This window comes from Muscardinus avellanarius (assembly GCF_963383645.1).
Source record: "Muscardinus avellanarius genome assembly, chromosome: 1".
Lineage (NCBI taxonomy): Eukaryota > Metazoa > Chordata > Mammalia > Rodentia > Gliridae > Muscardinus > Muscardinus avellanarius.
The window spans coordinates 231,900,631-231,962,693 of NC_137786.1; the positions used below are offsets into that span (position 1 = coordinate 231,900,631).

General features: G+C 50.9%; 5 protein-coding genes across 6 annotated transcripts; 1 reads left to right on the forward strand and 4 right to left on the reverse strand.

The window, feature by feature from the left end:
• Positions 1-6,569: 6,569 nt before the first annotated feature.
• Positions 6,570-7,379, reverse strand: LOC308275413 (myeloid leukemia factor 1-like; the record flags this gene model as incomplete). 2 transcript variants are annotated; one of them, XM_080713669.1, is made up of 2 exons in its annotated part: positions 6,587-6,681; positions 6,821-7,379. In XM_080713669.1, 2 exons carry the CDS (start codon positions 7,377-7,379, stop codon positions 6,587-6,589), a joined length of 654 nt encoding a protein of 217 aa, XP_080569795.1. The 2 variants fall into 2 exon arrangements, with proteins under 2 accessions (XP_080569794.1, XP_080569795.1); XM_080713668.1 differs by having other exon boundaries at positions 6,570-7,379.
• Positions 7,380-13,554: 6,175 nt separating this feature from the next.
• LOC308274595 (aminopeptidase NAALADL1-like) lies at positions 13,555-26,565 on the reverse strand (the record flags this gene model as incomplete). The annotated part of the gene is made up of 18 exons (XM_080712368.1): positions 13,555-13,741; positions 14,035-14,127; positions 14,207-14,294; positions 14,362-14,535; positions 14,619-14,700; positions 18,470-18,560; positions 18,634-18,725; positions 18,907-18,974; positions 19,066-19,129; positions 19,347-19,432; positions 22,501-22,620; positions 22,726-22,811; positions 23,995-24,099; positions 24,188-24,471; positions 25,416-25,538; positions 25,893-26,014; positions 26,094-26,266; positions 26,366-26,565. The coding sequence occupies 18 exons, from the start codon at positions 26,563-26,565 to the stop codon at positions 13,555-13,557; spliced, it is 2,238 nt and encodes a 745-aa protein (XP_080568494.1).
• Positions 26,566-40,017: 13,452 nt separating this feature from the next.
• Positions 40,018-46,009, reverse strand: CDCA5 (cell division cycle associated 5; the record flags this gene model as incomplete). The annotated part of the gene is made up of 6 exons (XM_080703315.1): positions 40,018-40,098; positions 40,224-40,652; positions 45,408-45,443; positions 45,525-45,590; positions 45,665-45,759; positions 45,964-46,009. 6 exons carry the CDS (start codon positions 46,007-46,009, stop codon positions 40,018-40,020), a joined length of 753 nt encoding a protein of 250 aa, XP_080559441.1.
• A 715-nt stretch (positions 46,010-46,724) lies between these two features.
• Positions 46,725-52,879, forward strand: ZFPL1 (zinc finger protein like 1; the record flags this gene model as incomplete). The annotated part of the gene is made up of 7 exons (XM_080698672.1): positions 46,725-46,826; positions 47,119-47,230; positions 51,103-51,296; positions 51,404-51,476; positions 51,550-51,696; positions 51,915-52,032; positions 52,693-52,879. 7 exons carry the CDS (start codon positions 46,725-46,727, stop codon positions 52,877-52,879), a joined length of 933 nt encoding a protein of 310 aa, XP_080554798.1.
• Positions 52,880-53,176: 297 nt separating this feature from the next.
• On the reverse strand, positions 53,177-53,728 carry TMEM262 (transmembrane protein 262; the record flags this gene model as incomplete). Its single annotated transcript, XM_080717016.1, has 3 exons — positions 53,177-53,253; positions 53,358-53,457; positions 53,555-53,728. 3 exons carry the CDS (start codon positions 53,726-53,728, stop codon positions 53,177-53,179), a joined length of 351 nt encoding a protein of 116 aa, XP_080573142.1.
• Between the last annotated feature and the right edge of the window lie 8,335 nt (positions 53,729-62,063).

Genomic DNA, 62,063 nt, shown 5'->3' on the forward strand with positions numbered 1-62,063 from the left:
ACCAAGCCAGGTCAGACCCTGTCCTTGCTGGACACTAGCTGAGTGAGCTCAGGCAGTACAACCAGCTTCTCCAAGTCCGTTTTCTCAGCTATAAAACGGGAATGATAGGACCCACTAGGGTGTAGCAGCCAGTCCATTTTTCCTTGGCAAGGGCACTTCCTCCTCTACTTACTCGCCCCGTGGGGGGCCCATCCACCCAGCCTCAGTCCATCCTTCTATTCATTCATCCCTCCATCTAGTCACTTATCCATTTACCCACCTCTTCATCCCCACCCATCCACTCCCCATGCCACCCGTCTCTCCTCCTGTCCATCAGAACACCATAGAATCATGTATGCATCCACTCTCTCTATATCGATCTATCCATCCACCCATCCATCTCTTCACCCACTTATCTTCTATCCATTCATCTACCAGTCACTCCCACTCCCACTCATCTTTCCCTCTAACCATCTCTACAACTATGCATACATCCATACATATATCAACTCATATACGCATCCACTCAACCTCCCATCCATCCATCTACCCACACACCCATCCATCAACAATCCACTCACCCTCCCACCCACTTAGCCATGCACATACTTTCCCATGCGTTTCTCCTTCTAACTCTCCATTCAACCATCCATAGTCCATCTAGTGTTGGGGTCTGCTCAAACTGCCTAACAGAACTTCCGATAAATTAGCTACATGTAGCGCCAGAGGCATTGACATCTGCTCAACTGCCCGACGACAGATAGCACCAAGCACGTTGGCCACCTGTCAAAACCTCCGATGAATGGGCTTCAAGTAGCAAACGCGCTGTCAAAACCTCTGATGAATGGGCTGCATGTAGCGAACACAAGTCTGCACAACCGCCGGAACTTCCGATGAGACCTGCAACAAATAGCGCTGAACGGATGCAAGGGGGCGTCTCCTTTCCCCCACTACCTTTACTTTGATAGGAGAGAATAGTTTCCTGACCGGAAAATCCCCCCTTGCCTTCTTGCCTTAAATTGGGTTGCCTAAAAGAAAATAAATGAGATCTTGCTTGACAAATCTCCCGGCTCCGTGTGGTGATCGGGCCGTTGATACTCATCTTTCCTCTTAGTTCCGTCACTGTTGGGCTGGCCCCGACAGTCTGGTGCCCCATGTGAGCCATCGCTCTCTTCAGCCGAAGAAGAAAAACCACTGACGGGCCAATCGGTCTGCTGGTAAGTACCCCCTGCCCCGTAAAATATGGGGAAGCCCAATTCTAAGCCTGACCCTTCTCTGGAGTCCCTGAGGTTCCTGCTCAAGAGCCATGGACTTGATCTCTCCGACGATCAGGCTCGTCAAGCCTGGGATTATCTCTTAAAATTTGCCCCTTGGCTCTCTGAGAGCAGCCCCTTTGAGTGGGAGATGTGGGACAGGGTAGAAAAATTAATCAAGAGGGCCCAAAGAGATCAAGGGGAGATCCTCCCTCTCGGAGTACTGCCTACTATCTCCACCCTAAAAGGCTATTTTCCCATAGGCCTCCAAGAAAGTGCCCCGAGGGGGACCCCAAGCTCACCCAAATGGAGGACGAAAGTATGTCGAACCCTCCTTGGGCTAACCCATCCCCCGAGGCACCCCAGAACTCCTCTCCCCTCTACCCTTCTCTGGACCCCTTTGGAGCCGCCCGCTGGCCCAAGCCCTCCGCTCACTATCCCTTTTGCCCTCCCCCGGCTCCTGTGACACCTATGGTGCCGCCATCCTACATTGGGTGGGGGACCCTAGAAACCCGGCCCAACTCTTCCCCGTAATCATCAGTCCTGGAGGAACCTCCCCCCTACCTGGCACCCCTGGATCCCACGAGACCGTAAGGAACTCAGAAAGGCAGTAGTCGAGGATGGGCCCAATTCTCCCTGGGCCGATACGCTCATAGAGAGCTTAGCCCATCTGACTCTTGTACCTCGTGACCGGAAGGATTTAACTAAGGCTGTCCTTCCAGGGCCTCTGTTCATGAAATGGACGGCCTATTATCAGGAGGAGTGCAGGATCATAAGAGAGAGAAACCAAAACACCAATCCTGCTATCCCCCTAACATACGGTATGTTAACGGGGACGCTTGACCAATTCTCCACTGAACAACGACAAGCCACCTTGCCCCCTCCATATCAAGACCAGGTCAGGGCAGCTGCCCTAGCGGCATGGAGAAAGTTAGATGATGGTCCTACCGAGGCCCCTCTAGCAGGGATAACCCAAAAGCCCCACGAGGACCTTCCAACTTTCATAGAGAAAGTCCAAAACAGCCTTAAGAAAAAATTCCCTGTGGGGCCTCTGAGAGATAAATTTGTAAAAATGTTAGTTTGGGATGGGATGACGACTGACTGTAAGCTGGCTTGCGCAGGCCTTAAGGTGCAACCACTAGAGAGATGGATTGTAGCCTCCAAGGATGTGGGGTCAATGAGTCATCAGATGCAGGCTATGACTGCTGCAGTAAAAGAAGGTCATCAAGAAAGTCTCCAAGCCCTCATACAGACATTCCGGGAAATTAAGTCCTCCTCACCACCTCCTTGCTTTAAATGTGGGAAGGAGGGTCACTTCCGAAGGGATTGTCCCTCCTTAAGCAAGTCTTACAAGGGAAAAGGGGAAAAATGGGAGATAACCCGTACCCCTTGCCCAAAGTGCCGTAAAGGGTTCCACTAGGGATTGCAGATCTAAGTTCAACCTTAAGGGGGAGCCTTTAAACTCCCAGAGGGGCAGCCCCCAGCCCCATTAAAGAAGGGGAACTGTCCTGCAAATATCCACTGGACAGTGCCTGTAATAGCAGGGCTTTGACCTAAAATGGCTATCACTACTGGAGAAAAGACTTTCAAGTGCCTTATTGACACTGGGGCTGATTGAACTGTCATTAGAAGGGAGGAAGTCCCCCACTCTTGGCAGCTTGTCCCTGGGCCCCCTTTATTAGGTGTTGGAGGCCAGTCCTCCTCATGGGAAACTTCTTCCTGGCTTCCCTCGAAGGACCCGAGTGGAGGAAGAGAAGTCCGACCCCTTGTGGTGTCCGGGCTATCTGCTAATCTCCTGGGACAAGATATTCTGGGGGAAGCGGAGGCCGTCATCACCACGGATAATTGTGCCTTCTATAACGACCTTTTAGATGAGGAAGAGAACCAGCAACAATTCAAACAGGGAAAAGTGTGCCATCAAAATTACAGGGATGATACCCATTTCGAGCACATGAGGAGAGAAGATCTCAGCCTCCCCCACTGAGAGGTTTGCCTTCCGGGGCTCACCCCCAATCCTAAGGGCCACTGTTCCACTGCCCCAAATCCAATTACAATGGAAACTGGGAAATCCCGTTTGGATGGAGCAGTGGTCCCTTCCTTCCCACAGACTCGTGCAGCTCTGTTTACTAGTGAATCAACAATTACAACTAGGTCATATTCAGCCATCCACTAGTCCCTGGAATTCGCCGGTGTTTGTGATACAAAAATCTAATGGCGCCTGGAGGTTTCTGCAAGATCTGAGAAAAGTTAATGAACGCATGGTTTTACTCGGGGCACCCCAACGGGGACTTCCATGGATCCCTGAAATTCCTGGTTGGTTCCATTTGACTGTAATCGACATTAAGGATTGCTTTTTTTCAATTCCCTTACATCCTGAAGATATGGACAAATTTGCCTTTTCCATCCCCTCCCTAAGTTATCAAGCCCCTGATCTTAGATATGAGTGGACTGTGCTACCTCAAGGGATGGCTAATAGCCCTTCCTTATGTCAGTATTATATGTCCAGGATATTATCTCCCTTTTTTAATTTACCAAATTCTCTTTTTTATATTTATATGGATGATATTATTTTGGGTAGCCCCAACCCAGGCCAATTACAAAAGTTAACTGATAAATGCATTCATAGACTGGTGGAGCATGGGTTTAAGATAGCTCCAAATAAGATACAAAAGATCCCTCCTTTCAAAATTTTGGGCTCTATTTTAACCCTAGACACTGCATCCCCTACAAAGCCACAACTTCTTATACAACAGGAATATACCCTTTCCCAATTACAGGTGTTATTAGGGGAAATCAATTGGCTTCGACCTTGGATCTCTATATCCACCGAGGAGCTCACCCCTCTCTTTGATTTATTAAGAGGATTAGATTTGGCCTCCAAGCTCCTCCTTCCCCCACACTGTAAACAAGTGTTATTAAAGGTACAAAAATGCATTAGTGATGCTAAACTCAAGCGTTATAATCTCTCTTTACCTCTTGTCCTATATATTTTTGCGGAAAAAAACTTTATGCTCAGCTGTACTTGCCCAACAGGGGGATCCCATACATTGGACCCATTTATCCGTAGGAGGGATACCCCGGGTTTATGCCATGGTTGATCAAGTTGCCGATTGCATAATTAAAGGCAGAAATATCGCCCTCCGCTTATTTGGCCAAGATCCCAATAAAATAATAATCCCCTTCTGCCTCGCCAATTTCAGGTGGCTACAGAGGCATAACACAAGGATAATAATAGCTCTTGAGGGATTTCTCGGAGATCTGGATTGCCACGATGGCCCTTATAAATGGATGAGTTCCTACATGCGTCTGGAGTGGAGACTTCCAAAAATGTTTTTATTCACCTCTGACCCCAGCTTTTTTTATAATATTTTTTTTTGGTACTGGGGTTCCTGGAAGCCCTTTACCTCCAGGCTACACTCCCAGACCTATTTTATATTTTTATTTAGAAACAGGGTCTCCTAAGCCAGCGCGCGGGGCTGGCTTCGAACCTGCGCGATCCTCCTGTCTCCGCCTCCCAAGTGCAGGGATTACAAGCGTGCGCCACCACGCCTGGCATTTTTTTAAATAATATTTACTGATGGTGGGCGAACCGGGGCCTCAGTAGTTATCTATCCACCTTTTGTTAGTGACACTGACCCCCAGCCAGCTCAAATAATTTCTCTGCCGGTGGATGGGTCCCCTCAGTTTAAGGAGCTTTTTGCTGTAACCATGGCCCTTCAGGAGATATTAGATCCTATAAATTTATTTTCAGATAGTTTGTATGTTGTAAATTTATTACCTACCTTGATGGAAGCCCACATAAAATTAGATAATAATCCAATCACTCCGTTAATGGTACAAACATGAGGCCTTCTCATACAGCGACAGTCCCCTATTTATATGCAACATCTACGAGGACATCAAAATTTTTTTTTTTTTTTTTTTTTTTATAATATATAGTTAACAATTTTATTTCTAAACTTAAAAAGAAATATACTTGGGATTATAGTGACAGTGGGTTTTTCTGTTCTTTTTTTCTTTGACAGATATAAAAATTAAGATTTTTATACTCTTATAAACTTCATCCCTAGCTTTTATAAAAATTATTAACGATTGAACTCTAGAATAAAAAGGTAGATGAAATTCTAGGTAGAGAATTCTAGGTAGAGAAAAGGTAGAATAAAATTCTAGAATAAATGGTATAATAAAGGGACAATTGTATTATTAAATACCTTGCTCAAAAAATGTCACCTGTCTAATAAATTTTGAGATAATCATTTTCTTTTTCATACTACCAAATATATTTGTTTTAATTGTCAAAAAAGGATAAGCAGAGTTTCTCCAAAGGGCTTTCCAACTTTAGAATGTTAACCTTGAAGAGAGATTAAGCTGTTTGTGGGAAAGAACAGAAATATACCACCTTAAGAAGTAAAAGAGAACGATCAATATAAATTCCGACACATGTTAAGAGTATAATATAGCACCGGGCGTGGTGGTGCACGCTTTTAATCCCCGCGCTTGGGAGGTGGAGACAGGAGGATCGAGCAGGTTCAAAGCCAGCCACGCTGGCTTAAGAGACCCTGTTTCCAAATTAAAAAAAAAAAAGTATAAAATAGGTCTGGGAGTGTAGCCCGGAGGTAGAAGGGTTTCCAGGAACCCCAGTACCACCAAAAAGAAAATAATAATAATAATAATAATAATAAATTCTGACACATGTTAAGAGTATAATATAGAACAAAAAGGAATATATTGTATCAAATTATATCAAGACTTTGGTATAATTTAAAATACACTTTCTTTGAAAATAAACTATTTGATTATTCTTGTCCTTTGTCAAAATAATTTCTTATAAAACAGTGCTAGTTTTATTATTTTCAAAGCTTTAAGCCAGTTGGCTATATAACATGTTATAAAATTTGAGACGATATATTTGTACCTTTACCATCATCATCACAATAGTATAGTGATAATGAAAATAGTCTCTTTTTAACATTTTACTTTCTTCTAACTAATTATCAATTGTGGAAATAGCTCCATTGTCAATCTTTATATTATACAGGAATACATAGCCAATAAAAAAGTAATTGGGAAAGCGAATCAGCATGTGAGCTTTAAAAGTTAGTATGTCTTAAAGACTTACAAAATTTTACCTAATAATTTAATCACATTTTGAAAATTAAAGTTTTATTCCTACAGTGGGGACACAAAACTAGAGTTCTGAAGAACATTCAGATATCAGAAGAAAGTTGCAAAGTATATTACTGATTTAACAAGAGATTGGTCTTAATGTGTATTACCCAGCACCATTACTTTCTCTGTAGAAACAACTAAAGCTAAACAAGTCAAATGCTTGGCTATTTATTTTTTGTTGATTTTCACAGGTGATCCTTTGATGTTGAGTTTGTCCACAAAAACATTGGATCGTCTTCCACTTTCAATGGCTGGACTCTGATGAGGTCTCTCCCTTCTTCTAAGTTCTCGGGATCCTGAACTCTCATGACCAACACTTCGCATTCTGGTGTTTTCAAGATTGCGCCCTGGTCCTCCTGGTTTGTACTTCAAAACCTCATACTGCCACTCGTCATCAAAAGCATGAGCATCACTTTCACTCATATTGATGAACTCCTGATTGACCTCTTCATCCCCAGTCTTGCTGTTCTTTGATTTTTTAATGACATGAGCTCGGTCATGGATATGATGACCGACAGCCATTTTTTCTAGTCCACTGTCAGAATCTCTCATTGCTCGCCTGGTTTCCTTTATTCCACCTGGAGCCCTGCGGGTTTGAGTTGAGGCCTGGAAAACCTTGGGCGGTTCATCGCCTACTTTGGAGTAAGTCATAACTGAAGAAGAACAAAATGAATGTCCATTTGGATCCATTGAAAGTTGACCAAAATTTCTTTGTAATTCCTGCATACTGTTTCGCATATTTAACATCATTCGGTCCATTGCCTGAAAAGGGTTGACATCTGTGCGAGACAAGGAGTCCTGTCCAGCATCACGTCCCAGGTGATTACGAGCTCTTCTTCCATCAGAGATACTGAGCAGGTCTCTTCCAAAAGGTTCAGGAAAACCTCTCATCATCTGCTGCATACTTTCTCGGTGTGCAAGAAAAGAATCAGAGAAGAAGGGGTCGTCCTCAAAGCTGCTGCTCAGCATCCTGAACATCCCGCCCCGCCGGGCGGCGGACGCGGACAGACTGGACGAGGACATCAAAATTTACCCGGGCTATTATCACAAGGCAATGCCCTGGCAGATCAGTTAGCCTCTAACACCGTTCACATGATGTTTGTACAAGAAGCCTCACACTTCCATCAGCTCACTCATGTAAATTGGAGAGGATTAAAACATAATTACCCCAGATTCCTATTAATGAGTTAAAAAAAATTGTTCATACTTGCAAGTCCTGCCAGCCTTTTTTTTACAAATACCCCCCCTCCAGCCAGTGGGAGTAAATCCTCATGGGCTGCGCCCCAATGATTTATGGCAAACTGATGTAACCCATTTTCAATCTTTTGGAAGGCTTACGTATGTTTTTGTCTCTCTGGATACCTATTCCAGAGCTGCCTGGGCCTCTGCCCACTTAGGAGAACAGACAAAACATGCCATTAGCCATTTTCTTCAATGCTTTGCCGTTTTAGAAATTCCCCATCAAATAAAAACTGATAATGGACCATGCTTTGTTAGCAAACAATTTGCCAAATTTCTACAGCGCTGGAATATTGCCCATACCATGGGGATCCCATATAACCCACAAGGGCAAGCATTAATTGAGAGATGTAACCAGACTCTAAAGGTCCAATTACAAAAACAAAAGAGGGAGTTATTACCCCCGCATGACCAGTTGAGGAAAGCATTACTAACCTTAAATATCCTTAATTCTTCAAAAGAGACGTGGATGTCCCCCTTCCATCGGCACTGGGCCACTCAAATCCCTTTCTCTTTCATTAAAGTCCGATGGAAGGACCCTGTGACAGGGGCATGGAGAGGCCCAGACCCCTTAATAACAGCTGGAAGAGGATTTGGGTGCATTTTTCCGCAAAATGAAGCACGCCTTTTATGGATCCCCACTAGAAATATTAAATATCCTCCCCAGTCAAATAACCCTCTTGAGCCCAGGGACACCCTTGACCCTGAGGATATCTTTTCTTCTTCCTTTTTTGTAGATTCCAATAAAAAAATGTTGATTATCTTTGCCACCCTAATGAGCCTGGGACGCGTCACAGCAAATAATCCTGGTCATTGGGAGTTCCAGATCTATGCCATAGGGTTTGATCCCCAAACAAATTATCCTTTCCCAATACCCTAAATTCCTTTAAATTACATTAAAAAAAAAACTCTCCCTTCAAGTGATCAGTGATATTAAGGCTGTCTCAAAAACCATTCTAGACTTACAACCCAATTAGATTCTCTGGCCAAAGTGATACTACAAAAAGGACAGGGATTGGATTTATTAACAGCCGAAAAGGGAGGCATCTGCTTATTTTTACAGGGAAGATGCTGTTTTTATCGGGCTTAGTCCAGGACAAGATGAATCAATTCCAAAAAGACAACGCCGACAAAATCTACCAAACAACCCACTATGGACAAGATCTCTCCTGATTGTTTGTACCCTGGGCCCCTATATCCTCAATAGATTAGTTCAGTTCATAGGCAGTTAAGTAGAGATCCAATATGACTGGCATTCTGACCATAAACGTCCCTCCTCTGCCCCCCATGCGCCCAATGATGGATAAGATCCTCAGAGGAGGACAACCTAAGACAGGGACCATGCATTTCGCCCTCATATATAAAAACAAAAGAAAGGGGGAGATGTTGGGGTCTGCTCAAACTGCCTGACAGAACTTCCGATAAATTAGCTACATGTAGCGCCAAGCGCGTTGACGTCTGCTCAACCACCAATGACAGGTAGCGCCAAGCGCGTTGGCCACCTGTCAAAATTTCCGATGAATGGGCTACAAGTAGCGAGTGTGCTGTCAAAACCTCCGATGAATGGGCTGCATGTAGTGAACACAAGTCTGCACAACCGCCAGAACTTCCGATGAGACCTGCAACAAATAGCGCCGAACGGATGCAAGGAGGCATCTCCTTTCCCCCGCTACCTTTGATAGGATAGAATAGGATAGGATAGAATAGTTTCCTGACCGGAAAATCCCCCCTTGCCTTTTTGCTTTAAATTGGGTTGCCTAAAAGAAAATAAACGAGATCTTGCTTGACAAATCTCCCGGCTCCGTGTGGTGATCGGGCCGTCAGTACTTATCTTCCCACTCAGCTCCGTCACTGTGGGCTGGCCCCGACACATATAGCCACCCACTCATCATTCCATCCCCCTTACACTCACCATCCCAACAATCCCTCCTCGGATCCATCTACCCATGTGCCTACACATCCACTCACCCTCCTCAGCATCCCATCTCTCACCTGTCCTCCATCTCTCCACCCATTCACTCGCCCTTCCACTCACCTGCCCAGCCAGCACCCACCCACTATCCTACACATCCCTTCTTCTGTCTTTCCATACATTTATCCATACATCTCCTCATCCACTCACCCTCCACACACCCTCCTTCTAGCCATTTGTACATGCATCCGCCCATCCATCCTTTCTTTTATCCATCCATATATACACCTACCCATACAATCACTCTCCTGTCCAGGCCTCCAATCATATGCCCACCCACCCACCCACCCGCCCACTCACCTTCCCATGCATCTCTCCTATCCATCCAAACATGCACCAACCATGCACTCGCCTTCCCACCCACCCACCCACCCACCTACCCACCCACCCAAGGATTTGCCTTTTTTTGGTATTGGGGCTTGAATCTAGAGGCACTTTATCACCAAGTACACCCCCAGCCCGACTTTTTATCTTATTTGGAAACAGGATCCCACTTGGGCTCCCAGTTTTTGCGAAAAACATGTACTGCTTTCTCATATTTAAAAAAAATGGAAGAAAAAAGAAAACATCTGTAGACAACCTGCTCACAGTGACAAAGACCAGAGCCCGCTGCACAGCGAGGCTGGTGCCAGGGCCTGTGAGACCAGGATCAGAGCCTTCGATTCAGTGAGGCTGATGCCAGGGACAGCAAGGCTGGGATAGGAGCCTGCCTTAAGGCAAGGAGGATGCTGTGGCCTTCGAGGCCGGGATCAAAGCCTGCGATGCGGTCAGGCCAGTGCTAGGGCCCTAGAGGTTGGGATAAGTGCCTGCTGAGAGGTGAGGTCGGTGTCAGGGCTTGGGAGAATGGGATGGGAGCTTGCTGAGAGTTGAGGCCAGTGCTGGGGTCAGTGAGGCCGGGATCAGAGCCTTCTGAGCAACGAGGCCATTGCTGGGCCTTAAAGACCAGGATCAGAGCCTGTTGTGGTCTGAGGCCGGTGTCGGGGCTTGTGAGGCTGGGATCAGAGCATGTCAGGTGGTGAGGTCAGTGCCGGGGCCAGCAAGGCTAGGATCGGAGCCTGTGGTACGGTAAGGCCAGTGCCAGGGCTAGAGAGGCCGGTATCGGAGACTGCCATGCAGCAAGGCTGGTGCCAGGGTGGTTTGGATCAGGGCCTGCAGGGCGGTGAGGCCAGTACCGGGGCCAGCAAGGTTGGTATCAGAGCCTGCTAGGTGGTAAGGCCAGTGTCAGGGCCTGCGAGGCCAAGATCAGAGCCTGCCATGCAATGAGGACTGTGCCAGGGCCAGCAAGGCTGAGATACAAGCCTGCCATGTAGCAAGGCCGGTGCTGGGGCATTAGAGGTCAGGATCAGAGCCTGCCATGAGGCAAGGCCGGTGTTGGGGCTAAGGAAGACGGGATTGGAGCCTGCTAGTCTGTGAGACCGGTCCCAGAGCCAGCGAGGCTGGAATAGGAGCCTGCCATGTGGTGAGGCCAGTATCAGGGCCAGCAAGGCTGGGATCGTAGCCTGCTATATGGTGAGGCCAGTGCCAGTGCCAGGGAGGCCGGGATCAGGGCCTGCCATGCAACGAGGCTGGTGCTGGGGCCATAGAGGCCAGGATCAGAGCCTGCCATGAGGTGAGGCTGGTGCCAGGGACAGCGAAGCTGGTATCAGAGCTGTGGTGCAGTGAGGCCAGTGCCGGGTCCTGCAAGGCCGGGATTGAAGCCTGCCATTGGGCAAAGCTGGTGCTGGGGCCTTAGAAGCCAGGATCAGAGCCTGCCATGAGGCAAGGCCAGTGTCGGGGATTACAAGGCCAGTATCGGACCCTGCCAAAAGGCAAGGAGGGTTTGGGGACTTGGGAGGCCAGGATCGGGGCCTGCCAAGAGGTGAGGCCGGAGCCGGGGCCAGCGAGGCCAGAATCGGTGCCTGCCATGAGGCAAGGCCAGTGCTGGGGTCTCCAAAGCCAAGATCAGAGCCTGCAGTGTGGTGAGGCCGGTGCTGGGGCCAGCGAGTTTGGGATCTGAGCCTGCTTTGTGGCGAGGCCAGTGCCGGGGCCTGCCAGGCCAGGATTGGAGGCTGCCAGGAGTTGAGGCTGGTGCTGGGGCCAATGAGGCCAGAATAGGAGCCTGCCATAAAGCAAGGCCGGTGCTGGGGCCAACGATGAATGGAATTGGAGCCTGCTGTGTGGTGAGGCCAGTAAAGGGGCCTTCAAGGTTAGAATAGGAGGTTGTCATTTGGCGGAGCCAGTGCCGGAGCCAATGAGGCTGGGATTGGAGCCTGCCGGTGAGGCAAGGTCATTGCCAGCGCCTTAGAGGCTGAGACTGGAGCCTGACGGGCGGTGAGGCCGGGGCCAGGGCCAATGAGGTTGGGATCGGAGCCTGCCCTGTGGTGAGGCCATTGCTGGAGCCTCTGATGCCGGAATATGAGCCTGCCTTGCAGTGAGGTCATTGCCGGGGCCTCTGAAGCCAGGATAGGAGAATTCTGGTTGGCAAGGCTGGTGCCAAGGCCTGAGAGGCCAGGATTAAATCCTGCCATTAGGTGAGGCCGGTTTCAAGCCAGTGAGGTTGGGATTGGGGCCTGCAGTGCGGTGAGGCCAGTTGCGGGTCTGCAAGGCCGGGATCGGAGCCTCCCATGTAGCGAGGCTAGTGTCGAGGCTTTCAAAAGTGGGATTGGAGCATGCAATGCAGCATCCACAGGGAAATATCACAGAAATTAAAAAATCAAATGCTTTCCCTAATATGCAAAAACTATGAAGAAATGGGTAATAGGAGGAACTCTAGTTGAAAAAAGGGCCCTATGGAGGAGCAATTAAGGTGACCTATCAGAAGGAACAAGAGGGAGGAAGACAGAAACTCTTTAAAGCACATGATGTACTTAAACAAATGTATCAAAGTCAATCACTAAATCAAGCATGGGATTGAGGGGGGGGGAGGGAATGGGATGGGGATTGGATAAAGGCTAATTGGGTGATATGTGCTTGTATATCCTCACAAGTCTTGTATTCCATTGAGATGTTTGACTAAAATATATTAAAAAATAAAGAAAGAATAAAAAATAGGGCTGGGGTGTAGCTCAGAGGCAGAATGCCCCTGGGTTCCATCCCCAGTACCACACACAAAAAAAGAATATAGCATTGATAGGGTTGATCCAGTTAGTGATATCCAAACTTGATGTGTTTGTCCACTCATTCAGAGGAGGTGGTCATGGCAGAGGAGGAAGATGAGGGTGTGCAGACATCAGAACCTTACATGAAAGGGACGCTCCATCCCCTGGAGTCCCAGGACTGGGTCAGATCATTTAGCGTGCTTGTTTGCTGGCTTACTTGCTATTTCTTCCTTTCGTCCTTTCTTTCTTCTTTTTTTTTCTTTATTACTATTCTTTTCTCTTTCTTTCTTTCTTTCTTTCTTTCCTTTTCTCTTTCTTTCTGTTGTTCCACTGGGGGTTGAACCCACGGCATTCTACCTCCTAGCTATACCCTCAGCCCTATTTTTTATTCTTTATTTTGAAACAGGATCTCACAGAGTTGCAGAGGGCCTCACTAAGTAGCTGAGGCTGGACGCGAACCACAATCCTCCTGTCTCAGCCTCCCAAGTACTGGGTTTATAGGCATGCATCAGCATGCCCAGCTCCAGCCCTATTTTTTATCTGTATTTTCAAACAAGATCTCACTAAGGTACAGATGGCCTCACTAAGTAGCTGAGGCTGGCCACAAACATGTGATCCTCCTGTCTCAGCTCCTCGAGTACTGAGATAACAGGCAGGACCACCATGCCCAGCTTTAGCTTTATTTTTTCTTGATTTCCAGACAATAAAAGGAACTTGTACTATAGAGACCTATTGCTGGACTTCATTTATTTGGGCTGCATATAGAAGAGATGAACACTGAGTCCTGTCAGAAGATGAAAGTAAACTAGGCAAGGCCCTGCCAACCCTGGGCCTCAGTTTCCCCTCTGAAGAGGACAGGCTGGGGTCAGAGGTCAACCACAGGCTTCAGGGTGGCCGCCGCGCCCCCCAGGGCCGCCACCAGGATGCTGAGCTGCCTCTCCACCTCTGCCCAAGCTTCAGATCCGGGACTTGTATGCTGGGCCCTAGAGCAGGCGTTGGCCAGGCCCGGGAATGCGGCTGACGAGCTGATATATGGTGCCCAGAGCACGTGGCTGAGGAGAAATGGGGCAGGATCATTCACTGGAGGCTCAGCCTGGAGTTCCATCAGGTTTTGTATTGAGCTAGGCAAGAAGCCCCCTCCACTGCCTGAGAGCTGCGGCTTCCAGCAGTCCTGGCAGGAAGACCTGTAGATTCTGGTCCCAGCTGTGAAATTCCCCCTCCCCGTGCCCTCAGTCCCCAGCTGGGCCGTGCTCTAAAGCAGCAAAGCTACCCGCCTCCTTCCTCGGGCAGGGGCCATTGCCAGCCCCACAACAGGCGCCTGCCAGGCGCTTTGGGACAGGCTCACCTGTAGTAGCGGTTCTCCGGGAAGGCTCGCGGGTTCAGGAAGGCCCTCTCCAGGAACATCAGCTGGTCATTGACCATCCGGACCTGCAGGGGGCTGGAGGGGCAGCACCCACCTGTCACCCAGCTGCCCTCCCCCTGGGAGTGCCCCGCACCTGCCCGCTGCCCAGGCTCACTCAGGGCTGCCCGTCTGCAGCCTTAATATGTGTTTGTCCAAAGCTGCAGCTTCCGTCTCAAACTTCTCCACCGCCCTCACTAGAGGCTCTGTGGGGAACACAGCGGCTTAGCCAGGGCTGTGGGGCTCCAGGCCTCCCTATGAGGGTGTGCCTACCCAGGCTGATGCTCTGCTGTTGCAACAGGGCCCCCAGTTCCTGCTGGGCAGCCTGCAGGAAGCTGCGGATCTTCTCGCTGTAGTCAGTGATGTTGAGAGGCAGGAAGAGGCTGTCGCTGAGCCGAAGAAGCACGTGCCCAACTGTCCGGGCCACGGCCTGGTGGCTGCTGAAGTCTGCCGGGGGACAAGGCCAGGCTCGTCTTTTGCCCCCTCCCACCTCCCATCAGCCTCAGGAAGGCCCCTGCGCCACTGCTCACCAGGATCCAAAAACTTTTCGACGTAATCAAAGGTGTCAAAGGCCGTGTGGTAGGTGGGGTAGATCCGGGCTGAGGTCTTGCTCTGGAGAACAGGACATAGAAGTCATGGGCTCGGGATGGGAAATGGAATGTCTCGCTGCAAGCCACCCTTTCAAGTTGTGGGCTCTCTCTTTTTTCTTATTTCTTTTTCTTCTTTGCAGTACTGGGAATGGAACCCAGGGGCATTGTACTTCTGAGCGATACTCTCTGCCCTATTTTTTATTCTTTTGAAACAAGGTCTCATGAGTTGCAGAAGGCCTTACTAAGCAGCTGAGGCTGGCTGGGAACCAGGATCCTCCTGCCTCAGCCTCCCAAAACTGAGATTACCATAGTGGACCACCATGCCCGGCTGTTCTTCCTTTTCTTTTCTCTAGTTTTCTTTCTTTTCTACTTTTTCTTTTTTTTTTTTTTTTTTTTTTTTTTGGTACAAGGGATTGAACCCAGGGACATATTACCTCTGAACTACATCCCCAACCCTTTTTATATTTATTGATTGATTGATTGATTGATTGATTGTGGTACTGAGGATGACACCTAGGGGCCTTCTACCTCTGGGCTATATTCCCAGACTTACTTTATACTTTGATTGGAAAAAGGTCTCACTAAGTTGCTGAGAGCTTCTCTAAGTAGCTGAGGCTGGCTTTGAACCTGCACCATCCTCCTGTCTCAGCCTCCCAAGTACTGGGATTTCAAGCATGGGCCACCACATCCAGCTTCCAACTCTTTTTATATTTTGTTTTAAAACAGGATCTCGCCGAGTATGGTGGCGCATGTTTGTAATTCCAGCATTTGAGAGGCTGAGACAAGAGGATTGCACAGGTTTGAAGCCAGCATCAGCTACTTAGTGAGGTTCTTTACAACTCAGTGAGACCCTGTTTCAAAATAAAGAATAAGCTGGGCGTAGTGGCGCACGCTTGTAATCCCCGCGCTTAAGAGGCAGAGACAGGAGGATCATGCAGGTTCGAAGCCAGCCGCGCTGGCTTAAGAGACCCTGTTTCCAAAAATTAAAAAAGTATAAAATAGGTCTGGGAGTGTAGCCCAGAGGTAGAAGGGTTTCCAGGAACCCCAGTACCACCAAATAAATAAATAATTTATTTATTAATTTTTAAAAATAGGGCTGGTGGTGTCACTTAGAGGTAGAATGCCCTTGGGTTCCATCCCCACTAATGCAAAAATAAACAAACAAATAAATAAAAATAAATAAATACAGGATCTCACTAAATTGCTGAGACCATCCTCAAATCCGTGATCCTCCTGTCTCAGTTTCCCAAGGACTGGGATTATAAGTGTGTGCAACCATGCCCGTCTATTTATTTATTTTTATTTGTGGTACTGAGGATTGAGCCCAGGGGCATACTACCTCTGAGCTACACTCCCAGCCCGAATTTTAATTCCTTTTTTTTCTTTTTTTTCTTTTTTTCTTTTTGGGGTACCAGGGATGGAACCCAGGGGCATTCTACCTCCGAGCTACAACCCCAGGCTCTATTTTTTTTATTTTTTATTTTGAAACAAGGACTCACTAAGTTGTAGTAGGCCTTACTAAGTAACTAAGGCTGTCCACGAACCATGATTCTCCTGTCTCAACCTCCCAAATACTAGGATTATAAGCATGGGTCACCACACCTGGCTATTCTGTTTTTTTGTGGGTTCTTTTGGGGGGGGTTGTTTTTTGTTTTGGGGTTTTTTTCTGGGGGGTACTGGGGTTCCTGGAAACCCTTCTACTTCCGGGTTACACTCTCAGACACCTATTTTTTATATTTTTATTTGAAAACAGGGTCTCTTAAGCCAGAGAGGCTGGCTTTGAACCTGCGTGATCCTCCTGTCTCTGCCTCCCAAGCGTGCACCACCACGCGTGGCTATTCTTTGCTTTGAAACAGGGTTTCACTAAGTTAAGAGGACCTCACTAGCTGAGCCTCATCATGAACCTGTTTCAGCTTCCCAAGTACTGGAATTAAAAGTGCGCACCACCACGCCCAGCTCCACACACTTTTTAAGTTCTCAGTGTTACCTACAGTCAGTGTCATCCTCCTTATAAGTGGTCGGAGTGGGCGCCCCCCTTGAATAATGCATAACAAAATGGCGCATCTTACATTCAGTACTATCTCACTTGAAAAGTCACAGGCAAGCTGGGCGTGGTGGGGGATTATGCTTGTAGTCCCGGTACTTGGGAGGCTGAGACAGGAGGATCACAGGATCCTGGCAAGCCTTAGCAATTTAGTGGGGCTCTCAGCAACTTAGTGAGACCCTGTTTCAAAATAAAAAAGAAGCCGAGCATGGTGGCGCACGCGTGTAATCCCTGCGCTTGGGAGGCGGAGACAGGAGGATCGCGCAGGTTCGGAGCCAGCCTTGCTGGCTTAAGAGACCCTGTTTCCAAATAAGAAATATAAAATAGGTCTGGGAGTGTAGCCCGGAGATAGAAGGGCTTCCAGGAACCCCAGTACCACCAAATAAAATTAAATTAAATTAAATTAAATTAAAAAGAAGGGCGCCAGGCATGGTATCACATGCTTGTAATCACAGTACTTAGCAGGCTGAGAGAGGAGGACTGTAGTTCTCTGAAAGCCTCAGCTATTTACTGAGGCCTCTGCAACTTAGTGAGACCTGGTTTCAAAATAAAGAATAAAATATAGGGCTGGGAAAGCTGGGTGTGGTGGCACACACTTATAGGCCCAGCATTTGGGAGACTGAAACAGGAGGATTGCAGTTCGCAGAAAGCCTCAGCTACTTAATGAGTCTCTTTGCAACTCAGTGAGACCCTGTTTCAAAATAAAGAATAAAAAAATAGGGCAAGGGTTGTCACTTTGAGGTAGAATGCCCCTGGGTTCCATCTCTAGGACAGCAAAAAAAAAAAAAAAAAAAAAAAGTAGGGCTGGGGAAGCCGGGTGTGGTGATGCACAATTGTAATCCCAGCATTTGGGAGGCTGAGACAGGAGGATCATGGTTCACAGACAGCCTCAGCTACTTAGGCCCTTTGCAACTCAATGAGTAAAGACTAAAAAATAGGGCTGGGGTTGTAGCTTGGAGGTAGAATTGCCCCTGGGTTCAATCCCTAGTATGAAAAAAAAAAAATAGGGCTAGGGGTGTAGCTCAAAGGTAAAATGCAGCCAGGCATGGTAGCACATGCTTGTAATCCCAGCATTCAGGAGGCTGAGACTGGAGGATCATGGTTCACAGACAGCTTCAGCTACTTAGTGAGACCCTGTTTCAAAATATAGGAAAATAGGGCAGAGGGTATAGATCAGAGGTCAAATATTCCTGGGTTCCATCCCAAGACCCCCCCCAAAAAAATAAAAAGGTAGAATGCCCATCTTCAGTACCAAAAAAAAAGGGGGGGGGGCTGGAGGTGGAGCTCAGAGAGAGAACGCCCCTGGATCTTACCCCCAGTACCATACATATGCACACACAGACCCACACAGTAACAGGCCATGTGAACGGATGCTCAGAAAGGATAAGAAACAGCATAGCCAGGTATGTGAGTGCATGCCTATAATCCTAGTACTTGGGACCCAAAGACAGACGGATCTTGAGTTCAAGACCAGACTCAGCAAATTGGTGACACTCTCAGCAACCTAGCTAGACCTTGTTTTCAAACAAAAAAAAATGAAAAATAAAAAGGGCTGGAAATGCCCCTGGGTTCAAACCCTGTCACAAAGAAAGGCAGGCCGGGAGGGTGGGAGGTGGGGAAAGGATGATCTTGGTTGCACAGCTCCTGGGCGAGTGAGCCCAATCACCCTGCACTCGGGCAGCCCACAGAATTAGTGCGGGTTGCTGGCCCAAGGTGCTGAGGCGAGGGACACCAGGCGCCTGCTCACCTGGTCATAGGTGTAGGCGATGTCCATGGAGGAGATACCCAGGTAGTGAATGAACGGGGCGTAGTCGCTGCCGGCACCCAGAGTACCCAGTCTGTGGGAAAAAAGGAGGGCGAGTGGAAGAAACCCCTCCATGCTGGGTCCCCACATCCCATCCCCTTGCTCACCTGGGGACCAGGCCATACACTGGGCTGCTGCGGTTGAAGTATCGAATCCAGTTGTCATAGATACTGAGGCCGCTGCGGTCTGGTGCGGGGATCTGCCCCAGAGTAGAAACAAGTTTCAGCTCAGGCCCCTCCACACCCCAACAATAAGGAGGCCCTTCTGCGGAGTACCCACCCTGGACCCCGGTACCGCTAGTCTCAACCTGGCTCACACGCCCCGCCCATAGCTCGAGGCCCCACCCTCCACTCCGCCCACCTTGCAGGCCCCCCCCTCACCTCTTTGGTTGCAGCAAAGATAACGCTTTGGATAGGGGGCGTTCCCTGCACCCTAAGGCTAGCATTGGCTGTGGGAGGAGCAGAGAAAGAGTCCTGGAGCCCAGGCTCTTCCTTCCTCTCCCCGCCCACCCGCGCCAGCCCCGCAACCCAGGTCCGCACCGAACACCGCGATGTCCACGTTGATGTAGGCCACCGCGCGCTCCTGCAGCTTGCTGAAGAACTCCTGGGGACCAGAGTTCATAATCAGGCCTTACAAAGATGAATTTTTGTTGTTGTTACTGGGGCTTAAACCCAGGGCATTCTTTTCTCCAGGCTACACCCTCAGATTTTTTTTTTAACTTATTTGTTTTTGTACTAGGGATTAAATCCTTAGCCCGGCGCTGCCCCGCCCCAGCCCTCTCCACCCCGCACGCACCCCGCAACCCGCGGGGCTCACTCGCCTCTGTGAACTCCGTGGAGCCAATGAGCCCGAACTCCTCTGCCCCCCAGCTGCCAAACAGGATGGATCTGCGGGGCCGCCAGGTGCCTGGGGAGGGGTCGCACAGGGTTGGAGGGCAGCGCCCGCTCCCCAGGCTGGGGGCCTGGCGAGCCCAGAGCCAGGAAGGCGCCCCGCAGCCGGGCCTCCCCGTGCATTCTCCCGGCGCCTTCCTCCACGGGCCCCACACCAGGCCCCTGGTCAGGGGTCCCCTCTGCTGGAAAGGCCGCGCCCCTCCTCCTGGGCATGCTCTGGGGAGACCTCAGCCTTGCAGCACACCTCCCAGCCCAGGTGACAAGACTGCGAATCCGGAAGGTTCCTTTGTGCAGGGTACACGGGGGATGGGACCCAGGGGCTCTCTACCTCGGAGCTACTCCTCAGCCCTCCCTCTTTATTTTTTACTTTAAAATAGGGCTTCACAGCCTGGCGTGGTGGCGCACGCTTGTGATCCCCTGTGCTTGGGAGGCTGAGACAGGAGGATTGCGCAAGTTCGAAGCCAGCCGCTAGCTTAAGAGACCCTGTTTCCAAATAAAAAAGTAAAAAATATATATAGGTCTGGGAGTGTAGCCCCGAGGTAGAAGGGCTTCCAGGAACCGGAATACCACCAAAAAATAAAATAAAATAGGGCCTCATTAAATTGCTGAGGTAGTCCTCCAACCTGTGACCCTCCTGCCTCAGCCTTGCAAGCGCTGGGATTACAGAACATACCACCAGGATTCCTTAGGGCTAATCCCCTTGAGGGCCTTCTTCATATTGAGTCAGGCCTTACAACAGTGAATTTCTGTTGTTACTGTGGCTTAAACCCAGGGCATTCTTCCTCCAGGCTTCACCTTCAGATATATATATGTTTATTTTTGTAATAGGGATTAAATGCATGAGCATTCTACTCTGAGATACACTATACATCTAGCCCTGGTTTTGTTTTGTTTTATACAGCGTCCACTAAATTACCCTACACTGGCCTTGAACCTATGATTCTACTGTCAGCCCCCCAAGTACTGGGATTATAGGCATGTGGCACTTTGCTCCGTTTTCCAGTTGTTTTGTGTGTGTGTGTGGGGGGGGGTACTGGGGGTAGAATTCAGGGGCTTTCTACCTCCAGGCTATTCTCCCTGACCTATTTTATATTTTATTTTGAAACAGGGTCTCTCTAAGTTGCTGAGAGCCTCACTAAGTAGCTGAGGCTGGCTTCGAACCTGTGTGATCCTCCTGTCTCAGCCTCCCAAGAATGGGGATTACTAGCGTGTGCCACCACACCTGGCTAGTTTTCCAGTTTTAAAAAAACTAAAACAGCCGGGCGTGGTGGCGCACGCTTTCTAATCCCCGCACTTGGGAGGCGGAGACAGGAGGATCGCGCAGGTTCGAAGCCAGCCGCGCGCGCTGGCTTAGGAGACCCTGTTTCTAAATAAAAATATGAAAATAGGTCTGGGAGTGTAGCCCAGAGGTAGAAGGGCTTCCAGGAACCCCAGTACCACCAAAAAATAAATAAATAAATAAATAAATAAATAAATAAATAAATAAATAATAAAAAAACTAAAACAGCCGGGTGTGGTGGTGCACCTTGTAATCCCAGCATTTGGGAGGCTGAGACCGGAGGATCCCGGTTCTCAGACAGCCTGAACTACTTAGTGAGGCCCTCTGCAACTTAGTGAGACCCTGTTTCAAAAGAAAGAATAAAGGCCAGGTGTGGTGGCGCATGCTTGTAATGCCCGCGCCTGGGAGGCAGAAACAGGAGGATTACACAGCTTCGAAGCCAGCTATGCTGGCTTAAGAGACTCTGTTTCCAAATTTAAAAATATATATATATTATATATTTTTTCCATATATATATATATATATATATATATATATATATATATATATATATATGGTCTGGGAGTGTAGCCCAGATGTAGAAGGGTTTCCAGCAACCCTAGTACCACCAAAATAAACATATAAATAAATAGAATAAAAAATGGGCAGGGGATGTAGCTCGGAGGTCTATGCCCCTGGGTTCCATCCTCCGACCTGCAAAAAAAAAAAACAAAACAAAACAAAAAACTAAAACAAATCCATATATGAAGAACCTGTGCCGAGTGTGGTGGCACATGCTTGTAATCCCAGCATTTGGGAGGCTGAGACAGGAGGATGGTGGTAGGCTGACAACCTCAGCTATTTAGTGAGGCCCTCTGCAACTTAGTGAAACCCTGTTTCAAAATAAATAATAAAAAGGGGGGGCAGGGAGTGTAGCTCAGAGGTTAAATGGCCCTGGGTTCCATCCCCAGACCCACAAAAAAAAAAAAAAAAAAAAAGAGCCTGTAATCCCAGGACTTGGGAGGCTGAGACATTAGGATCACAGGTTTGCAGCCAACCTTGGCAATTTACTGAGGGCCTCTGCAACTTTGTGACACCCTGTTTCAAAATGAAGAATAAGATAGGGCTGGGGGTGTAGCTCAGAGGTAGAACATCCCTGGGTTCAATTTCTAGTATAATAACAACCAAAAAAAGAAAAGAAAGGAAGAAAAGCCTGAACTCTTCTCCCTATGATCTGCCCTCCAGCCATGGTGCAATCACTGATCCCATCACAGCCTCACCCTGGCTCTCCCCCCACCACAGCCAACAGCCCCCAGGCCAGGCCATCCTCCCTGGTCCAAGTCCCACAGGGCTCCCAGTCCTGGGGACCACAAGGCCCCCACTGGTCCTGCCACACCAGCCCTTCCGCCGCAGCACAGGAAGGCACTTAAAATGTTTACGCCATTATGCAAAGGCACCCCCAGCTTCCCATGACAGCCGGGGCAGACTCGAAGCTCTGGATCTGGGCTGCTCAACAACTGTGCCTGGCGCCTTCCAGCGCAGCCCCACCAGCTTTTCCCAGCTGGTGTCCTCTTGGGTCCCCTGGGCAGCCTCCCCTGTCCTGAGGAGCTCAGTGCTAAATGGCTGACCAGCAGCTTGGCACACAGTGGGCAAAGCTGGGCACAGTCAGATCATCCGCACATCGGAGTCTCCAGAAGCTGCAGTGCAGATCCATGAGTCAGTTCCCTGAGCCACGCTGGGTGCCAGAGGTCAGGGCTAGTGTCCTGTGCACCTCTGCTCTGCAGGGGACGCAGGGCGGAGCACAGCCGGGCAGGCAGGGGCCTCACCCTTCTTCAGCAGGGTCCCCAGGACGCGGGTGAGCTCCAGGAGGACGGCGGTGCCGCTGCTGGGGTCCACGGCTCCATGCACCCAGCTGTCCCGGTGGTTTCCATACAGCACATAGCGGTCTGGAAGGAGCAGCTTTTAAAGAAGCAGAGGAGAGGGGCGGCATGCGGGCCCGGGCGGGCGGCGCCTGAGCCCCCGGGTCCTCACCAGGCTCCACGGGTCCTCACCAGGCTCCACGGCGCCGCGGATGATCCCCAGGACGTTGGAGGAGTTCCTCAGTTCCAGGCGGTTGTGGATGCTCAGCTTCACCTGGCTGGGGAGGTGACAGGGAGGCAGGAATCATGGCCCTGTCTACTGCCCTCCACCCAATACGGAGAAACTGAGGCCCAGAGAGGGAGGGGACGTGGCTCAGGAGGACCCAGAGAGGCAGCCAGGCTGGAGGCCGGCCCTCCAGTCGGAGCCCACCTTGGCATTCGTTCCAACGTTCAGTCGCTCAGAATGCACCTGCTGGGCACTTTGTCTATGCCTGGTACATTAAAAGGCTCTGCACAGCGTCTGGGACAGAAGGGCGCCGGGCCCTGTGGGGCTTGCCTCTCCTGAGCGAGACGGGCCATGGGAGGGGAGAGAGCAGGAGGCCTGGGCCAGGCACGTGCTGCAGGTGGGGAGGTGCCACCTGCCCAGGCTCGGCAGGTTCAGAGAGAGGGGCTGAGCTGTGGAGCCAGCGGAAGGGGCAGGGGAACCCCTGGGCAGCCTGAGGGTCACTCCCCAAAGACAAGCAGATGTTGGGATGGGGAGAGGTCAGTAAGGGGGAGGAAGGGGAAAGGCAGGCTCTTAGGTGGGCAGAGGGAAACCCAGGTGAGAGGAGGAGACAGAAGAAGAAAAAGAGAGGAGCGGGGCCTGGAGGCGCATGCCTGTAATCCCTGTACTTGGGAGGCTGAGACAGGAGGATCACAAGTTCAAGGACAGCCTCAACAAGTAGTGAGACTTTTTTTTTTTTTTTTTTTTTGGTGGTACTGGGGTTCCTGGAAGCCCTTCTACTTCCGGGCTACACTCCCAGACCTATTTTTACATTTTTATTTGGAAACAAGGTCTCCTAAGCCAGCGCGCGTGGCTGGCTTCGAACCTGTGCAATCCTCCTGTCTCCGCCTCCCAAGTGCGGGGATTACAAGCGTGCGCCACCACGCCCAGCAGTAGTGAGACTTTTACCAACCTAGTGAGATCCTGTTTCCAGATAAAAATAAAATAGGGTTGGGGGTATAGCTCAGAGGTAGAATACCCCGGGTTCAAATCCAGTACTAAAATAAAAATAAATAAATAAAATAAAATTGGGCTGGGGGTATAGGTCAGAGGTAGAATGCCCCCGAGTTTAAACCCAGTACCACAAAAAAGGAGGAGGAAGAGGAAGAAGAGAAGGATGAGGAGGAAAAGGAGGAGGAGAAGGAGGTGGAGGAGGAGGAGAACAAAATAAGGAGAGGGTAGGAGGGATCCCACCTTACCTGCCCACTGAGAAGTCCCCATCATCCCGGAAGCCCGGCCCCAGCCTGTACTTGCAGCCCAGAGATCCCTGCCAGGAGTCTTTGGCCACAGCTCCATCAAGGTTGCTGGGGAGGAGAGAGGCCTCGAAGTGACCCTGGCGTGGGCCTGGCACTTGCAGGCCATGGGGCAGCAGGGACCAGCGCGCATGCTCACCAGAGTAGGTCTCTGGCATCCTGGAAACCAATGGGCTGTGCGGGAATTGGGGGAAATCCCGAGACATTGTTCTGGTCCAGACGGAAGGAAGAGTGGTGGGCCGGAAGGTAGGGAGTCAGGGGGTCCCCAAAATACTCAAAGTAGGAGCCCCGCTCCACGCCCGAGGGAGGCAGGCCCCAGGAGTTCGGGAAGGTCTGGCTGGGCAAGCTCTGCCCATCGTTGATGTCTGCGGGGTCTGTGTACACCAGTACCCCAACCACCCCATGCTTGGCTGCGTTCACCGCCTGTGGAAGCAGAGGAGGCCGCGTGTCAGGTGGGAGGGGGTCAGCGGTAGAATGCCTCTGTGTTCAAGCCCCAGTACCGCCCCCAGAAAAAGAAAAGAAAAAGAAACAGGGTCTCGCTAGGTTAGATAAGTCTCATGCTTGCCGAGGCTGTCCTTAAACCTAGGATCCTGCTGTCTGTTTCCCAAGTACTGGGATTACAGGCATGCGCCACCACACCCGGTTTATTCTTTATTTTGAAAACAGGGTCTCTTAGTCGGGCGCGGTGGCACACACTTGTAATCCTGGCATTTGGGAGGCTGAGACGGGAAGATCCGGGTTCACAGGCAGCCTCAGCTACTACTACTTAGTGAGGCCCTGTTTGAGGATAAAGAATAAAAAATAGGACTAGGGGTGTCACTCGGAGGTGGAATGCCCCCAGGTTCCACCCCCAGTACCACACACACAAAAAAAAAGAAAAGAAAATAGGGTCTCAATAAGTTGCAGAGGGCCTCAAAAGTTGCTGAGGCTGGCCACAAACTTGTGATCCTCCTGTCTCAGCCTCCCAAACACTGGGATAACAAGCGTGCACCACCAGGCCCGGCTTGTTGTTGTGTTATTTTGAAATAGGGTCTCCCTAGGTTGCTGAGAGTCTATGTTGTTGAGGCTGACCTTGAACCAGTAATCCTCCTGTCACAGCCTCCCAACTACTGGGATCATAAGCATGGGCCAACCACCACACATGGATACCAGGAAAGACTTAAGCTGAATATTCAGAACTACTTCACAGAAGGTGGACTCCCAGAATATCAAAACTGAAAATGTTCCCCTCCCTCCCTTTTCTCCCATGAGGCCCCAGATGGACTACAGCTCGCCTGTCCTGCCCCAGGCTGGGGGTGTCCGCCACTCAAGACAGCTGCCCACAGTTGGCCCTGCCCTGCCAAGCCTCTGCTTGAGGTGTCACTCACCTTTTCTCCACGCCCTGCACCCCCATAGCGAGTCAGGGCAATGGTGCCTTCAAGGTTGATGCCCTGCGCCTGTAACTCTTGGAAGTCTTCCTCTGTGCCACGGTTGGCATAGACGAGGAGGCCCTAGTCCCAAGAGGAGATGATCTTTAGAGCTGGGCTCAGCCACAGGCACAGGGGAAGAGAAGAAGGCTGGGTAACATGACGAAGATTCTGTCTGCCCCTCACCTAGAAATGTAAGCACCCCATGGACAGTCCCCTAGGTTCCCTCTATGACTGAGCGCACTGTAACAAGCCAGGCCTTGAGCGGGGCCACAAGTGCTTGTCAGATGACTAAGTGATGGAGAAGGCGTATCAGTGGTGTGTGGAGGGGAGTACGTTCAGAATACTTGATCTTTCCTCCGATGCCTCTGGGCAGCGTGGGAAAAGCCTGGTGGGATCCAGAGGGAGCTGGGCCATGTCAGTTGGGGGGTGTCCCACCTGGGGGGTGCCGGGGGGTGCATACGCAGCATAGGGCTGCACCACGTCGGGGCCTGCCTGCTCCCCAGTCAAGTTCTCCTCTCCCGGGCGGTAGGTCTGGAGGATGTCACCGGTGGCGCTCACTGTGGGGGACAGAGTCAGGGCTGGCCGGCTGCCCCAGCCCGGCACAGGCTTCCTGCCCGCCCACCCGTAGGACCTCACCGATCTGCACGAGGTTGGGCTGCTCCTGGCTGGGGAAGGAGAGCAGCACCTCGTACTCGAAGCTCTCGGCCGAGTCCAGCCCTGACTCTGGGTCCCTCCAGCGGTTCAGCAGCAACTCCACCAGGGCCTCATCCCGGGGGCTGGTCGCCACGTGTGGCTCCTGGGACAGTGTTCTGCAGGGTGGGAAGAGGGAGGGAAGGGGTCAAGTAGGGGCGCCGGGCCAGGAGGAGGGGCACAGGTCCAGGAGGAGGGATGTGCAGGCCGTCTCTCACCGAAGGTTCTCCCGGATCCTGCCTGCATCTAGCTGTTCCACGACAGTCTCAAGGATCTTCAGGTCCAGGTCCTGGGAGGCTGAAGTGCTGGGAGCTGGTGAGTTAGCCCCCTTGGGGATGGCAAAGTGGCCCAGGATGATCCCCAGCCCCAAGAGGGCAGCGGCCCCCACCCCTAGACCTACCACCACCTCCCACCGCATCCCGTGGACTCCTGGGCAGCTGGGTGGCCCTGCCTAGGGCCTCCTTATTAGATGGGGTATCAGCCCGGTTAACCATTACCCCATGGGTGGTGCTGCCCTTTTGCCCCCAGCTGGCAGGAGTGTGAGGGGGCACCCACAGTGAGAGCCAGGAGCTGTTGCACGAAGCACATTGAACCGGGCATGGTGGCACACACTTAGAATCCCAGTACTTGGGGACTGTGGGTTTTCCAGACATTTTCTACTTAGTAAGGCTCTCTGCAACCTAGTGAGACCTTTTTTGAAAATAAAGAATTAAAAATAGGGCTGGGAGTCGAGCTCTGAGGTAGAATGCCCTGAGTTCCATCTCCAGTACCTCACATACAAAAAATGTGGTGCTGTCTTCATTAAACAAGATCAAATCTGTAGAAATGTCTCGCCCAGTGTAGTGTGTAGGGGAGCTCCGTAGATGTCAGCCACTCCTCTCTCCTGTCCCTGCCCCTGTCCCTAAGACACAGGGCCTAGAGCTAAAGAAAGGACGGGGCCTGGAAGAATCCTCTGTATCTACCCTGAAGACATCCCAGCTTCTGGACGGAGCTGAGGCTTTGGCAAGAGAGTCGGTTCCAGAGGGTGTAGCAGCCAGTCCATTTTTCCTTGGCAAGGGGACTTCCTCCTCCACTTACTGGTCCTGTGGGGAGCCCATCCACCCAGCCTCAGTCCATCCTTCCACTCATCCATCCCTCCATCAGGTCACTTATCCATTTACCCACCTCTTCATCCCCACCCATCCACTCCCTGTCACACCCATCCCTCATGCCATCCATCCTACACTCATCCACAGTCACCTATCTATCTCTTCACACACTTTTTCTCCCTTCCAACCATCTGCCCATCATTCATACTCCCATTCATCTTTCCTCGTAGCCATATGTACAACCATGTACACATCCATCCATCTTCTCACTTGTCCATCCATCCATGTGTTTTTTTCATCCACCCATCTATCTATACATCCACTGACACTCCCATCCATTCCTCCATCCATCTATCTACCCATCCACACACCTGCCCATGCATCCCTCCATCTTTCTATGTATCCATACATCTACCCACCCACTCACCTCCACCCAACCCTCCACGCATGCGAGCCTTCCCCCATCCATGCGTCCTCACCTCCACCCAACCCTCCACGCACCCGAGCCTTCCCCATCCATGCATCCTCACCTCCACCCAGCCCTCCACGCACCTGAGCCTTCCCCCACGCATGCGTCCTCACCTCCACCCAGCCCTCCATCCAAGTCTTCCCCCATCCATGCATCCTCACTTCCACCCAGCCCTACACACACCCAAGCCTTCCCCCATCCATGCGTCCTCACCTCCACCCAGCCCTCCATCCAAGCCTTTCCCCACGCATGCATCCACTCACCTCTCATTCACATCTCCTTTCATCTATCCACCCATCCACTCACCCTCTCATCCATTTACCCATTCATTCACCCATTCCTCCCTCTTTTCTTTTCTTTTATTCAGCCCTATACTAGGTCTATTGGGGCCCTGAAAAAGCAAAGTCCAGACAGTCTGGATTCTTATCAGCACTCAGGATATAACCTTGGATCTTATCAGAAGACCAACAGTGTGGATAGCACCTTCCTTAAAAGGGCAAGAGGGGACACCTTTGCTAGACCATGTGGGATCACCAGGTCTGGTGATAAGTGGAAGAACAGATATGGCAGCCCCACCCCAGCCTGGACCAATGTAGTCCTTGGAGCGTGTGAAAGCACAGGCAGGCCACCTGAACAAGAGTTCACACATGTGTGCAACTCACAAGAAATCTACTCTGGCAGGTGTGGTGACACATGCCTGGAATCCCAGGATGTGGGAGGCTGAGACAGAAGGATTACAGTTTCAAGGCCAGCCTCAACAACTTAGTGAGACCTTGTTTCAAAATTTAAAAATAGAACCTGGTATAATGGCACACACCTGTAATTTTAGTACTTGGGAGGCGGAGACAGGAGGATTTTCAGGTTCGAGGATAGCCTCGGTAAACAGTAAGACTCTTAACCCATCAAGACCCTGTATGTTTGTCTTTTTTTCCCCCTTCAGTACTGGGGATTGAACCCAGGGGCATTCTACCTCCAAGCTACATCCCCAGTCCTATTTTTTATTTTGAAACAGGGTCTAAGTTGCAGAGGGCTTCACTAATTAGCTAAAGGCTGGCTGCAAACCTACAATTCTCCTGTCTCAGCCTCCCAAGTATTAGGATTACAAGCATACCACCAAACCTGGCCAAAGACCTGTTTCAAAATAAAAATAAAATAGGAGCTGGCATGATGGCACACACTTGTAATCCCAGTACTTAGGAGGCTAAGGCAGGAGGATTGCAGTTTTGCAGCCAGCCTCAGCTACTTAGTGAAGCCCTCTGTAACTTAGTGAGACCCTGTTTTAAAGAATAGAATATAGGGCTGAGGGTGTAACTCAGAGGTAGAATGTCCCTGGATTCAATCCCAGCAACACACACACACACACACACACACACACACACACACACACACACACACACGCAGGCAGAGAATCCAGGGTGATAGCCTCCACCTGGGTGAGTCCACAGGGCTGCTGAGCCAGCCATGGTGGGACACGTGCGTAACAGACACAGGCCCTCCTGAGTCGGGGATGTTAATCAAACTGATCCAGGGCCAAATGTTTCTAAATGTTGAAACCGCCAAATGGAAGGAGGCACCCTCCCAGACAGGAAGAGCAGGACCTTTAGGTGGGGCAGGGAGCCTACTGGAACACATGGAGAAAAACCTGTTTCCACTGGGCCTCCAAGGCCAGGCTGGTGAATGATAACCAACACTCACTGAAGGCTGACTTGGTGTGGACTCACTGTCGTCTAGCCCTCCCAAGAGTCCTGTGGACAACACCCTGTCATAAAGAACCCTGACCAGACACAGACTCAAGGTTATACAGATGTGCTAGAGGCACCTATATAACATCCCAGTACTTGGGAGGCTAAGACAGGAGGATCGCAGGTTCAAGGACAGCCTCAGCAATTTATCAAGAGTCAGCAATTTATTTGGAGACCTTGTTTCCAAATAAAAAACAAAACAGGGCTGGAAGCCAGGCGTGGTGGCACATGCTTGTAATCCCAGCATTTGGGAGGCTGAGACTGGAGGATCGCGGTTCACGGGCAACCTCAGCTACTTAGTGAGGCCTTCTGCAACTTAGCAAGACCCTGTTTCAAAAAAAAAGAAAAAATAGGGCAAGGGGTGTAGTTTGGAGGTTGAATGCCCCTGGGTTCCATACCCAGACCTGCAAAAAATAAAATAGAGCTGGAGGTGTAGCTCAGAGGTAGAATGCCCTGGGGTTCAATGCCTACTACCAAAACAAAACAAACAGAACACACATGGGGCGCAAGGCTGCAGTCTGCACTCTCATTCTGGAAGTTGTCCCACCCTCCAGTCCTTAGGTAGGAGAATGGAGGAGACAAGAACAGGTGTTCTGGGCAAATGAACAGCACTTGCAAAGTCCTGAGGCCAAGCTAGGCGTGGTGGTGCACACTTGTAATCCCAGCGCTTGGGAGGCAGTGACAAGAGGATCAAGGGTTCGAAGCCAGCCTCAGCTACTTAGTGAGACCGTTTCCAAATAAAATACAAAATGGGTCTGGAAGTGTTGTCCAGAGGTAGAAACTCCTTGGGTTCCATCCCCAGTACCACACACACACACACACACACACACACACACACACACACAAAATTTTTTTAATTAAAAATAGGGTTGTGGGTGTAGTTTGCAGGTAGATTGCCCCTGAGTTCAATCGCTAGTACTGCAAAATAAATAATAAATAAATAAATAGTTGGGTATTAAAAAAAAATGAGGTGGGAGTTCTGGGGGTATAGCTCAGAGGCAGAATGCCCCTGGGCTCAATCTCTCATACTGGGGAAAAAAGATGTTTCTAAGTTTCTGAGAATTAAGCCTTGCCTATACCTATACATACACATATCCATCCATCCATCCATCCATCCATCCATCCATCCATCCATCCATCCATTCTCTTTTTCTCTCTCTGTGTGTACCTTAGAAATCACAGGACACCTAGAGAGGCTTCCTGGCACTGAACACATGTTGAGGGCACTTGTGAGCCAAAATCCAGATTTGTGTCCAGATGTGAAGGGTGTTGGCCCTTGGGGAGTTCCCACTACCTCTCTTCTCCGGCCCCAAGACCTATCCAAGGCCACAAGGTGGGTAGTGGCTCTTCCCGCCCCTCCCTGGCATCTCCGCACTTTGGAGTTAGCCCCATCTTCCGGTCCCACCCAGGGCTTATCAGGGGAACGTCGCCCTTGACTAAGTCTGGGGCCTTCCGTGTGTAGGGGAGATCAAGGCAGTGGGAAGAGAGAGGGTGGTCCAGAGGCTGGGCTCACTTTGGGCCTGGTGGCCGCCTGAGCCCCAGCTCCCCGAGCCCCAGGGCCACACACACTTGGAGCTGTGGCTCAGAGTGAAGTTTATTGCTGGGCCCTGTAGAAGAGCGATTGATGGGGTGTGCCCCTCATGAGGTACCCGGGCTCTGGCCTTAGGCCCTGCCAGGAATGACTGGTTGCTGGGCCGGGTCAGGTGGCAGGATGGGCAGCGCTGCCCTCTGGGAGCCCGGTGGCTGCGGACAAAGGTTTGGGGAGCTGGAGCAGGCCAGGCAGGAGTCCCTCCTCCTGGCGGAGCAGCGCCACCTCCTGCTCCACCTCCTCCTCCAGGTTCTGCACCTCTTCCTGCCAGGCCTGCACCTCCTCCTTCAGGTCCGTGTACAGTAAGGTAGGCTGGAACACAGGGGTGCAGGCCGGGTGGGTAGCCAGCAGGCACGACTGCCCACGGCCCCTCTAACACGGAGCTGGGCTAGAAGGCGGCAGGAGGCCGCAGGGGCCGAGGGTCTCACCAGGTTTCGCAGCTTCTCCCCCAGGGCCAGGTTGTCTGCTTGGGTGGTGCTGAGGGCCTCCAGAAGCCTAGGGGTGGAAGAGGGGTCCTTCAAGCCCCAGGATCTTGTCCCAGGCAACCCCTCCCTCACCTCCTGCACCGGCTCTGGCCTGGAACAGCGCCCCAGGGCCAGTGTTTCAGTAGCAGCCCTGCCTTCTTGTCACCACTGTTGGGATGGCTGGGAAAGGACCTGTTCCCCCACAGGACTCCCAGCAGGGCTCCAGAGGGGCGAATCCCGCCTTTTCTCTTTAGCAGAGGACAGCCTGCTTCATCACATGGGCTGGACTGCAACCCTCTGAATTCCCTTGGAAGAAGCCAGGTCACAGAGGGCTGGGCTGTGGGCTGCAGGATTCTTGTGGCTCCAGACTGATGAGGGAGGGACCTGGGCTCAGTCCTGCCCGGGAGCTCTGGGCCAACTGTGTATGAATGGGGGCCCTGGGGAAGAGATATTATGCAACCCCCCACCCCCGTGCTCTGATGCCAGGTGAGACTCTGACCCTGGTACTCCAACAGAGAGGCAAGAGGCATTGGGATTGTACAGACTCAAGCTCCAGGGCTGGGCAGCCAGAGAGCAGAGCCCTCCTCACACTGAGCCCCCTTCCGGGTTGTGGGCTTTTTTTTTTTTTTTTTTTTTTGGTATTGAACGTTGAACCTGGGGGGCATTCTACCTCTGAACTCCACCTCCACCCCTTTTATTTTGAAAAAGGGTTTTGCTAAGTTGCTGAGGCTAGCCTCAAACCCGCAATCCTCCAGTCTCCGCCTCCTGAGTACTGGGATTACAGGCATGTGCCACCATGCCAGGTTTAATTGGTGGACAATTAAAAGTGGGGTCCCTGATGCTAAGCTACTGGACTGCGGCAGAGCTGTGGCCTCTGCACCCCTGCATGGGGGCTGAGAGAGCCTGGGCTGGCCGGTCCTCAGAGTGGGACAGAGTGGGGAGGGAGGAAAGGAGGGGAAACTGCGGAGCTACAGCTACTGGCCCAGCCGGAGGGGGCTCCTGTCGCCCCACTTGCCCCTGCCTGCCACCCGCTCACCTGCGGCACTCATCCTGTAAGAGCCTCATCTCCCTCGAGGTCCGCTGGGGGCCCCAGTCTTCCTGGTCGAGGAACTGGTTCTCCCGGGTCTCCATGTCCCTGGGCAGATGGGCAGCGGGGGATCATGGAGGCTGGGTAGGGGCCGAGGAGGTGCCCAACCCCAGGCCCCTGTAATCCTGGCTGAGCCTCCCCTCTGCCCGGCCCAGGCGGAGGGTGCTTCCTCCCTCGCTGACACACTCACAAACACTCCTGCCCACTCACACAGCCTTACGAGGAGTCCTTGGGCTCAGGCGTGTTCAACAGCGTGAACAGGAACATGATGGTGGGCTCTGCCTGCAGGTCCAGCTGTTGACCAGCAGGTGGCTTTGCAGAGAAGGCGCCAGGTCACTGAGCTGACAGGCGGCTTCGGGCCCAGAGCTGGGTCCTGCCTCCTCGCCCTGCCATCTCCCTGCTTTCCAGGGGCTCTTCCTCTGCACCCCCCACCCATAGAGGAAGGCTGGGCCCTCCAGCTGCAGTGACTCTGCCCATTGTCCGGGCCCTGAGCCCAGGAACGAGGCCTGGACTCCCCAGCCCCCGAGGCTGCAGCAAGAGGGTGATGGGACCTCGGGCTTCCAGCCTGGACCAGGGGCCACTTCTTGGGCCTCCTGCCGCCCCTGCCCACTGTTTGGGAGGCCCCGTGCTTGTCACCTTCATGTGTGACCTTCCGAAGACCTGAGCTTCCTCAGGCTCCACAGCCTCGCCAGGCTGCAGCACCGGTGTTGAGGTCTGCTTGGACAGGGGTCTTGATCTGCCCCTGGGAGACTGAGGGAGACACAGGCCTGGTGGGTGGCCCACACCCACTCTCGCACGGCCTGCCTTTCCTTGGGGCAGCATGCAGATTGGGGACTGCCATCATCAGCTCTGTCCCGCAAGCAGAGCCCTCACAGTGACTTAGCAAATACACTACAGATGTCCAGTTGCATCTGAGAAAAGCGTGCGCGTGTGTGTGTGTGTGTGTGTGTGTGTGTGTGTGTGTGTGTGTGTGTGTCTTACTGGGGATTAAACACGGGCGTTTTCTACCTCTGAGCTTCCTCCTCAACCTTCTTATGTTATTTTAAAATATTTATTTTTGCAGTACTGGGGCTGGAACCCAGGAGCATTCTACCTATGAGCTATACCCCCCACCCTATTTTTATTCTTTATTTTGAAACAGGATCTCACTGAGTTACAAAGGGCCTAAGTAGCTGAGGTTGTGAACTGCAATCCTCCTATCTCAATCTCCCAAATACTGGGATAATAAGCATGTGCCACCATGCCCAGCACAACCCTATCTTTTATTATTATTTTGAAACAGGGTTTCATGAGCCTGGTGTGGTGGTGCATGCCTGTAACCCCAGTACTCCTGAAATCCCAGTACTCGGGAGGCTGAGACAGGAGGATCGCAGGTTCAAGGACAGCCTCAGCTGGCCTTTTATCAACCTAGCAAGATCCTGTTTCCAAATAAATAAAATTGGGCAAAAGTACAACGCCTCTGGGCTCAATCCAGTACCACAAAAAAAAAAAAAAAAAAACAAAAAAAAAACAGGAGCCGGGCATGGTTGTGCACGCTTGTAATCCCCACACTTGGGAGGCCGAGACAGGAGGATCGCACAGGTTCAAAGCCAGCCTCAGCTACTGAATGAGGCTCTCAGCAACTTAGTGAGACCCTGTTTACAAATAAAGTATAAAATAGGTCTGGGAGTATAGCCTGGAGGTAGAAAGCCTCTGGGTTATACCCCCTGTACCACAAAAAAAAAAAAAAAAAAAAAAAAAACCAAAAACAGTTGCAGAGGGCCTTGTTGAGGCTGGCTGTGAACCTGCAATCCTCCTGTCTCAGCCTCCCAGGTACTGAGATTACAGGTGTGAGCCACCATGCCTGGCTCACATTTGAATTTTACATGTGATAATAGGGATGAATCCTAGGACCTTATGCATACTGGGCAAGTGCTCTACTACTGGGTTTTAAACCCCAGCTCCGAATATATTTATTATTTGTGGGGTATGTGTATTTGGGTGTTATAGTACTTTGTAGTAAAGTGGATTGAACCCAGGGGCATTCTACCTCCTAGGTATAGCTCCAACCCTTTTTTCAAATTTTCATTACTGGGGATAGAACCCAGGGGCACTCTACCTCCAAGCTACACCCCCAGCCCTATTTTAGTCCTTTTATTTTTGAAACAGGGTCTCACCGAGTTGTGAAGGGCCTCGCTAAGTAGCTGAGGCTGTCCACGAACTGTGGTCCTCCAGTCTCCGCCTCCCGAATGCTGGGATTGCAAGTGTGCGCCACCACGCCCGACTTATTCTTTATTTTGAAACAGGGTCTCACTGAGTTGCAGAGGGTAGCTGAGGCTGTCTGTGAACCACGATCCTCCTGTCTCAGCCTCCCAAATGCAGGGATTACAAGCGTGCACTACCACACCCTACTTACCTCCAGCCCTTTTTTTTTGTTTTGAAACATGGTCTCGCTGAGGTGCTGAGGGTCTCACTACATTGCTAAGGCTGGCCTTCATCCTGTAGTCCTTTGTTTCAGCCTCTCAAGTACTGAGATTACAGGTGTGCACCACCAAGTCTGGCAATCAAAATACTTTGTGTGTGTGTGGTACTGGACTCAGGGGCATTCTACCTCTAAACTAAAAACCTAGCCCTATTATATTTTTTTTTTATTTTGAAACAGAGCCTGCTGAGTTTCTGATGTTGGCTATAAACATGTGATCCTCCTATCTCAGCCTCCCAAGTACTGGAATTACAGGAGCCCGCCACCGCATCCCGCTAAATGGCGACTGATGAATGCGGCAGGATGCAATCTCTCAGGCAGTCACTGGTCTCCAGTAAACACAGCTTGGGTAGCCACTTTCTGTGAGATGGGCCCTGGGCCAGACCCTGAACATACAGGAGAATACAAGTTGGTTCTGCTAGAAGTTTCTGGAAGATCCACTCCCAGGTTCCAGACTCACAGGCCAGGGAGATGTGCCACATGGGTCTGGACAGAAAGCCAGGCTGAGAGAGGAAGCCATGAACTCTGCTCCAGAAAGATGTCATCAGGATCAAGAGGAGTGACCCCATCCCAAACAGTGGGGGTCCTGGCCAGAGGACACCCGGCAACTCAGAAGGTGGAAGCATAGCCAAGACCAAGTGGGCGCAGAGTGCTGAGGTGCGGGCGCTCCTGCGGGAACAGTGAGCGAAGGGCCCACAGCAGGGCCCGGGCTGTGGCTCCTGGTGATGAGGAGGCCAAGAGATCTGTGTGTGTTTGTCTCTGGGGTCGTTTGAGCCAGTTTAGAGGGTGGCTGAGAGGAGGAGACCTGGGGGGACATAAACCCAAGAACCTTGGGACAGAAGCAAGCTACAACGAGTATATATTGTGTCAACACTGTGTTAATAATGGGAAAGGTGAGCCGGGCGTGGTGGCGCACGCTTACAATCCCAGTATTCGGGAGGCTGAGATAGGAGGATCGTGGTTCACGCACACCCTCAGCTACTTAGTGAGGCCCTCTGCAACTCAGTGAGACCCTGTTTCAAATAAAAAATAAAACTTAGAGCTGGGAGTGTAGCTCAGAGATAGAATGCCCCTGGGTTCCATCCTCAGAAGCTCAAAAATAAGTAATAATAATAATAATAATAATAATAATAAATAATAGAAAAGGTGTACATAAGACAACACAAGTCTCTCAATAACAGGTGCATGCCAAGTAGTGTACACCCCAGGCAGGGCTGCCAGTAAGACACAGGATTCCCAGATTAACAATGAAACTTATTTTTTTATAAGTACCACCCAAATACTGCATGGGACATGGATTATAAAGTTATCTAATTTTGCTGAGCATGGTGGTCCACGCTTTTTTTTTTTTTTGCGGGTCTGGGAATGGAACCCAGGGGCATTTGACCTCCAAGCTTCACCCCCTGCCCTATTTTGTATTCTTTATTTTGAAACCAGTCTCACTGAGTTGCAGGGGGCCTCACTGAGGCTGTTCATGAACCGTGATCCCCTGGTCTCAGCCTCCCAAATGCTGGGATTACAAGCATGCGCCACCATGCCCAGCTAGCCCATGGTGTGTGTGTGTGTGTGTGTGTGTGTGTGTGTGTGTGTGTGTGGTGGTACTGGGGTTCCTGGAAGCCCTTCTACCTCCGAGCTACACTCCCAGACTTATTTTTACATTTTTATTTGGAAACAGGGTCTCCTAAGCCAGCGCGCACGGCTGGCTTCGAACCTGCGGGATCCTCCTGTCTCTGCCTCCCAAGCGCGGGATTACAAGCGTGTGCCACCACGCCCGGCATAGCCCATGCTTTTAATCCCAGTACTTAGAAGGCTGAGACAAGCCAGGCGTGGTGGCGCACGTAATCCCCATGCTTGGGAGGCGGAGACAAGAGGATCACGCAGGTTCAAAGCCAGCTATGCTGGCTTAAGAGACCCTGTTTCCAAATAAAAATATAAAAAATAGGTCTGGGAGTGTAGCCCGGAGGTAAGGCTTCCAGGAATACCAGTACTACCAAAAAAAAAAAAAAGGCTGAGATAGGAGGATCGCCAGACTCAGCTTCCTAGTGAGGCCTTCCACAATTTAGTGAGAATGTTTCAAAATAAAAGATTAAAGCCTGGCATGGTGGTGCACACTTTTAATCCCAGCATTTGGGAGGCTGAGATAGGAGGATCACAGTTCATGGACAGCCTTAGCTACTTAGTGAGGCACTTTGCAACTCAGTGGCACCCTGTTTCAAAATTAAGAAAAAAATATGGCTGGGGATGTAGCTGGTAGGTACAATGCCCCTGGGTTCCATCCCCAGTACTGCAAAACAAACAAACAAACAAACAAACAAACAAACAAACAATTGGGCTGGAGGTGTAGCTTGGAGGTAAAATGTCCCGGGTTCATTCTCCAGCACCACAAAAAATTAAATTAAATTAAATTTAAAAAGGGCCAGGGGTAGAGATCAGAGGTAGACAGTCCCTAGGTTCAATCTGCAATACCAAAAAAAAATGTTTTCCTGATTTTGGACATGAGATTATACTAAATACAAAATGGCTGGGTGTGATAGTGCATACTTGTAATCCCAGTATTTGGGAAGCTGAGAAGGATCACAGGTTCACAGCCAAGTTCAGCAACTAGAGGTCCTCCCTCCCCTTAAGTGAGACCCTGTCTCAAATAAGAAATATGGCTGGGGATATAGCTCAGAGGTAGACTCTCCCTGAGTTCAATCTGCAGACACACACACACACACACACACACACACACACACACACACACAAAACCAAGTCTCAAAGAGGCAAAATGACTTGCCTACTCCTTCAGAAGAGCCAAAAGAGGGGTCAAAGCCAGGCATAATGGCTCATGCATGCTAAGATAGAAGGATTGCAGGTGTGTGGCCAGCCTCAGAAACTTGTGAGGCCCTCCACAATTTTTTTTTTTCCCCCAGGTCTGGGGATGAAACTCAGGGGCATTCAACCTCCAAGCTACACCCCCTACCCTATTTTTTATTCTTTGAGACAAGGTCTCACTAAGTTGCAGAGGGCTTCACTAAGTAGCTGAGGCTATCCGCGAACCGCCATCCACCGGTCTCAGCCTCCCGAATGCTGGGATTACAAGTGTGCGCCACCACGCCCGGCTCCTATTTTTCATTCTTTATTTTGAAACAAGGTCTCACTGAGTTGCAAAGGGCCCTACTCTCTCTACATAGAGCCAGGCAGTGTCGCTCTGGGGAGAATTTAATGGCCTCAAGTTCTTTGTTAGGCAAAGGTAGAGGACAGAAGGAAGTGAAGTGGGGAGGTGCCACTGCAGGGATGTTCCTGGACCTTACCGTGGACACGGGGCGGTTCCTAGGGAACAGCTTCTTTGAGCAGCTCTCCAGGGGCTCCTGCAGCACCCACTGCCGTGTGCAGTCCAGGCGGGGCCACTGTGCCAGGCCCTCGAGCTCCTTCAAAGGAGCCTGAAAGGGAAGGGAGAGCAGGGCTGCGCTTAGGAGGGCAAGCACTCCCCACTGCCTGACCCAGGCCCGATTTCTTCCCTCCTGGAGGCCAAGAGGGTCACTGGACAGAAAAACTGACTGGAGCTGGGGCGCTAGGACCTACCTACCCTAGGGCCACTGGAGGGAGGCCAGGTGGGCAGCCTGTACAGAGGGCCAGCCCTGGTAACACGGCCCAAAGGCAGCTTGGCAGCCTTTGACCAACAAAGGAAACAGTCTGTGAACAGGCAGGAACTTTTTAATCAAATTTGTTTATTTTAAAACAAAACCCTTGTTCCCCTTACACTACACCCAGTTTCTCAAGGACAGAGAAAGGTTTGCAGTGACGACATCTTGAGGCTCCGGATTCCACAGGGCAGTTGACAGCCAGAGCTGCTCAGGCATGGTCCCGTCAGAGACTCTGGGCTCACCTGGCAAGGGGCTTGCTTGAACAGATGGCCACACCCTCAGGCCCCTAACCAAGAGCGCTCTTCCCGCCAGTGCCTCCACACTCCTCACTTCTACTTCCAGGAACTTGTAAGCAGGGACGGCCAGAGGTGGGAGTCATGGCGGCCACAGCAGCTTCTGAAACCACCCTCTGCCAGTGTTGAGGAGGAGGAAAGGGGGGAATCCCCCAACGGAGGGATGAACTGAACCGCCTATGGCCCCGCCCAGCACCACCTGAGCAGTGTTCTCAGAGGGGCCTAAAGAAGCTAAGCCCAAAGATCGCTATGGCCTCGTGGCATGCCGGCACGCGGGAAGAGCTTTCTAGAACTTTACAGGTGAAGCTGCAAAATGCCAAGAGGTCTTTGCAGCCATTTTTTTTCTTCTAGAGCAGAGAAGACACTGAAGCTTATTTTGTAAGAAATAGGTGTGGGCGAGAAGAGGGGTCACCCTGGGCTCCCATGCAGACAGCCGGCCCGGAGACAGCATACCTCAGGTTCATGGCACCTGGCAGGCATGCCTAGGGCACACTCTCCCCAAGCAGCAGCCCATCGATCAGCTACCATGACCTACAGAGCAGCGTGCAACAGCCTCCATGTGCTAAGCATGCATGGTCTGAGACCAGGCCAGGCTCCTGCCCTCTTCCAAATCCTCGACTCGAGGCGAACACCCAGCTTCTCCCTCAAGGGTCATCCTGTCCCCCAGCCCAAGAATTATCTCCTAGAGCACATACAGAACCGAACAGCAAATCCACAGAACTCAAAGTTTCTTTACATAGACAGGCTCCTGGCTGGGAACCAAACCATCAACAGAGGGCAACTCCAGAGGCAGCCCGGGCCGCCAGGCGGGGCCTGTTGAGAGCAGACACAATTCCCGGCAACAGCAGAGGTGGCCGCTCATCCCCAGTACTTGGCGGGGTGGGGAGACCGACTAGTCAGGACACCAGTGAGCGGCCAGGCCTCACCCGCAGCAACAGCGCCTGCACAGGCAACAAGACCAGCAGAGGGACCCCCAAGGGTGTTCTCCACTGAAAGGGGGCTATGTACAGGGAGAGAAGGGGAGTCTGGCTGGGTCCACCCCGCTTCACATCTCATTCAATCAGGAGGTCAAACTGCTCAGCGGCTTCAAACTCGGCATTCATGGCCGCGGCCCACTCATCCAGCTCAGATTTCTGGGGGAAGAGAAATAGGGGAGGTGAGCGAGGGAGGGCGGCTGAGTGGGCTGGGGCGCGCTGCTTCCCTGCCGGCCCTGCACACCTGTGCGCAGGGCGCGAAGGCAGGAAGGCCCCTGACTCACCAGGATCTCCGGCAACTTTTTCTTCTTTCGCTTCTCTTTGACAACAGGCGGAGAGATGCCGGGGAGCGTAGTGTCTGGAGCCCAGGGCTCCGCAGGGACCCTGGGGGCCTCAATTAACTTTGAGCACACCACAGGTGAGACGCCAGACAAGTCTTCGGGCCCCTCGAAGCCAAAGTAGGACCGGCGGCCCGGGGTGGAGGTGGAGGCGGAGCCGAGCGTCTCCAGCCGGCTGTAGGATCGCCTGACTTTCTTAGACATTTCCAAGTCTCTGGCGTCCAGGAGCCCTTCCTTGAAGTTGGACTGGCCCGGCAGGGTGTGCAGCACGGGAGTGGGGGTGGGGGTGACGGGGATGTTAGGCGTCCTGAGGAGGTCCTGCTTGCTGATCTCCTTCCTAGGAGGGTTGTTCTCTTTTTCCAAGATGAAAGCAATCTGTACCAAGGCAGGAGAGAGAGCACCTCCCTGTTACACAGCTCCACCACTTGCTTCCAGAAAGGCCAGAGGAAATTTGGGTGGAAAGAACACTCCACAGGACAAAAACTTTTCCGCAATACTGGGACTGCACCCAGGGGTGTCCTACCTCCAAGCCACACCCCCAGAGTGTGTGAGCATGCGTTACTAGGGATTGAACCCAAGGGTATTCTACCTTCAGGCTAGACCCCAGGACCGCCTTTTCTTATGTTTATTTTGAAACAAGTCTCACTAGGTTGATGAGAGTCTCACTACTTGCTAAGGCTGTCTTCGAACCTGCGATCCTCCTGTCTCAGCCTCCCAAGTACTGGGATTATAAGCATGCACCACCACGCCCAGTGAACAAAACCTTAAAAGAAAACAGTATACTGCTGCTTCTGAGGAGCCTGTTTTTGTGACACACTAAGACCTGCGCACCAGGTGCACGGGTGCGTGCAACAAGCAGGGCAGCTAAAGTAAATGTGCTCCAGGCAGTGGGAACACAAGGTGGAGAAGTTGGCTGGCTGTGGTTGTGCACATCTGTAACCACATTGGGAGGCTGAGACAGGAGGATCAAAGACTCTCCGAAACCTAGTGAGACCCTTCAAAGTAAAAAGTTAGAGGGAATGGGGAGGGAATCGGGGAAGGGGTAATTGGGTGATGTCTGCATTTATGCCTCTACCATCTTGTACTCCATTAAGATGTATGACTAGCTGGGCGTGGTGGCGCGCGCTTGTAAAATCCCAGCTCTTGGGAGGCTGAGACAGGAGGATTGCACAGGTTCAAAGCCAGCCTCAGCTACTTAGTGAGGCTCTCAGCAACTTAGTGAGACCCTGTTTCCAAATAAAATAGAAAATAGGTCTGAAAGTGTAGCTCAGAGGTAGAAAGCCCCTGGGCTCCACCCCCAGTACCCCCCCCACACACACACGATGTATAACTACAATGTACTGATAAAAAAAATTAAAGTTAAGCCAGGCGTGGTGACACATGCTTGTAATCCCAATACTTGGGAGACTGAGACAAAAGGATTTGGGTTTGCTGCCAGCCTCAGCAATTTAGCGAGGCCCTCCACAACCCTGTTTCAAAATAATTAGCCAGGTGTGGTGGTGTACACATGTAATCCCACCATTTGGGAGGCTGAGACAGGAGGATCACAGTTCGAGGATAGCCTCAGCAACTACTTAGAGAGGTTCTTTATAACTCAGTGAGACCCTGTTTCAAATTAAAGAATAAAAAACAGGGCTGGGGGGTAACTCAGAGGCAGAATGCCCTGAGTTTCATCCCCAGTACCGCCAAAAAAAAAAAAAAAAATCAAGCTGGGAGTGTAGTAGTTCAGAGGTAGAATGCCCCTGGGTTCAATCCCCAGCACTAAAAAAAAAAAAAAAAGCCAGTTAGGAGTATAGAGGCAGAACACACCTGGGTTCAATCACTAGTACCACCAAAAAAAAAAAAAAAAAAAAGAGAGAGAAAAAAGAAAAAAAAAAGGAGAAAGACATTTCCTTGTTCTAAGCTCTGAACAGATGATGGGTCTTATGTCTGTCACTGGGGATTGAACCCAGGTTCCTTCTAACTTTGAATTACAGCCCCAGCCCTAATTTATTACTTTTATTTTCTTTTCTTGGTTTTTTTTTTTTTTTTTTTGCAGTCCTGGGGATGGAACTCAGGGACATTCTACCCCTGAGCTACACCCCCAGCCGTATTTTTTATTGCAAAGGGCCTCACTAAGTAACTGAGACTGTCCGCGAACTGCAATCTTCCTGTCTCAACCTCCCAAATGCTAAAATTACAAGTGTGCGGCACCATGCCCAGCTTATTATTATTATTATTATTATTATTATTATTATTATTATTATATTTTTCAAAACAGAGTCTTGCTAAGTCCTCCTGTCTCAGCCTTCTGAGTACTGGGATTACAAGCATGCATGCATCACCATGCCTGGCCTCCAACCCTTTTTATCATTAAACAGGTTCTCACTAATCAAGAATGGTGACATATGCTTGTAATCTCAGTACTTAGGAGGCTGAGAAGGAGGATCACAGGTTTGCAGCCAGCCTCAGGAAATTAGTGAGGCCCTCTGCAACTTAGTGGAGACCCTGTTTCAAAATAAAACAGACCAGGGTTGTAGCTCAGAGGTAGAATGCTCCTGAGTTCAATCCCTAGTAACACAAACACAAACACACACATAAATAAATAAATAAATAAATAAATAATAATAATAATAATAATAATAATAATAAAGCCGAGCGAGGTGGCACACACTTGTAATCCCAGCATTCGGGAGGTTGAGACCAGAGGATCGTGGTTTGCAAACGGCCTCAGCTACTTAGGCCCTTTGCAACTCAGTGAGACCCAGTTTCAAAATAAAGAATAAAAACTAGGGCTGGAGGTGCAGCTCGGAGATAGAATGCCTCTGGGTTCCATCTCCAGTACCACAAATAAATAGATAGATAAAGAAACTTGGTTTAAATATTTCTTCTTCTGTGAAACACCCACAGAGTCACCTTGTTTCGGTTAGGTACCATAATAGCTGCAGCCCTTAGCACACAATATTTGGTTATTTTTATCTCATTAATCATATCTTCAGGCTTACTATTAATGAAACATCCTTGACAATAAGTTCTACTTATAAAAGTATGATATGCATAATTCATAACAACCACAAATTAAAACTGAGGACAAAATGGATTAGGAAGGAAAAAGTGATTAGGACACAGCTCAACTTTTTAAGGAGTGGTAAGAATACACAGGGCAGAGGAATAAAAGGGGAAGGACGGGGAAGGAAACAGACTAAATTATGCTTTGTGCATACATGAATGTATTTACTATGAATCTCACTAGCATGTATAATTATAATACACCAAAAAGAATTTTAAAAAGTATTTTAAAAAGTATGCCAGTTGCATATGCCAGTAGGCCGGTGCTGGGGCCAGCGAGGCCGGCATCGGAACCTTCCGTGAGGCAAGGCCGGTATTGGGGCCTCCGAGGCCAGGATAAGAGCCTGCCGAGGGGTTAGGCCGGTGCTGGGGCCAGCGAGGCCAGCATCAGAGCCTGCCTTGAGGCATGACCAGTGCTGGGGCCTCCGAGGCCGGGATCGGAGCCTGCCGAGGAGTTAGGCTGGTGCTGGGGCCAGTGAGGCCGGCATCGGAGCCTGCCTTGAGGCAAGGCCGGTACTGGGGCCTCCAAATCCGTGATCGGAGGCTGCCAAGGGGTTAGGCCGGTGCTGGGGCCAGCGAGGCCGGCATCGGAGCCTGTCGTGAGGCAAGGCCGGTACTGGGGCTCTGAGGCCAGGATAAGAGCCTGCCGAGGGGTTAGGCCGGTGCTGGGGCCAGCGAGGCCGGCATCGGAGCCTGACTTGAGGCTAGGCCGGTGCTGGGGCCTCCGAGGCCGGGATTGGAATCCTGCCAAGGGGTTAGACCGGTGCAGGGGCCAATGGCCAGCATCGGAGTCTGGCGTGAGGCAAGTTCACTCCTGCGGCCTCCAAGTTCGGGACCAAAGCCAGCTTAGGGGTTAGACCGGTTCAGGGGCCAGCGAGACCAGAACTGGGGCCTCCCATGAGGCAAGGCCGCTGCTTGAGCCAGCGAGATCTGGATCAGTCCACTGAGTAGCCAGGCCACTACTGGGACCATCAAGAGTGGGATTGGTACTTGCAACGCAGCATGCACAGAGAAATATCGCAGAAAATATAAATCAGACTCTTCTCTTAATCAGCAATAACTAGGAGGAAAAGGGCAACAGGAAGAGGTTGAGCTATAGAAAGGGCCCTATAGTGAAGCAACTAATGTGACCAATCAGAGGGTATGTAATACTGGAGGACGGAGCCTCTTTAAAACGCAGGAGGTACATAAACAAATGTATCAAAGTAAATCACCAAAGAAGTGTGGAATGGAGGGAGGGGGAGGGAATGGGATGGGGGCTGGAGGAGGGCTAATTGGATGATGTGTGCTTGTATATCCTCTCAAGTCTTGTACTCCAATGTGATTGATATATGACTACAATGCACCAATTTAAAAAATAAATTAATTAAAAAAAAAAAAAGAATCAAAGACAACACATAGGCCAAACATGAGAAAGAAGGAGGGGAGAGGGCATGGGGTGTGAATTGGGGAAGGGCTAAATGAATGATGTGTGTATGTATGCCTCTCCATTTTGTATTCCATTAAGATGTATGATTAAAATGCACCAACAAAAATAAATAAATTAAAAAAAAAAGTAAAAAAAAAAAAAAAAAAAAAAGTATGCCAGATATGGTAGCGCGTGCCTCTAATCCCAGTAGTTGGGAAGCTGAGGAGAGTCACAGGTCCTAAGGTCAGCTTCAACAACTCTTCTTCTTTAGTCTTTTCTTTTCTTTGCGGTACTGGGGATGGAACCCGGGGAGAATTCTATATCCAAGGCCTCTGCAACTCATAGGAAAAATAGGGCTGGAGGTGTAGCTCGGAGGTCACTGGGTTCCATCCCCATTACCAACCAAAAAAAAAAAAAAAAAAGTAAATAAGTATCTTCATTTATAAGGAAAATTAGAGGAAAAAAAAAAACGAGGAAGAAACACAGGGCATTAAAAAACTAAAACCGAATTAAGTCCACAGGAGTAATCAGGCCTGATAAAGGTGATGATGTCCAAAGCAAATTGTTTCAGAATACTACAAAAGAGCTCTCTGGATGGATGCGAGAAGCCCATACACCTTCGCCCAGTTGTAGAATGCCCCAGATCCCAAACGGCTAGGATGAAATGGACTCACCCTAGAACTCCTGCGAGGCGAGTGGACAGCCGGGATCTGTGGAGAACAACACCGACTGATCAGACGGGTGGCCCCCAGCTTGGGCGGCCCCTCACAATCCCACCTCTCGGCCCTCACCTTCACAGCGTGAGCCACAATCTTCTTCAAGACGATCGGCTTTCTGGCTGGAGCCGCAGGGGGTGCCTGCGGAAGAGCAGTGACCGTGAGCTTCCAGGCCCCGAGAACTCGAGGACAGTAAGTGAAAAACCCGGGCTCACCTGCTGGAAGACGTCGGGAAGGACGCTCGGTAGATCAGAGCCTGACTTCCGCTGGGACCTCCGAAGAGAACTGGTAGGAGATGGGTTCTTGGGTCCTAGGAAGAGAAAGATGTCGAGAGGCTGAGGAGGATTCTAGGCCCTAGAGTCTAGAGGCGGGTTCTGCAGAGAGCAAGAGAAGGTCCCCAAACAAGGTCTTTGGGGAGCCTTCGACCGGGGTCAAGCCGCTGGGGGCGGGGGCGGGGAAGGGCCTGCGCGCCCCAACGGCTCGGTCACGCCTCTCCCGCCTGCCCTTCGCTCACCAGACCGACGAGCGGCCCCTCCGGACCGCGTCCGCCTCTCCGACATATCTAGTCTCCGGCTCGACAGCCTCCGCCGCCGGCCCGCGGCTCGCGCAAACCCGGAGGACGGCCCGCGGCTGAAAACCTTTGAATTGCCCGCCCTGCGGTCGAGGAAGAGGAAGTGACGCAGGCCGGGGGCGGAAGAGCCCCTACGTCGGTCCCCCCCCCGCGCCCAGCTCTACGCCTAGCGTCGGCAGGGGCGTGGCCTGTGCTTCGGTGACGTCATCGCCGCGCGCCGCACCCGGAAGAGACGTGGCAGCGGAGGGATAATCCGAGCGGCCGGGGCTGGACCGAGCCGAGCGGGAGCTACGGAGAGCGCAGTCCCTGCCCTTGCGCTCCTCGAACCGGCGCTCGCGCCCGTCGGGACCGGTGCCGCGGCCGATCAGTAACACGGAGAGTGGGGTCTGTAAAGAAGGGGGCGGGACTAGAAGGGGGAGGGGCCACGAAGGGGTCCTGGGGGCGGGGCCGGTGGTACTGGGGACTTGGCTGATGGAGGGGCCTAGCCGAGGGCGGGATACTGAAAGAATGGGGGTCGTCAGCGGCGGGATTTATACGGGGGGCGTGGCTGGACAAGAGGGTGGGCACGAATTTGGGATTGGGGTGAGGATCTGCGGCTTGGAGGGGCGTTACGAGTGGAAACGAACTTGTCTGGTGAGAATGAAGTGGCTGCCACAGAACCTGGCTTCCTACCAACTCAGGCCCCCCCTTCCTCAGGGTCGGTCATGGGACTTTGCAAGTGCCCCAAGAGGAAGGTGACTAACCTGTTCTGCTTCGAACACCGAGTCAACGTCTGCGAGCACTGCCTGGTTGCCAATCACGCCAAGGTGGGGTATTCTGGGTCTGGACTGAGCAAGGCACTGGGTAGGCTGACCGCATTGGCTTCCTCCAATCCGTGAGGGCCCCACGCTGGCATGTAAGCTATGCAAGGGCAAGGACTTTGTTTTGCTCGTTGCTATATCCCCAGCCCCTAAGACAGGCATGCACACAGTAGGTGCTCAATAAGTGTTTATGGATTGAACAAAGGAAGGGATTCTGTGATGAGGGAGAGAGCCAGTTGGACCTTGTAGCGGTAGGTTTTCCAGCCCAGACTCTGGATGTGATGTGTCTCCCCTCCAGTGCATCGTTCAGTCCTATCTGCAGTGGCTCCAGGATAGTGACTACAACCCCAATTGCCGCCTTTGCAACACACCCCTGGCCAGCCGGGAGACCACCCGCCTCATCTGTTATGGTGAGTCCTGGAGGGAGGTTGGTGATCGCTTTCCATGCCCTCCTTGAGAAGCAGGACATTGGGTCCCCTAAGTGCGGGATGCTGGAGCCCCAGATTCTAGTCCTATAGGTTACTCCTCTGCTCTGTAAGCTCAGGCAAGTGATTTTCCCTTTCTAGGCCTCAGTGTGTATTTCTGAAAACATTAATGCTCCTACTTCTTGCCCTGCTGATCTTGAAAAGTTGAACAAGAACCAGTCAAGCTTGGGATGGCTGTAGCCATGGTTGTGGCCATGAGCAGTAGGTAGCCACACCAAAATAGGGCTGTCAGATATTCTGAGTCTGTTACTGATTTCAAAACTAGACAGAGGAGCCGGGCGTGGTGGCGCACACTTGTAATCCCAGCATTTGGGGGCGGAGACTGGAGGATCGTGGTTCCCGGACAGCCTCAGCTACTTAGTGAGGCCCTTTGCAACTCAGTGAGACCCTGTTTCAAAAAACAAAAGAATAAAAAAATAGGGCAGGGGGTGTAGCTTGGAGGTAGAATGCCCCTGGGTTCCATCCCCAGTACTGCCAAAAAAAAAAAAAAAAACTAAACAGAGAAGGGAAGTTTCCCACAATGAAGTTAGCTACAGGGAATCAGCAGCCACATGTGTAATGACTTGACTGGAGTCTGATGTAGGAGCCTCAGTTCCAGTTTTTGAAGGAGCTGGTGTAAGAGACAACTCCATATGTGTGCTTCTCAATGTGATACTTACATGACTTTAGTGTACATTGTGTCTAAATGAGTGTTCATTAGTATTTGTGGATGAGTGAGTGGGTAAATGTGAACACAGGTGTGTTGTGTACATACAAGGAGAATACCTGGCTGAGGGCACTTGAGTGCTACCAAACATGGAAGTGTGTATAGGTGTGTATAAATGAGAGCCAGTATAGTGGGGATTTTGTTGTTGTTGTTGTTGTTGTTGTTGTTGTTGTTGTTGTTGTTTTGCTGGGAGTGTAGCTCAGAGGTAGAATTCCCCTGGGTTCCATCCCCAGACCTGCAAAAAAAAAAAAAAAAAAATCTGTAAACTGGGCATGGGAGTGCACTCGTAATCCCAGTACTTGGGAGGCTGAGACAGGAGAATCTAGGGTTCTCAGCCAGCCTCAACTATTTAGTGAGGTCCTATGCAACTTAGTGTGACCCTGTTTTAAAATAGGGCTGGGGATGTAGCCCAGAGGTAGAATGCCCCTGGGTTCAAACCTCTGAGCTACACCCCCAGCCCTATTTTTTATTCTTATTTTGAAAAAGGGCCTCACTAAGTAGCTGAGGCTGTCTGCAAATTAGAATCCTCCGGTTTTAGCCTCCCAAATGCTGGGATTACAAATGTGAGCTACTATTCCTGGCTTAGTTTATTCTTTCTTTCTTTCTTTCTCTCTTTCTTTCTTTCTTTTTCAGTACTGGGGCTAAAACAACCCAGGGGCATTCTACCTCTGAGGTACACCTTCAGACCTAGTTTTTTATTTTTTATTTTTTATTTTTTATTTTGAAACAGAGTCTCACTGAGTTGCAAAGGGCCTCACTAAGTACCTGAGGCTGAACCACGATCCTCCTGTCTCAGCCTTCCAAATGCTGGGATTACAAGTGTGCACCACCACTCCCAGCTTACAGATTTTTTTGTGTGTGTGCAAGTCTGGGGATGGAACCCAGGGGCATTTGACCTCTGAGCCACATTCCCTGCCCTATTTTTATTCTTTATTTTTAAACAGGGTCTCACTAAGTTGCGGAGGGCCTCACTAAGTAGCTGAGGCTGTCCGTGAATTGCGATCCTCCGGTTTCAGCCTCCTGAATGCTAGGATTACAAGTGTGTGCCACCACATCCGGCTCCCGGTTTACAGATTTTTTCTGAAACAACTTTTTGTTTGTTTGCTGGTACAGGGGATTAAATCCAAGGGTATTCTACCTCCAAAGTTATACCTCCAGCACTTTTTTTGCTTCTTTTTTTGGGGAGAGGGGAGTACTGGAGATGGAACTCACAAGTATTCTACCTCTGAGCTAAATGCCCAGCCTATTCTGTGTGTGTGTGTGTGTGTGTGTGTGTGGTGTGTGAGTCTATGTCTGTGTATGGTACTGGGAGTTTAACCCAGGGGCCTTCTACCTCTAGGCTACACCCCAGGCCTATTTCGTATTATTTGGAAACAAGATCTCACTAAGTTGCTAAAGCTGGTTTTGAACATGCAATCCTCCTGTCTCAGTCTACCAAGTACTGGAATTACAAGCATGTGCCACCACACCTGGCCCTATTTTATTTTATTTATGTTTTTAGTATTAGGGTTGATCCCAGGGGCCTTCTACCTCTGAACTATACCCCCCCCAACCCTATTTTAGTTTTTGTTTTAAACAGGGTCTCATTAGATTGCTCAGACTCTTCTTGAACCTGTGACTCTCCTGTCTCAGCCACCCAAATACTGGGATTATAGGTGTACATCACCATGCCCAGTTTATTATTTTTGTTATTTTGCAGTTCTGGGAATGGAACCCAGAGATATTCTACCTCCAAGCTACACCTCCAGCCTTTTTTTTTTTTTTTTTTTTTTACGGTATTGGGGATGGAACCCAGGGACATTGTACCTCTGAGCCATACCCCCAGCCCTATTTTTTAGTCTTTTTTATTTTATTTATTTATTTATTTACTTATTTTTGGTGGTACTGGGGTTCCTGGAAGCCCTTCTACCTCCGGGCTACACTCCCAGACCTATTTTATACTTTTTTATTTTTGGAAACAGGGTCTCTTAAGCCAGCGGGGCTGGCTGCGAACCAGCACGATCCTCCTGTCTCCACCTCCCAAGCACGGGGATTACAAGCATGCGCCACCACGCCTGGCAGTCTTTTTTATTTTTTGAGACAGGATCTTACTGAGTTCTGAAGGACCTCAGTAAGTAGCTGAGGCTGTCCGCAAACCATGATCCTCCTGTCTCAGCCTCCCAAATGCTGGGATTACAATTGTGTGCCACCATGCCCGGCTTCTATTTTTATTCTTTATTTTGAAACGGGGTCTCACTGAGTTGCAAAGGGCCTCACTAAGTAGCTTAGGCTGTTTGGGAACTGCGATCCTCCCATCTCAACCTCTCAAATGCTGAGATTACAAGCATGCACCACCACACCTGGAGCTTCTCCTATTTTATTTTTTTATTTAGAACAGGTTCTCCCTAAGTTGCTGTGGCTATTTTCAAACCCATGATCCTCTTGTTTCAGCTTCCCAAGTACTAGAATTACAGGCATACATCACCATGCCTGGCTTATTTTTTATTTTGAAACAGGGTGTCTCTAAGTTATTGAGGGTCTCACTAAGTTGCTGAGGCTGGCCTTGAACCTTTTGATACTACTCTTTTGTGTGTGTGTGTGTGTGTGTGTGTGGTACTGGGGATGAAACCCAGGGCATTCTACCTCTGAGCAACACCTCCAGCCCTATTTTTTATAACAATAGGGTCTCACTGAATTGCAAAGGGCCTCACTCAATAGCTGAAGCTGTCCGCAAACCACGATCCTCCCATCTCAGCTTCCCAAATGCTGGGATTACAAGCATGTGCCACCACGCCTGGCTCTTGATACTACTCTTAATTAGCTGTTAATCCTAACAAGGAGTGCAGTGGAGGCCGACCCAAAGAGAAGCTGCCAGGGGAGAGTGGCACTTTCTTCCCACCCATCCCCAAGCCCCTTGTGGGCTGGGCAGCTTGGTAGTATCTGCCTTGACTCCATCAGATGGTAGTATCCCGGAAGCCTGAAGTCTCGGGGAACACTGGTGAGGTGGACCTGGGCTGAGGAGGGAAGGCGCGGCACTGGGCCGTGCACCTTCACTGGGCCAGGAGCCCAGAGTCTTCCTCATGTCTCGTTTCCCTCTTTAATGGGTCCCAAGATCTCTTCCACTGGGCTTGCCTCAATGAATGTGCTGCCCAGCTACCCCGAAACACAGCGCCCGCTGGCTACCAGTGCCCCAGCTGCAATGGCCCCGTCTTCCCGCCAAGCAACCTGGCTGGCCCCGTGGCCTCGGCCCTCAGAGAGAAGCTAGCTACAGTCAACTGGGCCCGTGCAGGACTGGGGCTCCCTCTGGTGAGAGTCCCTAGGTTTCATCACCCCTGCCCTGGGTCTCACCTGCACCAGATGGGTGGTTGGGGGGAGGCGCTGGGCTGGCTGGTGACCCAGATTCCTGCCTCCAGATTGATGAGGTGATGACCCCGGAGCCGGAGCCCCTCAACTCGTCCGACTTCTCTGACTGGTCCAGCTTTAATGGTGAGTGGTGGCCTCCACCTGCTGCCTGGGCCGGATTTGCCTGCTCTGCTGATGGCCTTCTCCCTGTCCACAGCCACCGGTGCCCCTGGACAGGAGGAGGTCAGCAGCACCTCTGCTGCCCCAGCTTTCTACAGCCAGGCCCCCCGGCCCCCTCCGTCCCCCAGCCGACCCGAGCAGCACACCGTCATCCACATGGGCGGTCCCGAGCCCTCGACTCATGGTGAGCCAGGGAATTACCCAGCCTCAGAAGGATGGCAAAGGGGTGGCTGGTTGGTGTGGAGGGAGCTTGAGGGTCTAGAGCCCCACCTGGAGGGACCCCCACGTGGAGCACAGACGTCGGTTCCCCGCAGCGATGCTCTGTCGAGCGGGGAGGGCAGCAGACCACCTGCCCCATAAGGCCAGTTCCCTGAGCCGATGCTAGTGGCTGTGCCCCTGCAGCCCCGAGGAAGGTGTATGACACACGGGATGGAGACCGGGCACCAGGCCTCCTTGGGGACTGCGATGATGACAAGTACCGCCGGCGGCCGGCCCTGGGCTGGCTGGCCCAGGTGCTCAGGTACATGGGGCAGGTGCTGGGGGAGAAGGGGAGGAGAGGAAGCAAGGGCAGGCCCTGGGCCAGAAGGTTCCATAACAAGACCATAGAAGGGGTCGTTCTGAGCAGTGGTGCCATCTAGTGCGGGAGGCGTGCAGAGAGGCTAGGCTGGGTCCTAGGAACTTGATGTGTGTGTCCTCGCCTCCTGGAGGAGGGCAGGGCTGGGGCTCTTTGGGGCCTTCTCCTACTGACAGCACCCGGTTTTTGTGTCCCTCCCCCACGTCTGACACATGCCAGTTGTGGGCCTGTTGTTTTTTTTTTTTTTTTTTTTTTTTTGGTGGTACTGGGGTTCCTGGAAGCCCTTCTACCTCCGGGCTACACTCCCAGACCTATTTTTGCATTTTTATTTGGAAACAGGGTCTCCTAAGCCAGCGCGCGGGGCTAGCTTCGAACCTGCGCGATCCTCCTGTCTCTGCCTCCCAAGCGTGGGGATTACAAGCGTACGCCGCCACGCCCGGCAGTGGGCCTGTTTTGACCTGCGCATGTGGCAGCTGGTGCCGGGGCCATTGTCCCCGTGGCACAGATGAGAAATCCACAGCACAGGGATGGTGACCAGGGCTCCTGTGCATGCCACGGTGCTGCCAGGGGCTCGAGCCTGACCCAACTTTCCCCTTGTTCCCCCAGGAGCCGGGCTGGGGCCCGTAAACGGCCGCTGACCCTGCTCCAGCGGGCAGGGCTGCTGCTACTGTTGGGGCTGCTGGGCTTCCTGGCCCTGCTCGCCCTCATGTCTCGCCTGGGCCGGGCCGCGGCTGACAGCGATCCCAACCTGGACCCGCTCATGAACCCTCACATCCGCGTGGGTCCCTCCTGAGCCCTTGCTGGCGGCTGGGTCGGCCTAGGACCTGGACGGCAGGGAGACCTGGGTCTCTTTCCACTCCTCTTCCTCAAGCCTGAGACACTAAGCTCCCAGGCCCAAAGCCGAGTCCACCCAAGGCTGTAGGCTGGGCCTGGAGTCCTGTAGGTCAGGCCTTTGTCCTCACCTGCTTCCCCTGGGTCTCCAGCCTCCCACCCCCGTCCCTTGAAGGAGCTGACAGGTGCAAATAAACAACAGACTTTATTAAAATACCCAGGGCCGCTTCTTCCTTCCCCTCCAGCCCTGCCCCAGGCCTCAGTGTTTCTCCTCCCGATAGTGGATGGCCAGAAACTCCAGGGACAGGCGGTTGAAGAACATGGCTCCATTGAGCACTGGGCAGAGGAGAGGGCCCATCAGCCCAGCACCCCTACCGCTCCTGGCACAGCTCAGGGTTGCAGAGCTCCCCCCTCCCGTTCGCGTGCCTCTCACCACTCACTCAGGATGGTCAGGGCAAAGCACCGGAGGAACTTGTCTTCTGTCATCTCCGCGTAGAGCGACCCCATGGCGGCCCAGCAGATGCTGATCACCTGGGAGAACTGTAGGCCGTCCAGTGGAGAGCGGCCCCGCCACAACTGCTGGGCTTCCATCGTCCTCGCCTCCCTCAGCCAGCCCGGAGCCCTGCCCGGGCCCTACCATCAGGACCACCGTGTAGTGGAAGCTCATGCGGTCGTAGTGGTGGGTGACGCAGAAGTTGTGCACGTCGCTGGCAAAGATGCCCAGGTGCACGAAGAAGAGCAGCAGCGAGGCCACCGTGAGCATCAGGCCCTGCGGGAAGAAGAGCACGGCCACGCGGTCCCGCCACCGCATCTTGCCACGCGCGCGAGCCTCAAGTCACTCCTGAGCGCAGGACCAGGCGAGCGCCGCCCGGGAGCATCAGAACCCCGCAGATCTAGGGCACCCCTTTTGGTGTAACCATGGGATTCCAGAACAGGAGGACACTGGGGGGACAAGATTCTAGAACACATGCTATTCTAGCAAATTCAAGAGTATTTCACAGTGCTTGCAGATGTTGTGAATTGGGGAGGGGCTGAGGAAAGGGGCGGTCCAGCAGAGTCACATGATGTGGGGAACAACAGTGCCTCTCTGTCACACCCTTACTCTTTGCAGTTGGTGCGTATGGTCCCACAGAGGCAGTATGGCTTCTCTACAGTGGAAGGACAGGCTCAGAAATTTGAAGGGCGTGTCCTTTGTTCACGGGGCGAGCCTTAGGCAAGTGACAAAATAGGACCCCGATGTGTAGCTGGAAGACATGCCAGATGAAGGTGGGTCGGTGGGGGGGGGGAGCCCAGGTTCCCAGGATTGACTCCACCCACTGCTGGGGTGGATAAGGGAAAAAAACAGGCCCTTACATGCTCTATAGCTGTCCTGGGACCTTCCCCATGGTCAGGGGGCAGCTGGTGTTTCTTTTCCAGGAGCATTCCACCTCTGGAATTTTTATTTTATTTGGAAATAGGGTCTCACTAAGTTGCTGAGAGCCTCACTAAGTAGCTGAGGCTGGCTTCGAACCTGTGCAATCCTCCCGTCAGCCTCCCAAACACGGATTACAAGTGTGCGCACCACGCCCAGCTTATTTTTATTTATTTTTATTTATTTATTTTAATTGTGTGTGTGTGTGTGTGTGTGTGTGTGTTATTGGGGGTGGAACCCAGAGGCTTTCTACCTCCGGGCTATACTCCCAGGCCCATTTTATATTTTATTTGGAAACAGGGTCTCACTAAGTTGCTGAGAGCCTCACTAAGTAGCTGAGGCTGGCTTCGAACCTGTGCGATCCTCCTGTCTCAGCCTCCCAAGCATGGGGATTACAAGCGTGTGCCACCACACCCGGCTTTATTTTTTATTTTGAAACAGGGTCTTGCTATCATATAGGGCTGGGGTTGTAGCTCAGAGGTACAACACCCCTAGGTTCAAATACCCAGTACTGAGCTGGGCGTGGTGGCTCACGCTTGTAATCCCAACATTCAGGAGGCTGAGACCAGAGGATCACGGTTTGTGAACAGCCTCAGCTTAGTGAGGCCCTCCATAATTTAGTGAGACCCTGTTTCAAAATAAAGAATAAGCCGGGTGTGGTGGCGCATGCTTGTAATCCCAGCATTTGGGAGGCTGACACTGGAGGATTGCAGTTCACGGACAGCCTCAGCTACTTAATGAGGCCCTCTGCAACTTAGTGAGACCCAGTTTCAAAATAAAGAATAAAAAAATAGGGCAGGGGGTGAAGCTCGGAGGTCAAATGCCCCTGGGTTCCATCCCCACACCCGCAAAATAATTAGTTAATTAAAAAAGAATAAAAAAAATAGGATAGCCGGGCGTGGTGGCGCACGCTTGTAATCCCCGTACTTGGGAGGCTGAGACAGGAGGATTGAGCAGGTTCGAAGGCAGCCTCAGCTACTTAGGCTCTCAGCAACTTAGTGAGACCCTGTTTCCAAATAAACTATAAAATGGGTCTGGGAATATAGCCCAGAGGTAGAAGGCCTCTGGGTTCCATCCCCAGTACCACCAAAAAAATATATATATGACAGGGGGTATAGCTTGGAGGCTGAATGCCCCTGGATTCCATCCCCAGACCTGCAATAAATTAATTAATTAATTCTTAGTACTAAAAAATAAAATAAAAAATAGGGCTGGAGCCAGGCATGGTGCCAGCTGCACGTTTGTAATCCCAGCATATGGGAGGCTGAGACAGGAGGATCGCAGTTCACAGACAGCCTCAGCTACTTAGGCCCTTTGCAACTCAGTGAACCCTGTTGCTAGGTTGTTGATAGTCTTGCTATGTTGCTGAGGCTGACCTCAAAACCACCATCCTCCTGTCTCAGCCTCCTAAGTGCTAGGATCACCGGTGTGCACCACTACGCCCAGCACAGCTGGCTTTTCCACCCTCAGATGTCCTTCCAGGCCAGATGCTGAGCAGATTTCCCCTTTCACCTTAAGATGTTCAAAGTGTTTCACCCTCATCACCTCTGAATCTAGTGAGCGTGCTAGGGCTGGTGGCATCTGTCCTGTTTTGAGTCTGAATCACAGAGAAGAATTGGACTGAGTTGGTTCTGAAACTCACATCTCATCCAACCCAAAGCTGGGGCAGAGCAGGGGCAGATGTTGAAAGACCCCCGAGTGGTCTTTCCCTTAGGAATGGAGACCCCGGAACCCAGAGATCAGTCCGAGACCACAGGATGCAATAGCATGAGGATTTTATTAAACACAGGTACCTGTGGGCGGCAGAGTCTGCACAGAGACTTGCGCGCCCCTGGTCTTTTTCAGGGGGCTTTTATAGGGGCAGCGGAAGCGGGGTTACAGAAGCAGAAAAGCATTGTTAGCCTAGATACAGAGTTGCTATTGGTCCCGGTAACTAGGGAACAAGACGACCTCGATCATGAGGTTGTTTTGGCCTTTACTTAATAGAAAATTGTATAGGACGTACGGTATCGGTCTGTTCTGCCAGGAGACTGCTAGCGAGCAGTTATGCTCCCATTCTTCCTGTTTGGCAGGCTCACTGACTTTTGAAACCCTCCACACTCTATCTTCCGGGTTCAGATTTAGGTTAATCATGGCTTCGCTTTAGCTAAGCTGAGCTAGGGTCTTTCATTCCCCCATTTTCTTTATTGTGAGTTAAATCATTAACTCTTTTATTAGATTTCGGTTTCTCGTTCCGCTAGCTGCTGGTATCGCTGGGTTATGACCAGGGTTTGAATTACTGACAGTCGATCTTTGATAAATTGTACTAGCCGATTGAGGATGCAGGGTCCAAAAGAGAGCAGGAGAAGGAGGATCAGGAGAGGTCCCACTAAGGAAGATATCAGGGTTGTGAACCAAGGGGATTTATTAAACCATCCCTCAAACCAGCCTTGTTGGGCATCGAAGATTTTCTGTCGCTGTGCTAGCCTTTCCCTGAGTTTGGCCATGCTGTCCCTCACTAATCCTGTGTGATCAGCATAGAAGCAACATTCCTCCTTTAATGCCGCACATAGGCCCCCTTCCTGCAGGAAGAGCAGGTCTAGTCCTCTCCGATTTTGCAATACTACCTCTGAGAGTGAGGTTAGAGATTTCTCGAGTGCACTCACAGATTCTTCCAATGCCTTTATGTCAGCATGCATGGCTGCTTGCAGAGCACTAAATTGGTGAGTTGCTATTAGGGCTGATGTGCCTGTACCAATTCCAGCTGCCACTCCCCCCACTGTTAACCCTCCCAACAATAATGCTAGTGTCATTGAGACAGGCTCCCTTTCAAATCTGCCCCTATGCTCAAATCGTTCAATGATATAGCTGGATTCATGATAAGTTATTCTGGGCCATAATTCAATTAATACACAGAAACCAGAAGTAGCGTGTAATGCCACGGTGGACACGCAAGGGGTTAGGCCGGAATTGCATGCCCAATGAGTGCCTTTTCCAGATGCCAAATAAGTATCACTAGGATATATATCCAGTGTTTGATTGCATAACCCTTGATGGGACTTAGGGACTTGTCCGATACAGACCCCCTTCCCTGTTACCTCAGACAGAGTTAATTTATGCTGCAAGGTTCCGGCACAAGCTGCAGGGACAATAGAGTGATTAGTAAAGCTACCTAACACCGCGACTCCCTCATAATACGGCGGGGTTGATACCAAGCAAAGCCAACATTGTTCAGTTTTAGAAGGCTCAGTAGCATTTAGGGTAGCATATGCTTCTTTGATTAGGTTATATAATCGACTTCCCGTACCTGGCCGAGGATTCCTTGTGGGGGGGACAGACACCATGGGAACGTTGCTGGGCTTGGGCAAGACATGTGCCCGCATGGGTTCATCAGGTAGTTTTTGGTCCGGCAGTACAGAGTTTGGACCCATTATATAGGTGCTCAGGGGGCTGACCTTCAGACGGATTCGAAAGATTATTCCATGGTCTTTCCCAGATAGGTACCATCGAAGACCCCATACATAGCCTGATTGCCATCCTAATGCTCGTCTGCCTTTGGGGGTAAAGGTAATTCTTAAGGTGAGGGGGTTACGTTGCGAGCGCCAACAGTCAGTAGGGCGTTCGTAGCCTGCCTTGACAGATATAAGATCCCAGTCAGAGACTGGCTTCCAATATGCATCTCCTGTGGTCTCGCACCCCCATGCTCCACAAAAGTAATCTTGATATCCCCCACATTTGTGGGCCTGACTTCTGTCCCTGTGGTCCCCCGGGCAAATGTAAAAATCAGACATCTGAAGGTTACATCGGGCGAAAGGACTTACACATCCATAGGGCTGGCCAGAAAAGTCTCGGTGGGACCTCCACCCATTACCGACGGTCATATCGGGTAGATATGAGTTGGGGTTAGTCGGATCAGCTAATGGGATATCCCACGTGTCCAGTCCTGCCGCTAGTTGACAAAAATCTGGCCTAAGGGTGGGCCACCAAGTTCCTAGTGCCCGCTTGTCTTGTTTCTCCCAGACAATTTCCCCTGTCTGGGAGAGTACCTGCCAGGTCAAAACATAAATCTGATGGGGATTGTTATCCGCCATTCCCCCTTTTATTCCTGCCCAAATTATGATTGAGAGTCCCCACGCAAGAGTTTTATCTTTAGGGGATTGTTTCCTCGCTGTATTTTCCACTCTGGACCTGTTGATGATTTTGTCACGTTTCTGGCCGGCTTGGCGTGCGAGACGTGGATCCATGCCGCTATGCCGTCGACTTTGATGGCAGTAGGCGTTGTTAACAGTACGGTGTACGGGCCCTTCCAGCGCGGCTCCAGACTCCGAGATTGGTGGCGGCGGACCCAAACAATGTCTCCAATCTGGGACACAAAGGCTGGTCCATTATCACTGCCCAGGACCTGGGGCATTCCGTACCCGGGGAAGATTTCCTCTAGAAGCTTCTTCGTGACTATTTTTGCAGTTTCACCTTTGGTAGGAAAGGCCTCTACCCATCCGGAAAAAGTATCTATGAATACTAAAAGATATTTGTATCCATACATTCCAGGTTTTATTTCAGTAAAATCTATTTCCCAATGTATTCCGGGGCGATGTCCCCGCACTCTGACACCTTGCAGGAGCTGCGTTTTTCCTGAATTAATCTGTGCGCAAGCTTTACAATTGTCCATTACCTGTTGTAGTATCTTATTTTTATTAAGAAGATATAGTCCCACTTCGCATCTTTCTAGAAGGGTACTCATTTTCTTTTTCCCTAAATGTGTTAATTTATGTAGTTGTTGTACCAGCCATGTGGTTGACTCAGTGGGCCACACAATCTTAGAATCGTATACCCAATACTGTTCCACCGAATCGTAAGTGGCCCCCATTTTCTTTAGGAGACTTAAGTCCTCCTTACTATATTTCAGACGCTCTTGCTTTTCTGGAAACTTTTCTTTCGTAGTTATGGAAAGAATTTTGGATGTGTCTGCCATGGCAGCTTCTCTAGCTGCTATATCTGCCAGTCGATTTCCTTTAGCTTCCATGGAGTCCCCCTTCTGATGCCCAGGACAGTGCATGATACTTAGTTGTTGTGGCAGAAACAGCGCCTCCAACAGACCCAGTATTTCAGACTTATTTCTGATTTCTTTCCCTTCGGAGGTAAGAAGCCCTCTCCGTCTATAAATTTCACCGTGTATATGGGCGGTGGCAAAAGCATAACGGCTATCAGTATAAACATTTAGTTTCTTACCTTTTGCCATCTTCAGAGCCTGGGTCAGGGCGATTAATTCTGCCCGCTGTGCAGATGTTCCGGGAGGCAGAGCCTCTGCCCATACTACCTTAGTGGTGGTTGTTACGGCGGCTCCTGCTCTCCTCTGTCCGTTGTCCACAAAACTGCTTCCATCCGTGAACCAAGTGTAATCTGCATCTTTAAGAGGCTGGTCCTTCAGATCTGATCTAGTTCCATGTGCCTCGGCCAAGATCTGAAGGCAGTCATGTTGTTGAGTTGCCTCCGGTAGTGGCAACAATGTTGCAGGATTAAGTGTCACTACAGGTCCGAAATGCACCCTATCTGTATCCAAAAGCATTGCCTGGTAATGAGTCATCCGGGCATTTGACAGCCATCTGTCTGGGGGCTGTCTGACGAGGGCTTCCAGGGCATGGGAAGCCAGGACAGTTACAGGTTGCCCTAAAGTTAGTTTATTTGCATCCTTTACAAGGACAGCTACGGCTGCAACCATCCGCAAGCAAGGAGGCCATCCGGAAGCTACGGGGTCAAGTTTCTTTGACAAAAATGCCACTGGCCTCCTCCACGGGCCGAGTTTTTGAGTTAAGACTCCCTTTGCATATCCTGATCTTTCATCTATATAAAGTTCAAAAGGTTTTGTGACGTCAGGCAGTCCTAAAGCCGGGGAGCTCAATAATGCCCGCTTAATGTTCTCAAAGGCCATCTGATGTTCGGTCTCCCATTTAAAGGTAACTCCTGGCTTAGTCAGGGGATACAAGGGCGCTGCCATTTCGGCAAATCCAGGCATCCAAAGGCGGCAGAAGCCAGCCGTTCCCAAAAATTCCCTTACTTGTCGGGCATTTTGGGGGGCCGGAATATTTAGTACAGTCTGTTTCCGGGCTTCCGTCAACCACCTTTGGCCTTCCTTTATCTGGTATCCTAAGTATGTTACCTGCTGCTGGCATATCTGCGCCTTTTTCGCTGAGACTCGATAACCCAAGTTTCCCAAGGTTTGTAGTAGGGCTTCTGTTCCTTTTGTGCACTCCCCCTCAGTTGTAGCAGCTAAGAGGAGGTCATCGACATACTGGAGCAGGATGAGCTGGGGATGTTGTACCCTGAAATCAGCTAAGTCCCTATGTAAGGCTTCATCAAAAAGGGTGGGGCTGTTTTTAAAACCTTGTGGTAGCCTTGTCCAAGTTAACTGCCCAGACAACCCGAGGTCTGGATCCTTCCACTCAAAGGCAAACATGGGTTGACTTTTAGGATGTAGCCGTAAACAGAAGAAGGCATCCTTAATATCAAGCACAGTATGCCAGGTATGGGTTGGAGGCAACGTACTTAGCAGATTATAAGGGTTTGGCACCGTAGGGTGTATATCTTCAATTCTTTTATTAACCTCCCGGAGGTCCTGCACCGGTCTGTAATCCCCCGTACCGGGCTTTTTCACTGGCAGCAAGGGGGTATTCCAAGGCGATCGACAAGGAGTCAGAACTCCTTGGTCTAGCAACCTTTTGATATGAGGCTTTATACCTTCATATGCTTCCTTGGACATCGGGTATTGTTTGATGGAGATGGGGGAGGCCGTTGCTTTCATTGCAACTAAAATTGGAGATTGCTGCCATGCCATTCCCATGCCTCCTGTTTCTGCCCACGCCTGTGGGAACTTTTTAAGCCATACTTTTATTTCATCACTAGTTGGATTTTGTTTATATTCGTATATTTTATATTCATCCTCCAAATGTAGGGTTAGAATCTGAAGTGGGGCTCCTTTAGGGTCAGTTATTTTTGCCCCTGCTTTTTCAAAATGGATTTGAGCCCTCAGTTTAGTAAGCAAGTCTCTTCCCAACAGGGGATAAGGACAGTCCGGCACATGTAGAAAGGAATGAGTTACCTTGCCGGTGGCGAGATGTACTTTTCAATCGGTGGTCCAGTGATATCTTTTTCCTCCCGTGGCTCCTTGAACCCAGGCAGTGCGGTTGCTCAAGGGCCCTGCAGCCCTGGTCAGAACCGAATGCTGGGCTCCGGTATCAACGAGAAAAGTTACTGGCTGCCCCCCAACTTCGAGAGTTACCCTGGGCTCAGGGGGGGCTCCTGGCCCTGACCTCCCTAGTCGTCCCCCAGAGCCAAGAGGGACACTGGCTGTTTCGGCTTTTTGGGGTTCTTCGGCTTTTTGGGGCAGTCCTTGATCCAGTGTCCTTTTTCCTTGCAATAAGCACATTGGTTCCTATCTATCCTAGCTCTCCCTTGACTTTCTGCCCTACCCCCCTGCACTACAGTGGCCAATACTCTGCTCAGTTCTTTATTTCTTCTCCTGTCCCTGTCCTCCTGATCTTTTTTCATGCGTAACCACAATCGCTCTTCCTTCTCTTCAGGGGTTTCCCTTTTATTGTAGACTTTCTCGGCCTCCTTCAATAAGTCTGCCACAGTATAACCTTGAAGGCCCTCTAATCTCTGTAATTTATTTCTAATATCCGGGCTAGACTGCCAGATAAAGGACATAGAAAGACTAGTAGCCTGTCCTGGGTCTTCTGGGTTGTATGGAGTATACATT